At 39.7% G+C, this 61,956-nt stretch overlaps 5 protein-coding genes across 5 annotated transcripts; 3 read left to right on the forward strand and 2 right to left on the reverse strand.

Moving 5' to 3' along the window:
• Positions 1-3,958: 3,958 nt before the first annotated feature.
• unc119.2 (unc-119 lipid binding chaperone B homolog 2) lies at positions 3,959-9,182 on the reverse strand. The gene is made up of 5 exons (XM_036560779.1): positions 8,696-9,182; positions 7,809-7,922; positions 6,678-6,768; positions 5,576-5,748; positions 3,959-4,597 (listed from the first exon to the last, which is right to left on the reverse strand). Exons 1-5 carry the CDS (start codon positions 8,982-8,984, stop codon positions 4,470-4,472), a joined length of 795 nt encoding a protein of 264 aa, XP_036416672.1. The 5' UTR covers positions 8,985-9,182; the 3' UTR covers positions 3,959-4,469.
• Positions 9,183-12,592: 3,410 nt separating this feature from the next.
• On the forward strand, positions 12,593-16,383 carry si:ch73-248e21.5 (uncharacterized protein DDB_G0290587). The gene is made up of 2 exons (XM_036560792.1): positions 12,593-12,695; positions 12,966-16,383. The coding sequence occupies exon 2, from the start codon at positions 12,975-12,977 to the stop codon at positions 14,889-14,891; it is 1,917 nt and encodes a 638-aa protein (XP_036416685.1). The 5' UTR covers positions 12,593-12,695; positions 12,966-12,974; the 3' UTR covers positions 14,892-16,383.
• Positions 16,384-21,318: 4,935 nt separating this feature from the next.
• Positions 21,319-25,092, forward strand: si:ch73-248e21.7 (endochitinase 2). The gene is made up of 2 exons (XM_036560788.1): positions 21,319-21,634; positions 23,142-25,092. Exon 2 carries the CDS (start codon positions 23,523-23,525, stop codon positions 24,882-24,884), a length of 1,362 nt encoding a protein of 453 aa, XP_036416681.1. The 5' UTR covers positions 21,319-21,634; positions 23,142-23,522; the 3' UTR covers positions 24,885-25,092.
• A 2,679-nt stretch (positions 25,093-27,771) lies between these two features.
• Positions 27,772-42,415, forward strand: tspan4b (tetraspanin 4b). Its single transcript, XM_036560740.1, has 8 exons — positions 27,772-28,383; positions 31,463-31,532; positions 34,089-34,280; positions 35,261-35,335; positions 36,253-36,348; positions 36,701-36,814; positions 38,420-38,503; positions 40,091-42,415. The coding sequence occupies exons 2-8, from the start codon at positions 31,464-31,466 to the stop codon at positions 40,157-40,159; spliced, it is 699 nt and encodes a 232-aa protein (XP_036416633.1). The 5' UTR covers positions 27,772-28,383; position 31,463; the 3' UTR covers positions 40,160-42,415.
• Positions 42,416-42,994: 579 nt separating this feature from the next.
• bcl2l12 (BCL2 like 12) lies at positions 42,995-57,065 on the reverse strand. Its single transcript, XM_036560739.1, has 8 exons — positions 56,665-57,065; positions 51,418-51,586; positions 48,056-48,332; positions 47,688-47,880; positions 45,689-45,796; positions 45,432-45,505; positions 44,160-44,420; positions 42,995-43,305 (listed from the first exon to the last, which is right to left on the reverse strand). The coding sequence occupies exons 2-8, from the start codon at positions 51,582-51,584 to the stop codon at positions 43,267-43,269; spliced, it is 1,119 nt and encodes a 372-aa protein (XP_036416632.1). The 5' UTR covers positions 51,585-51,586; positions 56,665-57,065; the 3' UTR covers positions 42,995-43,266.
• Between the last annotated feature and the right edge of the window lie 4,891 nt (positions 57,066-61,956).

The raw sequence follows: 61,956 nt of genomic DNA on the forward strand, positions 1-61,956 counted from the left end.
ACCAAACATGGTGTTGTAAAAAACTTGATGTACACCTTTCTGACACTCAGCCTAACCATGTTGCACCATGTGGACCAGTCACAGTCAGGGGAGGTCTTAGAACCAATTACATAGTGATTCGGAGCTCTGTTCAGCCTAACCATGTTGCACCATGTGGACCAGTCACAGTCAGGGGAGGTCTTAGAACCAATTACATAGTGATTCGGAGCTCTGTTCAGCAAGTGGCGCACACCACACCATTCGAACTCACACCACCATGTCATTTTTGCCAAAAAGATGTAGTTTTGCTTCAGTGTCTTTTTTATTTGAAATACACTGCTGGTCTAAGCGCTGGCCCTGTCGATGGGAGATCACAAGTTCATGGCTGGGAGCCCAAGAGAATGGCTGCACTTGAGTATCAGCTGTGTGGGCGTGGTTGACACTTCATTTATAAGCACCACATGATCTGGCATACGCCTCTTTTGCCGCCCAAAAGCTCTGGCTCAGTTGCATCTTATCATAACACAAGCCACAGGGGATATAATGACAAACGCTGGCAAAAAAATAATAAAATAGAAATGTACTTAATATTGCTCACACTTGTTTTTTGCGCTGAATAAGGACAGCTATAACAGTTTCTAGTGACATTTTTTATTTTAACTGTAGACAGGCTATGCAACAGTTTCCGAGAGCTTGCATAAATGCCGCCAACACTCAATTTAAATAGGGTTCTCCGCCTGTGCCACTGCATAAAAAGTGGCGAGCAGGCACAGGTAAACGGAGTACACCCATTATAATTGCCCTCCCTTTCTCTGAGTGAGCTAATGCAGGTGTCTGTTAGTAATGGTGTGCTCTAGTATGTGTTGCTGTGTGGGTTTCCACTCTATTTAAAAGCGGCACATGATTCGACATATGCCACTTTTGCCAAGTTCCAGCCCAGTCGGTGGTTGTATCACATCACACCAAACGACACACAGAAAATCAAGGCAAACCCTGGCAAAGAATGGCAGAACTGAAATGTACTGTCTGAATTTAGTGACAGCTTAAAGTTTCTAATGACATTTTTATTTCAATTGTAACTAGACTACGCAACAGGCCAGTGCAAGTGCCGCCAAAAGTCCATTTAAACAAGATTCTCCATCCATGCCGCTAGGAAGAAAGCAGCGATCTGGCACAGAAAAATGGAGCACACTCATTCTTTTCAACGCACCGTTCTTGTGACATTGCTTTAGCAGCAGTTTGACAGCTTGAGAGCATTGCGTGATGGGGAGACCTATCTAATGGGTGGAACGGGACTGAATATAAAAACATAAAAAAATCACTCTACTCATAGATTTTGATAAGAGTTTTAAACTGTGGCACTGCAAATGTCCAACTTAACAGATATCAGAAAAGCTAATTATCGTCATACACATTATGGATTGTGTATGACAAATGTTAAAGTATCGCAATACATTTTTACCATATTGCACACAAACACACAAAGTGTGCACACACAACACATTCTTTCTTTCTTTCTTTCTCTCTCTCACAAACAGAGACACTCACTGTTTGAAAGCCACAATTCACATAACTTAAAAGCCTTTGTTTCATTAGAAGGAGAGAGATTGATATCTGAGTGTGTAATAGTGGGTCAAAGAGATGAAGGAGTGTGTGTGACACATGAACACAACAGAACAGAGAGCTTTTGTGGAGAAATGGACAGAAGAGAGAATTATGAATTAAAAGGCGATTACTGCTTGTTTGTGGGATGGCAGTGAGGGGGTGTTGAAGAGCCCCTGATGAGAGGAAGGAGGACAAGAATAGATAGAGGATGTTTATGATACTCAGTTGGACAGAACTAAAAGAAGGAGGGAAATGCTGAGTAAAAAAAACATCCCACTGTATGACCAAACTTATACCTATTAGTGATAATCTGACAACAAACCAAACAAATCGGTCGCACCTCCAAAATACAGTGTTCAACATTTACTATAGAGCATCATAATTTGGAGTTCATTATATGAACTTAATATATATGTGATTATATATTAAGTTATAAGAATGACAAACAGTGAGGACAAGTCTGGGCCTGCTGGTGGGTTCTGACCACATTCAAACAGAATTGCTCCAGTAAATTATTAGTTAAACTCCATCCTCCAATAGAAATGTTGAGTAAAACTATAAGATCCATCTATCAGCCCAAGAACATAAGTTTATTTGGCTCTATTTTTCAAAAATAATGTGTTAAACCTTAAAAAGCGGATAAGCAGCTGAACCAGAAGAACAGAATGAATTTAATCCCCTTAAAATCTCAGGATTTTTACATACTAAGCCTTATTATTTAGTAACTACAAGGACTTCAATGCAAACTGGCTGAGCTGTTCTTAGGTTATAGAAGTCTGTAACAAAACTTTGGCCCCTGGCCATTTAAGAGGTTAAATCCCCAAAAAGGAATCGTGAACGAGAAACTTAGCCATCAAGCCCTATATCAGTGATTAGTCACTGACCATAGAGCCACTCTTGGCTGAATGTTTTTGGGTGGTGGGCACTCTTAACCTAGCAGTAACACTGATGGTAAAAAGCCTGGATAAACTTACAGCAGCATCACTGTACTTCCACGTCAGTATCACTGCTGTGCTGAAACTGGACCACCGCCCAAATAATATCTGGACAACAGTAGTCCTGTGGTCAAAAAGTGAGCAATGATAAATGAGGTAGGGGGGAGTTGATAGATTGTGCAGCAACAGATGGACTACTAGCCAGGTCCATGAGGTGCTCCACATTCAAAATAAAAAAACAACACAACAGGCAATGTCATTCTGATAGAGAGTGTTTATTTATTTATTTAGTGTTAGTAGCATGACACGTCTCCATCATACAGCTGTACAAGAACTGCACAGCGTCAAACCTAAATATTGTACTTAAATGACCCACTATACAGGAACTAGTCTAGCACTGGTCCTAAACTGTCACTGACCCTGTTTTCGTCTTGTATTAACGAGTGTTTTGTGTCTGGATTCTACCTGGATAAACTCTGGCCGGCTTCCATTTTCACTTTTCACTACAATACTTCCCCAATGTGACCAAACGGAGATCTGATGTGGATTTTTTCTGCGTGAAAAACACATCAACATATGTCGTTTCCATTTTACTTTTGTTTACTTTTCTCCCTGTTGCGACACAAGTCAACAAGCTTGGCTTGGACACGTTCAGCAACCCGGAGGGTCTTCTTGCAGTGTCCAGGCTCTTAGTTTGGGAATAACTCCAGCCTTGCGTATCCTCCATCTTCTGTTTCATTGTTTATTCTCTCCCCTGCTAGTCAGTGCTCAGCAAACACTTTTCTGTTCACATAACTGTTTACGGAAAACAAAAACACATTTCATTTACTATTGTGCCAAATGCGGTGAAGATGCATTTCAGATTGTATTCCGCTCACAGTGTGTTCTAGGGGTGTTTACACCTGTCTTCTCATGGGGACAGGTGAAATCCCAACGTTATCCGATCACGAAAAACGCATGCTGATGCAAAGTGTAAACAGGCCCACTAAGACCAGAACAGCGATAGTTGTTCATCATAAATGTACAAAAAACAAATTTATAGTTTTTGTAATTAATCAACCAAGACATGTTTGTTGTCTTAAAGGGGAATTCCACCAATTTTTCACAATATCTGCATCATTCAGTGGTTGAGATATAAACAAAGAGTGGTTTGATTAAAATGGCTCCTTCTTAGAGAAACTTGCCAACTCAGATTTCTTTACAGTGGTGGTGATAGGAACCGGGGTCCCAATGTCTACAGCACAAATATAACCATTTTATTTACTATCCAAATATCACCAGTGAACCTACACGTGTCTTGTGAGTTTATATATATATATATATATATATATATATATATATATATATATATATATAATGTTGATGATGGTAAAGTAGTGACAAATCTGGAAAATATTTAAAATCATTCTTTGGGGTCCATTTTGCTTCAGAACACCCTTCATGCATCCCTCTACCTCTATCCCAATAGATCAAAATAAATTGATTAAAATACATTTTAGGCCAAAAATGATTCCTGTCACCACCACTGTGAACAATTCTGACTCGGTAAGTTTCTCTGGAAGGAAGCATTTCACAACAAACCACTTCATTACATCTTAACTATTTATATGAAAATTTTGAAAAATCCTTTTAAGTGTGTGGAACTGTTAAGTAATTACATAATGACAACAGCAGCAGCCACTAAAGCCTGAATTTTCTCCACACTTTCATTTTGGCCAAAACTAAAGAAGTAAACTTCAGACACCGAACATCTCAGTAGATCAGCTGCATACGGGGTACAGGAAAAACTGTAAATTTGTATCTTGGTCAACCTATCACTTTAAATAAGACGTTACATTCCTGATCTCATTTCTCTATCCACAAAATCACACTCATACATGCTCACACACACAGCGTGGACGGGCACAAAAGACAGTCACCCAAATTCTCAATGCTTGATGAAGACTTTGGTCACTCTGTGTCCATCTCCATACCCTTGCAGAAGGAGTACTCAGCTTTGTGGTGCATGATCAGCTTGTTGTTTGCAAAGTAGAAACTGTCTGACCGTGTCTGAAAAGGATGGGCAATCATCTCCTCGACTGGAAAAAAGAGAGAAGACAATTGGTCAATCTTCTGTAACCTGCATCTCTGAATAACCACAACTGTGAACCTTCTACAAGCAGTAATTGTACACGATCTGTAACACGTGACTGGACTTTCATTGATTCCTGTTATGGAATCTGCCTCTCTGTTCTGAACATTTGCCTGTATCTGATATATATGTGGTATGTTTGTTTTCTTACATTTTTCAGGACAGAGATGTGCAGATTTTGCAGCAAAAACAGCTAAATCAGTGAAATGATGCTAATTTAATTATTAATTTCTGCAAAATCACCATATTTCATTTTTAAAACTGAAACACGCAAAAACATTTCTTTTTGGTTGCTGAGGTTAAGGTTAGGACTAGAAAATTCGTATTACTTATACATAACTAGATTTAGTTTAGTTTATTTGTATTATGCCCTTCATACACAGCTGCAATTCAAAGCGCTTCACACAAACGCAGAAAAACAAAAGCATTAAATAATAAATCTTATAATATCCTGAGATCTAGCATCTTAAAAATGCATTTGCAAAATAGTTACAAAAAAATAAATTAAAGTGCACTGTAGAGATAAAAGACAATAAAATAGAAAATGAAACTAAAAGAAGATCAGAAGAAATCAAATGTGTGTTGAAATTTTAAATTGCTGTATTGCCAATATGCCCATTACTTTCTTCTGCTTTCTCGGCTTTCTTTCTATCACTTACACACTCTAGGTGTTATGACTTTGAGGGTTTTGTTGTGACTCACACACATTTTAGGATTTGTGATTTTGAGGGGGCACTGCAAAAGTTATTTTAAGCTTTTTACATTTATGTGAGACAAATCTGTGTAGTATAAAAGTATACTTCTGTAGAACCAAAACCTTTTTAACCTATAAAATATCAAATTGAATTGAATCATGAAACAAAAACTGCATTGAATGCAAAAATAATGTATTGTTAGACCCCTGGTGTGGGTGTGTTTTACTCACTGGTGCGTGGGTCCAGGTCTGGTAAACTGTAGATGTGCTCACAGGTGTTTCTGCTGTGCGGGATGCAGAAGCCAATCTCAAAGTCAAAAGTCTTCAGCAGCATGTCTCTGAAGTAGTGCCTCTCTATCAGCCTGAACCTGTTCACCGCCCTACTGCCTACAGTGAACTCCAGCCTGAGAGAGAGAGAGAGAGAGAGAGAGAGAGAGAGAGAGAGAGAGATTTTCAGCAAGTTTGAGATTTGTGTCCTTGAAACTAATACTAGACCAAGAACAAACCCAAACTCCACACTACCCCATCAGCATCAGGCCAATAATACAATTACAAAAATTAGTGATGCACCAAAATGAAAATCTTTGGCCAAAACCGAAATTCAGGACACATTGGGCCAAAATAAGTTATTATTACAGTATGTAAGCTACAACACATACAACACATTATTATTTTTTTGCTACACTTCTGTACATTTTTTGCACTTTGTTTGTCATTTGTGAGTATTTTCTTCATTTCAAAAATTGTCTACAAGATGGTGTCAGTGTGCTAGTAGGGACCTCTTTTCTGCTTCTGTTGATTTTTCATATTCTGCATATCGAGTGTTTTCATGTGGCATCAAATATGTAGTGGTGAAGTTCTTAGCTGTTGTATACAACTTTGATACTCATCATGCACAGAGAATATAAATCCATTGTCTAATGTCTCCTGAAATAGTTCCACATGGGCGACATCTTCAGTGTTTCTCTGCTGCGACTCAAACTGTTTAAACGGGTCTGTGTAGGAGAGCAAAGGCAACAAATAGTGTTTTAAACACTTTTTCTCATTTTCATTACCATGAAAATTATTTGTAGAGTCTTATCACGATTTATTGTAAGCCTCTGAAATCTTTGTTTTGTTTGTCTCTTTTCTGTATCAAAACTAAAAGTGCCATTTTGATTAGCCGAACGTTCGGTGCATTCCTAAACAAAGTACTTCATCGCTGTATTGCTCAAAACTGACAGGAAATTGTCACAGCTCACAAAAACACAGACGCTATATAAAAACAACAAGAGAAAAATACACAATACCCATATTTATAGAATACATAAACACTTAACATAATGGTACATACGTGGCACCGATCTCCCTCAAATTTAGAAATGCAGGAGTGAAGTGATACTGGATAAATCGAGCTGCCTCCTGCTCCTTCACATCTTTAATTTCTGAGGGAGAGCAAGAGACAGAAAGAGATAGACATAGAAAAAGAGAAAGAAAGGGAAATAAAGAATATGTGGTGAGTCGTGGTGAGTGTCGATGAAGGGAAAAGATATTTCAGCTGTCCTCATTGTTTATGTTCTTGTCTATGACAGTGAGAACAGATGGATAGTTCAAGTCAATGTGAATTTGCAGTCATATTGCATTTTTCTTCCGTACCATGGCGTATTTCTGATTCTTTTTATGATAGCTGGGGCAGCAGGAAAAGGTAAAACATGATATCTGTTAACGTTTCACACCACTGGTGCGTGGTGACGTTATCGAAAAAATCACAAGATCTTTTAGAGGCAGGCAACCATCACTATGTTTTGATGGAAGATTACAGAAAAACAAGACTTTTATGATGAATCGTGCTTAATATGAACAGGGACACAAATTATTAAAGCAAAAAACATCAATTATGACTTTAGGTCAAGTCATGCAATTTTGTTGGCTCAAAGGGCTCATGAAATGGAAATACAACTGTTTTCCCGTTTGACAGGGTATCGTTCACTCTTTAGACCATATATAAATACCAATTGGCAAAACAACCTGTTCTGAATTCTTCATGGCTTTGATGTCACAACCACAAACACATCTACATGTGCCCACTCACTCAGCCTTCAGCAGTTTAGCTGAAGGTATTTTTGCCACTGAGGCAAACAGCGAATGTTTGAACAGCGAATCAGAACAAAAGTCATTTACATACTGTGATCTTAAAGGCACAGTAAAAAAGACTTTACTTATTAGGAATAAAGAGAGGTTGGCAAATGTTCTCAGCACATACAACCATACAAGTGGGCTTTATGGGGAAACAAATAAAAGGAAAATATAGAATATGGTCACATTAATGAGAACATGCACACAAATGCCTGATTAGAGTAAACACATGAGGGAAATGCTGCCTCCAAGCAAATGCAGGAAGGTCAAAAGTAGAAGGGTGGAGTAGTTGCATCAGATGTTTTGCAGTTAGAAAGGAAACAACACACATTCGCATGCACACACACACCTGTTGGACAGTGTCTCTTCAGATCCAGAATCACAGATCCTCCCTCTAGGTCTCTGATTTTGAAGCGGGAGAAGCTGATGTTGTAGATGTTGTCTTCAGGAGAGCACAGATAGTCTGCTAACATTAAAACAGTCAAATCTTTAGAACATCAGTTTCCCCCCTGAGTGTATGTGTTTTATATGTTGTTTGCTGTTGGCTGTAATCCTCAATTCCATTTGGGAACAGACAGCACCCCCTGCTGTGATAAGCTGAAGTACAATGTACTACACACACGGACATGAGACAGCAGAAACAGTTGATTATTTAATAACTGCTCTAAACTCTTTTCATTTTTTATTTTGGATTTAACTTTGCAGTGTTTTTTTTATATATAAATGCAGGTTGTTTTCATTATGAATTATCTTGAACAGTAGTTGTTTCTACTGCTTTGATATAAATGCTCACAAAGTGGTACCAAATTCTACTGTGTGGTCTACTGTGGGCTCTAAAAAAGGGCAGCCCAAAGTGTGGCTTGTGGGCAAAAGCTTCTATCACCACAAACACCCTGAGAAAAACAACAAATTCAGGCCCACCCTGCTCTAAAGCAATGGAACATGTTCTCAGCAATGTTCAATGTGACAAATTTCACAAACCAGTTTCATTGCATAGTTTTGTGTTTCCTCTGCTCCAACACATCTGAATCATATTATTAGCTATTTATCAAACCCTTCTTGAGCTGAATCAGACATGTCAGGGCAGGAAAACCAAACCGTGCAGTGCAGGGGGGCTACAGGACTGTAGTGGGGAAATAATGATTTATTTTATTAATTAATGTACTAATAAACATAAAGACATGCTCACACATAAGCTCCGCTGCACAGGCTTCAACGTAGTAATGGCCTACTTACCCTCTGTGTATCCGGCTAGTCTGAGGACATACTGCGGGGTCACAGGGTCACCAGGTTTCCACTCCACCAACACGTCTTCCTCTTGACCCCTCTCTGTTGTTCCCTCCAAAAGAAACCCATTCCACTCCTCCATGTCCCTCACCTCTCCCTCATTTTCCTCCTCCTCCTCACCCTCTCCATCCATGTTCTCCTCTCCCCTCTCCTCCCAGCTCTCCTCTTCTCTCTCAGAAGACATCTGGCACTCCTTTGCCTCTTCGTTCTCTCGCTGTCTGGCCCCCTCACTGTCCATCTCTTATACTTTTTGGTTCAGCGTCACTTTGCTTTGCTTGTTTTTATTCTTTTGCCACTGCACTCTAAGGGCCCATGTCCAGCCTGCTTTTCTCTCTGATTAGCCTCATCTCATCAGACACACAAACACACACACAGTGTCCCTGTGACTCAAATAGATTAAGGCTATCTCACACCACTAATCCAAGACAATCCCCAATTAAACACGGACACATCAGCTACGGCAGCACACAGGGGACAAAAGGGGATGATAAAGAGCACAGAGAATACAGGAGAGATGGAGAAACGGAGAGAAGACTGGGTACAAAAGGGAAAGAAGAGATGTGCAGGATCAGATATATTAACCACAATTGGAATTTCTTTATTGGCCAAGTACTCTTATGAGAGAGTGAAAAGATGGGAATAGAGCTCAATAAGAAGAAAACCATGGGTATGACAATGGGGTTGACAGCTAACCACTGATAGTGAAGATGGTGGCCAGCTTTGGCCTGCTTGAATTAATTATCAAGAACAGAGAATCTGGTAAAGAAAAACTGCAATCACAGATTGGCACTTGGTCCAAGGATAAAGAAGCTTGAAAAGATCTTCAAAAATATATTGATCTGTCTCTATAAATGGGGTAATTTTACTGCATCATTGAAATAAAATGTAGAAATGTATGAAAAACATGTCTATGATGCGATATACCCCAAAACTAATAAGACTGAATTTCAGAGTAGAACAGATCATAGATATAATAAGAAAAAACGTTTTTCAGGATTACAGGAACATAATTAAAAGAACGGATTAAAAGGGATAAAATAATCTCAACACATTCACACAAACACACATAACCTCACAGACAAAGGCTCAACTAAGTCAAAAGCTTAAAGAAGGAAATCAGCAGGCTAAAACTCTGAGGGTGCTTTCATAACCACCTTTTTGGTCCTGACCACTGGACTTTTCAGGTTGGCCTGAACCAAAACAGGAAATGTGAGACCAAAACAGTAGATGTGAAAGGTGCCACGGACCACAGTCTAGGCCAAAGGACCGAAATTTGGTCTGACCAAAAAAGGTGGTCTCTGCCCGGATCAAACCGTTTCAATGGTTTCGCTTCGTTTGCAGTGTGAAAACACTTTTGTGGGTGGTTCTGACTTTCAGATCAACTACAGAAAGTTGAGGCAGGATATTATCACCCGTTAAACAACAGAAGAAGGAAAAGAACCAGAAGAGAAGAGCCACAGTAGCACATATGGGGAGGAGGATGCGAAATATTTAATCTTAACTGTAATTTGGTCTGATGAATAAGTCAAATGTCAACTTGAACGCCAAAAAAATGCCAAAACTTATACCTTCTTTTCTGAGATGATCAGAGAGAGAGGACGTTCACTTTTCTCAGTTCAAACAGAAAAGGCTGCCGGCCAAACTGAAAACACGCCATCATCAGATGCACATTCCTCTACCAACCAATCAGTGTCAAGTGTGGGAAGACGCAGCTCACGTAGGTGATAACAATAGGACATAGGTTTGGACAAAGGCAAAGTTCTTTAATGCACTAAAGTGCACAGTTTTGCTAAACCGCAGTGTGAAAAACCAACCCGACCAAATGTACACAATGTAACAAAAACATGAACCTTGGTTCGGAGATTTATTCAACAAAGATCAAAGCTCATGGGCATCCTTACAACGTCAGCACGAGTCACTTTCAGTCAGGCCCAAACCCTTGAAGGGTCCCGAATGGTCACCATTCACTCAGGTATACAATGATGGAAAAAACATTCCAACCATTCCAACTCCTGTACCACAGGCCACTGCTATGTCTGGTAGGAAACTGGAGACGTGCATAAACACAGTAAAGTCCTTATGTCATGTCACAGCGTCCTTCTCAAGGAACATACCACAAGCCTCAAGACATAAAACCCAATAAACATTTAAACCCAATAAAGTGTAAGACATATAATCATAAGCAAATACTAAATATTAAATAGATTCAGATTGTTTAAATCTATTTAATATTTGAATATCTTATTTGTGATTCTTAATAGGTTGTGGCATGCACCCGCCCCCCGGGCCCCGACGATGACGGCCGCGAGAGCCGGCAAGAAGGCGGGGCCCGAACACCCAGCGGCGACAAACCTCGGCCAGGACGGCGGGGACAGAGCCGCGAGTGGGGAGGGGGCGGAGCGCAAAGCCCGAGCTCCTCGGAGTAACCAGAGTGACGCGAGTGACGGCGGGAGGAGGAGGAAGACGGTGCCGGCAACGAGAGGCACCAGGGCAAGGAGCGAGTCCCGAGCTCCGCCGCCTGGGCCCCGCCCCCTGTTACGCAGCGAGGCCACTCCACTACACCTCACCTTCTCTCTGTTCCCTCTCAGCTCTTTTAAAAGGCGCTCGTGGTGCCAGCCGGATCAGCATTAGCTGCCTCTCATTAAGGGCAGCGTGAGCACCCGAGCCGAGAGGGAACGAGAGCTCGCCGCTCCGCCTCCTCGTCACCGCCCCCAGCTCGCAGCTCAGCCGCCCGGGTCGAAGGTGCAAGGATCCGCCCCCTCCCCACTCGCGGCTCTCTCCCCGCCGTCCTGGACGAGGTTTGTCGCCGCTGGGTGTTTGGGCCCCGCCTTCCTCTCGCGGCCGTCATCGTCGGGGCCCGGGGGGCGGGCGCATGCCACATAGGTTTAAAAGCTTGACAACAAAAAAAACTGTACAGAGAAAATACTTATGTTTTTAGGCTGGCTTTACATGGTGACTTTGGTTGCTAGAAACCTACATGAAGCTAAACTGCACTTGAGTTGCAAAATGTTAAGCATCCTGCAACTCACTTGAAACTTAGTTGCAACAGTTGCGTCTCAACTTCATGAAACCCATCAAAACACAGATAATGCATCACACGATCACAACAAAAAACAATTCAAACAACCAGTTTCACAAAACAAAGATGGTTTATTAGATGGTTGAAAAGGAGACCCCCCCCCTCCAGCTGACTCAAGGTTGGTAGTTTTTATTTTGTTTCATGAGTTTCTCCAAGCTAACCAGCTGCTGGCGCCACTGTTAATCCTTCTTTAATCTGCTGTTATCAAGATTTATGTAGCTAGATTCATTTATATGTTCAAAATAACCAACGCTATTGAATCACACCATGCACAAAAAGATTCACTGTGCTGTGAAGCATCATTTAAGTCTGTATCTACTCTCACAGGAAGTAACAATAGCATTTTAACCGCTGTAGATTAAAACAGTAAATCAGGGATGAACAACCCCAGTCCTGTAGACATCATTTCCAGCAGGGGTTCAACTGTAGTCCAAATCTAACACCTTGAGCAGATCATGAGCAGGGGTTGACCAGCTGGACCAGCTACTGTATATAAGGTTTAAACCCAAAGGCTCTATGTGCCTTATCTCCAGGAAACTGCTAATTTACCAAAGCAACACATCCTCTTTAGGTGTCTATGACCTAAGAAGCATCGTTGAGCGATATGAGTCAACAGGATGTTAACATACTCGTTTTACTTTGCACTTTGGTGGATGGAAAGAGGGGCGGAGCCGCCATACCACATCCTTGCATTACTCTTTATTTCTCACCTCGTTCTGCCATCACCATGGCAGCCATGCTGTCATTTCCGCCTGTGAACTAGTGGTGTGAGACATCCCAGAAAGCATCAGTGTGGCAGTGATCGTCTGCGCAAAAGAGGAAATCATGGAGAAAGAGGAAGAGACAATGAGATGAGAAGCGCATAATAAGGTACTGTGTAAATTGTTTCTTTCAATTTGTTGAAACAAAGGCTCAGATTAAAGAGAGTTTTATCTGAAGTTATGGTGTATTTTTTGGGTTTTGTGTTTGGCGCTGCGCGACATGTGATTTCACGTTGGGTGTGGGGTGATTTTAAGAGCGGCACGTAGCACAGGATGTTGAAATGTGAATAAGTGCAGGGATGTTTCACAATGATGGTTTACAAAGTTTTGGGTGGGCAGATCTTATCCACACTAAGTCTTTGGTGTTTCTCCAACACAGATAACGAAGATGAGAACGGTCTCTCTAGTGGTGTGGTTTGCTCAGCTTCTAATAGCTTGGGCTCTCTATGACAATCCACTGACCACAGGTGGCCTGGAAAAAGTTACTACAACAAACCCACAACTCACCACAGGAACATCGGCAACAAAGAAGCTCGGGACAACAACAACAACAACTCAGACCATGAAACCACCTGCAATCGCAGAGACAACAGTGTCACCACCTGCAGAAGAGTTCCTAACAAAGTGGACTCAACATCTAATGTCCACCCTGCAACCATCAGCAACAAGACTTCACGCCAATAAACAGGAAGCACTGAGCAGTTCCCCGAATTCAGCAGGAACGGAGAATGTAAGTAACGCAATCAGAACCTCTCACTACAAAGTCATGAATCTTGGACAAACTGTCTCTTCCAAACCTGCAAGTCTCACAGAAAAACACAGCGAAAATCCAGAAACAGGAACAAGATCTGGTGTTTTTACCACGGGACTCAAAACTGAAGATCTCACGAGTCAGGACAGAGTTCATACTGGACACGCAATGGATGTAAACCACTGGGAAAGTGGAACATCCATCCAGACAGATCGCCCTATCCAAACAACCTTCTCCCAAACAAGTCACGAACCCAGCACAGTCCAGCACATAAGTGCTGTACCTTCTTCAAAGCATGACTTGGACAGCGAAATTACCACAGGATATTTCATTACCACACCCAAGACAGCCATTGTGACACAAGTGACACCCAACAATGGAAAAAACATATCTATGCACAATACAGAGGGACCCCTGGTGTCCAGCACAAGTTCGAATATGGTGTCTCCGGACACTGACACTAATCAGGAGAGAGCGGAATGGATGGAAAATGTCACCACAACCCAAAGAAATATGTACAATGTCACAAACACCATTTGGATGGACAGGGTGCCAACCCAGAGGAGTGAAGGAAGCTACAGTTTCACAACAGAGCAACAAGGTCACACCACAGCAAATGACAACACAACACAAATTGAGCTGGACACATACGTTGGAAACCACACAACATCAGGAAACAGCACAGTTGGGTACATGAAGACTGAGCATGGCCAGCACAGTCAAGCTACAACAGGACATTACATCACAACAAGTATGACACCAGCCACGTCTTCAGATGGTAAAAACATATCCACAGAGAATACAGAGGGACCTCTAGTGTCCAGCACAAGTGGAAACACAGTTTCAGCAGCATCCTCAACAGAAAACCAGGAATGGACAGAAAATGTCACCAAAATTCAAAAAACTAGTACATACACCACTAGTACATACAGCAGGACCAGAACAGAGACCACTGACAAACGCAGCGACTCTGTCTGGAGCACTTCTCCGGCCATCACCTTGACATCTAACAGCACAGAGGCTGTAACAACAACGAACCAGTCCAGAGAGGCTGAATGGGCAGCGTGGCCGAACTGTTTCAATAAAGACTCTTCATCTCAGACTCAGCAACCATCTAAGCTGGTCTGTTTCATCACAATGTGGAGTCTGGGCATGGCTGCTTCTATCTTTCTAGGCCTCACTATATTCCTATGGGCACGTCTGTCTGTAGTGAAAAAGAGGGCAAAACGAAGAGGACGGAAGGACAGAGGAGGAAAGAGGTCTTCAAGGAAAGAGAGAGAGAGCTTGTGGGCGACAGACGGAGCGTCCACAGATGAAAGAGTGGAATTCTGGTACGCCAACGGATCTACGCTGGAGGCAGACAAGAAAGGGAAGGTGCAGGAGAAAGAGAACAGGAAAAAGAGGAAGGGCGGGAAACAGAAAGAAGGGAACACGGAGGACATGTGGATACAGCCTAAGGTGACGCTGCAGGACATAACTGAGTTCTGGTACGCAAACGGACGAGTGAGAAACGAGGAGAGACTGGAGAGACAGCGGGAAATTAGTGGACAATAAGACAAGAATGGATCTACAAAGACTGAGAGTGTGTGTTTGTTTGTGTGGGAGAAAGAGAGAAATCTCAAAATTCATGTATAACTTATAAATTTTCATTCACAAACTAGATTTTATTTTATTAGATTTTATTAATGTATTAATAGAACAGGCTAACATTTTTCCAAATAATCTGCTGAATCTGTAGCATATGGTTGGTTACCATGGACAATAATATCCCTGCATTTAGAAAAGAACTGGAAAGACACTTATAATAGAAGCTCTTGTCCACTGGCTTCTATTATAAATGTGTTTTGAGTCAAAGGGGTTCTAAAGACTAACAAATCCACTAGATATTGCAGTGGCCAGCAGTCGTCTAGGGAAAAATGGTAGTGAACAGGCTGGAGAGGAAAACAGAAAGTACTTGATTACCGTGGAAATACCATATGAAATGAAACCAATTCCACTGCAAGATTTGTAAGACTGTGCTAAAGTAGAGGCTAGTAAGCAGGTTTGGAGAACCCCTGTCTCTGAAAAGGCCCTTTGACTGACATATTAAACAACTGATCACAGATGTTTAGTGCAACATGCCAGTAACAAAACCAAATTCACATTAAATGAAGCGTTACACCAGTCTACCCACGCATGAGAACATCTCTTTTACTCGCTAATAACGGCTTCAAAATAAAATTCAGGGAACATTTTAAAACGGGATAGCATCAAAGGCTCGCCGGTGCGCAGAGACGACAACTGACCGCTACCAGCCTTCAGCTTGATAAACAAACGTCTGTTTCCCATCAGACTGATGAAACCAGTGCAGGTTAACCAGAGTCAGTTTAAATCCCCATGGGAGGCAAGATTCTGTAAACTGTGGTGATTCAGCTGGCAGTTCACATCAGACAGTCTGTGAACTTCTGCAGAAAGAGTCCCTGAGGGTGAAACTTACTAAAGTACAGCAAAAAAAAAAAACACTTCTGCACTGAATCTCACGCGTGATCTGTTTTACTATGGACTAGTCGACTACTTTTTTCAATGACTAGTCAAGAAGTAAAATGAATAGTCATGCAACCCCTATTCTGTCGAAATGAATCAGAATTACTGGTCATGCTAATTAACCATATGCTAAGATGCCTCGGACAGACTTTACATTAAAAAGGCTAAAGCTCTTCTTTACAGTACAATGTTAACATTTGTGGCTGATTACAGACTAAGGTGTATTATTCAATAAGTACAGGGACTTCAATGCAAACTGGTTGAGCTACTCTTATATAGAAGTATGTAATAAAACTTTGGGCCTGCTGGCGGGCCCTGGCATATGTAAGGGGTTAAACATATCTGAGTGTCTTCTTACCAAGAAAATATTTAGCTACTGTTTGTGTTAACATAATGACACCTAAACAAAGATGTGCTGTAATACATATCATACACAACTGGGTTGAAAAAGTGTCATTTTTAAAAATGTACGTATATCAACTTGAGTACTTTATTTGGTTTAATAAATTGAATATAAACAGAATCTCTTCTTTTCATTGGCCAAGAATTTAAACTTTGTATGAAGTGTTACTTTGTTACAGTAACAGGAAAATGAAACTTTATAATAATGTGTAATTTTCATAAAAGCCACATAAATAACTAATTCCATTCTATTGGTGTCATTACAAATAAGAGATTAATATGGTAGAAAAGGACGTGCGCTTGTGGACAAAAGAAACACTGTGTAAAAAGAGGAAATGATTCTCATTTTTACTGATGAATTAGGAGGAAGACCGGAGGTTCCCCACCTCAACAGCCAGACAGAAGTCTGACACATGTAAGCTGGTTACAAAAAGCAAAAAATTGAACACTTAAACAGGCATAAACAAAATATGATACAAAGTACAAACCATTCCAAAAAAGGAAATGTGTTTAACATACTACAAAATACTGCAAGAAATAAATGAGCAAAATAAAGTACAGTATTTTGTATTTTGAGTTCTTTAGGTTGCTTCATTAATGTTAAACAAATTGATTTTTTTTTTTTTGAGTACAACATCAAACTGGTGGACACATTGTGTGGAGAAGGCCTAGAGAAGAATTCCAACCAAACTGCACTAAGTATACTGTAAAGTACTGAGTTTTTCTCAAAATATTACAAGTGATCTTGTGCTCAAACATGTACAGAGGCATTTTGGATGCAAACCAGCAGAAGCAGCTTAAACTGATCTCAGCAGCCTTTCGAAAAGTAACAAGAAAATAATTCTTGTCTTGTAATGGTCTGTTTAAAATAAACAACACATGGTTTGACATTCTCATTATACAGCTTGTGGATTCTTGTCACAGTGAAGGCTCTCAAGGGGAACAAGAGGATTCCACAATGCTATTGCTTCTGTCACCACTCAGAGCAGCTGGGTGTCACCCTAGACTTCTATGGATGGTTCAAAAGGTCTAGGAAAATGCATTAACAGTGGTTAACCTTAACAGCCCTACACACATGTAAATTTATTCACACTACCATTCAAAAGTTTGGAACTGCAGTTAAAAAGTCATTGTGTATAAATGCATAAATGTGTGTGTGTGTGTGTGTGTATATATATATATATATATATATATATATATATATATATACCGATCAGGCATAACATTATGACGTCCTTGTTTCTATGCTCATTGTCCATTTTATCAACTCCACTTACTATATAGGTGCACTTTGTAGATCTACAATTACATACTGTAGTCCATCTGTTTCTCTCTCTGATCCACCACCCAAATAGTACCTGCTCTATGAGGGTCCATGGGGGTCCTGACCACTGAAGAACAGGGTAAATTGTGGCTAACAAAGTATGCAGAGAAACAGATGGACTACAGTCTGTAACTGTAGAACTACAAAGTGCACCTGTACAGTAAGTGGAGCTGATAAAGTTGACAATGAGCGTAGAAACAAGGTCATAATGTTTTGCCTGATCGGTGTATATATACACAGACGCAATATATATAGCAAAGTGCACACTGCAAATGTGATACACATATTTCAAATACATGTATCAGAAATGCTGCCCACCCCTGTACAGTGCTATTCTACTAAAACTTGGTAGGTCCAGCTTCTTGCTTACACACATAAGTGAATGACGACAACAGTTACCTTTACCCATTAAAAGACATTGCCCTGATGACAGCACGTGTATCTCTAAAATCCCAATAAATACCTCCGCATCAGTGGTACCTTCACACATATGTACACATATGCAACCCCATACCATGATAGACGCTGGCTTTTGCACCTTTGCCTGCTAAAAGTCTGGATGGTCCCTTTCAAGAACTCAATGTCCATTTTTCCCAAAATCAAGCTGAAATGTGGACTCATCTGACCACCGCACACATTTCCACTCTTTTTTTTATGTGTCTATATTTAACACAGTAGCATGATGGTTTCTTATGCAATGACACGTGGGCTTGAAGGTCACATAAATTCAACAGTGGATTTCAGCGTTGCTCTACATGGGCAGAGATTTCTCCAGATTCCCTGAATCTTTTCACAATATTATGTATGGTAGATGTTGAAAGACATAAGGTTTTTGCAATCTTGCATTGAGAAATGTTCTTTTTTAACTGTTTGATAATTCTCTCACAATGTGTGGCGCAAAATGGTGAGCCAAGACCCATCTTTGCTTGCCTTTGGTGGATGCTTCTGTTACACGCAATCATGATACCCTCACCTGTTACCAGCTCACCCGCTTATGGTAAAATGTTACAAAATGGTGTAACTTGAATGTTCTATAAACTTTCCACTCTTATTTTGCCTCTGTCCCAACTTTTTTTGAGTGGGTTGCAGGGATTAAATAAAAAAATTATTGATATGTACAAAATATAAGAGTTGGTCAACCAAAACATTCAAATCTATTTCTTTGCACTTTCGTCAGTTAAATAAAAGTTAAACAGAACTAACAAATCACAGAATCTTATTTTTATTGCATTTTACAAAAATGTTCCAAATTTTCTGGAAATGGAGTTTGTAGTCATTATTATCTTTAATAACATAATAATAATAATATTAATAATAATAATGATAAAGATGCTTATTAACTATCCTAATATTGTATTTTGTAATTTTTCGTATTATTTTACTATATTATTATTGAATGTTTGTTAATTACTCTAATATTCTACTACATTTTATTGTGTTATTTTATAGCTTCACTGTCTTAATTATTTGCTTTTTCATTTTTTAGATTTGTTCTATGCACTATGAAAATATTTGAATGTTCTTTCTTTTTTATGCAGGACTACCCAAACAGATGGGGACTGAAACAAAAGAGAGTGGAATGCATTTTGGAGCAGGCCTTAACAGTCAGATAGGTCTTTGCTAAAGATAGACGTTCTCCCAATACACTAATTTTGCAAGATCAGGCACTGCTTTAAGGCCTCAACGTGGCACTTAAACCTGTAGTGGACTTTACAGAGATCCTCTCTGGTGAGGATTACGTTACTGTCTCATCACTGCTACCAATGCTAAATGGATCCCTTAATGAACGATACTTGTACCCAAGGATGAAGATGATCCACTGACCATAGAAATAAAAGCAAACATTCTGGCCAAGCTTCAGTCAAACACAAATCAATCAAAAAATCGATGCGAATCGCCACCTTTCTGGATCCTCGTTACTGTGGAGGGCATAATGGCATCATCTTGAAGCAACAAAGGCTTGGGTTGTTGAACCAATGAATGCTCTTGGTGAAGAACATGGGCATGTCAGAGACGTGAACCAGAAAGAGCCACAACCTTCTCCCCCAGAGAAGACGTCGTTGTGGACTTTGCTCGGAAAAAAGTAATGAAGCGCTGTCAACATCACTACCTGCCAAGATAGGGGCTGCAGCTGAACTTAACACATATTTGCATTAAAATGTTACTGACGGTGAGGAAAATCGACTAATTTCATGGATCTCCCAAGAGAAACGCTTCCCCACCTTGACAAAACATGCACACAAATGTGTGCCACAAGCACTGCGTCAGAAGGACTGTTCAGTCAGTTGGTATTATTGTTACACACTCTCACACTCTCCTTAAACTTGAAATGGTGGAAATGCTTGTCTTCCTGTCTAAGAACACTTACGCTAAAAAGAACAGCCTACAGTTTGTTTTCCTGCATGTCAGTGAAGTCTAAAACCTCTTTATTTATGTTGGCCTAATTATTTATTATATTTTGTTGTTGCTCCTGAGTAACCCTGGGTAAAACCGAGTAAGGATCATTTTCGTTGAGTATGACTGTCAGGTTGTTGGTATTATTTAAGTCTAATTTTGCTGTTTAAGGCTTCGAGGCCTATTGAGCATGTTTTGTTTTAAAATGTGTGTAATAGTCATGACTGAATTAAAAGCTTGTTCAAGATTACGCTAATCGGTTGTGGACAGAAACGTGCTGAAGCATGTTCCGAATTACTCTTAACAGTGGCACTCCGTGGCATATGGCCTTATTTTTGGACCGGATGATTAAATCGTAAGTCAAATTTTTTTAAATGGCAAATCACAAGCAGGGAACAATCTACATCGCACAAGCCTAGCCAAGGCAGCTAATAAAATAAGTTGAATGCGTTCACAATAAAACAGTTTAGTAAAATATATTTGATTTGTCTTATTTTATTTTGCAAAAAAGTGTTAAAAATTTTAAACTGTCTTCAAATAATATTTGTCTACAAAAGAAGAAAAATCCTGTATTATAAAATACATACATAAAAATGATTAAATTAAAATAAACAATAATAAAGGCACCTCATAAAGAGCATTTCATACTCCTACGCTGTCAGGGGATGGATGACCACTCTGTCTTTCATATTGAGTTTTGGGGGTTTTTCAATGTTATTTTCCCTTGGAAAATTTTGTGGGCAGGTTAATCAGAAGTATTCTGTTTTGTAGCAGTGTTGGTCCTTAACGTTTTCACTTTTGATGAGAATCACAAACAGATGACACATCGGTTTTGAAAAACTCAGAATTCTCTGCTAACTCCTTTTAAAGACTCTGTGTTTCATCATTGACTTTTCATTTTTTAACAAGCCAAGCTGTCGCTTCACTACTCAAACCAGAAATAGTCCAGAGCGATACAGGTCAACTGTGTGAAGCTCAACCTCAAATTTCAACAAACTTTCAAAGCTTCCACAAACAACATTTAAGGGAGGGCCCCTTAACGTGCAGCCAAAATGGAGAAGCAACAAAATGATGTGAGACTGCATGAGGCGTCTTCATTTAAGTTCCTGTCTTTTACCGCTTTCTCTATTTTCTCAACGTGCTTCAGCGATAAACTGCTCCACCCTGTACACGTACACACCCTCGTAGGCACAAACGTACCCGTCTCACACACACACAGGCACCAGTTAGATGTTTTTCATTTCAAAAGCCTCACACACACATAAACACATGTACAGCCTCACATGTTTCATCACACCCAGCACACAACTTCCCCTTGAGCTTCTCCTTTTTTTCAACTAAACCAAAAGCGTCAAAACTAAACCAAACAGAGCAGTCACTACAACCCAGCATATGCCAAACTCTTAACTATCGTCCTCCTGCAGCCACAGAAACATACAGGCGCAGAGAGTGATACACGCTGAAAATAAGATAGAGGGAGGGGGGGCAGGCAGAGAGAGAGAAAGAGAGAGTGAGTGAATATATGAGTGACAAAGAGAGGAAGAGAGAGGTAAGAGGATAGAGGTGCTAACTACATGCGCGCGACACTAGCATGACACGTGCAGATTGGATTTGGTGGCTGATGGCGGCTGAGCCAACACACTCACGCATGAAGGTAAGTGCCAGTCTTGAGTGCATTTGCTGACCCGTCTGTGAGTGGAAGTGTAGTAAAGTTCACAATGAGGTGAAAACTTTTGCTTGACTATGACCTCAACTGAAGTGCTCAGTTACTGTGAAGGAAGGTGTAAGCGGACAGGTTGGGTCTATAATTGGGGAAGCATTAAACCTCAACCCCAGTAGAAACAATCAAGCAAACAAACAAAATATCGTCAGCACCTTTATACTGAAAGGCCTGTGTGAGGAGAGCTAAGTCTGACCCCAATCCGTCTCCTTTATACTTTCTGTGACAAATCTAAGCTTTTGCGCCATATGAGAACGAGCTAAGCTTTTCCGCCATATCTGTACAGGAACACCATGTACAGAGGAGCCGGTGGAAACCTCTTTAAGTAATGAATGTCGAAATTGCATGCTTCAACATTTTAATGCTTTATATGCAATTTATCTCTCGGATTTAGTGCCGTCCAGCTCTCTAAAGTGCGTCCACTGCTGGACCGCTGCTGTGATTAATTCTTTGTTTTTTTCTAGTATTTAATGTAGTACTTTAACGTAATAATTCTTAGTCTGTCTGATCAATATAAATAGTGACCATACAGCAGTGTGTTTGGAGCACTGTTTACTGCTGCCAGAGTAGTACCAAACGGCGCAGAACTGTTTTTTTTTACATAACTTAAAAAAGCCTCACGCCCTTTACATTGTGTATAAAATTCATGATGAATGTCAATGTTCAAGTCGAAAATTCCAGCAAAAATTCCTATTTCTTTAAAAGGATTACAAATATATGACAAAATGATACGAACTGACCTTAACTGAACTTGATCAAACTAAACTGAACTGAAGTGAACCAAATCGAAGGGAGTTGATCTGAACTGAACTGAATCAAATTAAATTGAACTAAGCTGATGTGTGAGCAGTGTGTTAAACTGTGCTGGAAAATCATACACCAAACAGAAACTAGGCTGATGTCAGCAGGAACGGCTGGATCAAACACAATAACTATGAAAATAGCACACAGTCACAGTGTGTTAGTTCTGTATTTCTGCCTGTGGGGTAGCAGTGTGACTGACTTTGAGTCTACTTTTAGATGCTCATCTTAGATGACATAATTGTAAAGTGTTAGTTGTAGAATGTTTGAAGAAGAAGTAGTGGATCAGTATCAGTAAAGGCTGATACTCAAGGTTTTAAGGCTGATATTAGAACTAAAAAGTAGTATTGCACTCTATATGTAGTCTCTTTGTTTTATTTAAATATGCATAGATGTGCAGTTCAACTTTCACAAACACTCCACCCTGTATAGTCTCTCACACTATCTCTCTCTCTCTCACACACACACACACACACAGACACACACACACACAGTAGAAAAAAACATTTCTACATTTCCTCATTTATCCAATAAAGAATTTTACACTGTGGGCCTGTAAACACTACTTATTGACTAACAGTATATTTCTCTCACTTTCCCTTTATTTTGTTTGCCTCTTATTTTCTACACTCCACCACAGCTGCACTAAGAGTGAGAGAGAGACAGAGAGGAGAAAGAGGAAGAGAAGGGTTGTGTCTTTCCGGCCTAGATTAATGCAAGATTAACCCAGCAGAACAACAGCAGTCTGGAAACTGAAGAAGGAACTCAACGCAGAGACTCAATGAAGAAGAGAAGTAACGTCTGTTAATAAGTGTCCCAACACAGAGGAACTGAGTGATATTACACATGTGACATCACCCTTACGCAAAGTGTGAAGATCTGGAACATCCTCAAACTCCTGCTACATACTTAATCCTCCAAGCAACATCCAAAGCACATTACATCTACCTTCCAACCTACCTAAAACCTAGACTGTGTCAGAGAAAAGAAGTTTCCAGTGAGGTGTTTCCTCTGAAACAGGATGTGTGGCCTAGGTCTTTTTTTAAGCACCGTCTTTTTCTCGCTGGTTCTTGGACCTCACGTAACGCTCCTGCATGCCCAGGAGTTGGAGCCTTCAACACTCTTGAATACAACATCCCAAGAACCTAAAACTGAAAGCAGTGTCACTTCATCAGAGAATATAGATCTGGTCCCTTCAGCAAAGCCTGAAGATGGATCAAACTCCACCATGGGAAACTTGGCTGCTGAGGCTCTTCTGTCAGTGACAGAACCTGTGTCAGCAGGCACCTTCACCGTAGCACCGCAGCAGGTTGTGACAACACCTTTACCAGAAACCAACCCTGTGACAACGCCCAGTCAAGAAGCTCCCACCACCACAGTCCATGATACAACCACGACGACCCAAGTGATCACAGATCCTGCAGGCCCAGAGCTCACAAGTTTGGTGGAGTTTGATAAAACCACTGTAATGAACGAAGTGACCACTACTATGACAGAAGCAACAACACATACTCCAACACCTGCTGTACCAACATCTGCTCTGACAACCGTGAAAGCATCAGAGGCCACTTCTAAGCTAATACCCCTTACTGAGGCACCTGTGCACACCACACCCGGCGCTGTGGAAACCACAGTCAGCTCCATGGAAACCACAACCAGCTCCATGGCAACCACACCCAGCGCCATGGCGACCACACACCTCAACACCATCCTCACCACCCAGCATCAAGCAGAAGACTCTATCCCAGATACTACACACCCCTTTGCTGATTTGTCAACAACGAACACTGAGGGCTTCAACGAGACTGTCGCTGTAAATGAAATCAGTGGAAATGAGAGTGTATCCGGTGGAACAGTTTCCAAACGGCTGACCTTTATCATCATTGCTGTGGTGGTCATTGCCTGTTTGATAATATTCACGTTCTGTGTCATCATATTAGTAAAACGCAGAAAGAGACGCGGCACGCAGCATTTCGGCCAGGGGTACATGAACGGGCGGAGCCAGAGGTCCAAGAAAAAGAAAGGCGAGGATGACGCTTGGGCAGGGCCTGTGAATCTGGAGGGAGGGGAAAAGGGCCAGTGTGAGGGTCCAGAAGAGGGGGGACAAGGAGATGATAAAAACCCAGACGGGACCGACGCTGTGCTTAGTACGTTTGCGGCTGTGGATGAAAATGGTGGAATCGGACGGCCTGGATCAATGGAGGTTCAGAAATGGGAGGAGAAAGAACCTCTGCTATACATTGACGAGGAAGCGAAGGGAGAGGGCAGGGAAAAACAAAAGGAAGCGGGGCAAAAAGAGGAAGAAGACACCAAAGGAAAGACAGAAATGGAGGAGCCCAAGGTGAATGGAGGTGAAGCGTTTTGTCTCACCACTGCTGTGTGAAATGAACTGGTGTACGAAACGAACTTTCTCATTCTTTGACTGTTGACTTTTTATGCCATAGTCCAAATCCTTCAGTAGTTTGCTGCCATCTACTGCACCTCGATACATAGCAGGGCTGTATTGTTTTGATTTTCCAGTCAGTTTCATACTGGGTAGACAGAGTTGCAATGTCTTTACTGCTCTTCACTTTGATACATGTTTTTAAGAATTTCTAAAATAATGAATTCCTACTTCTAAGACATAAATAAACTCTACTTTATATTCAAAGGGTTGTTAAATATATGTGCACATACGTGTGTGAGTAATTCCTTAACGAGGGGCACATTTGACTTTATTTAGGCAGTGTTCAGGCATGTTTCTTAGTGACAAAATGTAATAAAAATCACAGTGATATTTAAGTGTGCCATTATATTATCAAAGAATCAAATAATAATTGCCACTATGTATACATAGCATCAAGAATAACTGCGTGATGGTACTGACGCAGTAATAAAGATTGTTGCTTTTTGGAGGAAAACACTTGCTAACCCAACTGAATAGCAACCAGAAATGTGCTCCCCGTTCACGTCTTATTTTCACAGTAACAATTATTTGAAAGATTTGTACTGCTCTCCAAAATCTTTGGTGTTCTGGAAATCACAGTGGAATTGAGGACAGTAGAATTCTGTTATAAAATATGAGAATTGCACATATGTAGAACATAAGAATTTGAAATATGTTTACAAACACATAAAACAGGCATTTAATGATTATAACACTTTTTATCCACTTATTATAGAGCAAGTAAACAGGTCTGGGTGGACCTCAAGTCAAAAATTGTTTTTTTTTTCTAAAATTTAAAATAATTGTGGTCAAAATTGTTTTTATTTTCTTTCAAATAATAAAAGTTGCCATAATTGAAGATTCACCTAAACACATACAGTAATAGTGAAAAGTTTGGACACATCTGCTCATGGAGGAGTTTTCCTTATTTCTACAGTAGCACACATTTTAGAACAGGAATGAAATATCACACCACATCAAAACTATCCTCTTTTTTAAATTCTTTAAATCTGCCCCCTGTGCTTTGATGAAGCTTTCTTAGCATTCTCAGCATTTTTACAAGCAGCTTAATGAAGAGCTGCCTGGGACACTGACTGCTAAAAAGTACATGCCTGGGGTTGAATTTTTTAAATATATATATATTTTTTTTGTTTGTTTATTATTATTAAAATTTGTTGTTTTAATAAATGCATGCACAAGCATCCACCTAATTTATTACATCTAACAATTAAGCCTTAGTCTTTGGATCAAAATGTCTTTAAGATTATGGAAAATAGACATTCAATCAGGTTCCCCACCAAAACTGTAGGTGGGGGGGAATCACAGCACATTGCTAGAGAAAGCTGTGAGAGTGAAACTGTAGTGAATAAGGTGAAGCTGCAGATAGACTCAAAACAATGCTTTTTATTGGGGTAAGAGTGCAGGCCGGCGGTTAGCAGACTGCTACCTTGAGGAGCGGCAACACGCACCAAGATCAATAAGCAAACCCTTTCCTATGTGCAGGCTCCTCAAATAAAACTTACACACATCCTGAAAGTGCATGATAATGAAAACCAGGGGTGCAAAATGATACTCCACCACAAAATCTAACTGCGCATCTTAATGAAAGAATTAAGTTAACACAACTTCAATTCAAACTACCTAAAAAAAGAATTGTTGAGATAGTAACTCGTACTCATTTTGAGTAAGATCAAGTAATTTTCGTTGGCATATTTTGAGTTAAGGTAGCTTTATTTAAGTTTATTATATTCACAATTTTTATTTAACTTCACTTTGCACACAAATACAGACAAGCCAATAATATGCTGTCTTTCGTCGCCGTCCAATGAAAAACATGTCTCCATTTTTTTGCATCATTTGAGCTCAGCAGCTGTCCTTTACATTGTGTGAAGATTTCATAATGATTGGACCAACAGAAATGCTCCAAAACCGCTTAGAATAAAATCTCTTTCCATTAACTTATATTGAAAGTAAAGAACGTTTTTGCCCCCTCCTGTAAAGTTACTATTTTGGACAGCGACACTTCGAAGAACAGAATCTAATTAGTTGAAAACTGAGTGTGGCCGGACTGCTGTGCAAACTTATCTGTATTGCGTTCATTCTACTATATTTGTGCCCTATATAATGTACATTACACATTTCTCTGTAGTGCTAATGCAGATGGATCTAGTCTCAATTTCTACATTTTATGAGTGATTATATATTAGCATTACTATCAGTAGATATATATACATGAAAAATACTGGATGCTGACATCAGCCCACAGTTCCAATATCTATGCATCCCTATTTAAAATCATACATTGTTTAACCCACGTTGGTGTCGAATAACATGCATTAGTGAACTTTAGTAAAGAATGCTTAAAAAGGTAGTACACTGACCACTGAACACCACTAGATGGAGCTATTGACTACACTGTCTATCATCACGGCAGGAATGTTGAGGTGCATGGGAGGCTATGTCCCTCTGTTTAAGTTGAACTGTATTAATCTGTATACTTGTATATCCATGTCAGAATAAGGTCCAGTTACAACCACTGACTGGCTTTCAACTTTACCGCCTTTGGTCAAAGTAAGACACGTTGTGAGTGTTTTTGTGTGGAAGCGTCTGGTGTGTCTATGTATTTGGGGAACCACTGTGGACAATGTGGACAACTTACAAAGGCTTAAACTGAAGCGGGAACTGCAAGGGCTCAAATATATGACGGCCCCTCTGCTGAGGACAAACACAATCCATCAAGGTTGTTTAGACATAACCAACGGAAAAGGGAAAGAGTTTGAGAGAGAGAGAGAGAGAGAGAGAGAGAGAGAGAGAGAGAGAGAGAGACTTAATAAGAGGAGGAGGGTCTTGGAAAAGAATGGATTCTCTTGGGACAAATGGAAAGGGGGAGGAGAGAAAGAAAGAGAGAGAGATAGAGAGAGAAGGAATGAGAGGGGAGGGCTGGTAACTACATCTGGAACTTATTGGGAACAAGGCAGAGAGAGAAAGAGAAACAACTGAGAGAAGAATAAAATATCAACAGCTGGAAATGAGGAGACTGTAACAAAGAGAAGATCAGTTCCTTCGGCCATGGAAAAAGTGTTCTCAGATTTAGACTACGAGGAAAAGACTTCTGAAGCAAGGAGGACTTTTTGAAGACGAATAGAAGGAACCTGAGAGAAGAATCAACTAATCAAGCAAAATCCAGCCAGTGAGGAGTTTGGCATCCCTCAGCAAGAAGCAGCAATTCTACAAAACAGAACTCATCTCCTCTCCTGTGGGCTGAAAAGGGAGCAGCAACAAAAGGAATCCAGAGAAGTCAGGGCAATCAGAGAAAAACAAAACTTAAAAAAGAAAACAACAACAAAACGTGGAGGAATCGTGAGTTTGGCACAAACTTGCTGCCATCACTTTGAACCACAGGAGAACAAAATTCCTGAAAAGTTTCAGACTTGTCCTGCACTCCACCCACCAGCAGGTAAATGAAACATGTCTGTGCTTCATACTCGGTGATGGTCATTACAGACCTGTGGAGGATAGTTTCCAGATGCTGATGGATGATGAATTATAAGTCCTTCTTGTAATTACCCATATAACTAACATTAGGCCTGCATGGAGGCCACACCAGAGAGTCGAATTCAGATTGAAATTCGCTGTTATTACAATCAGCGCTGTGTTACCTCACAGATGTAAGAAGACAGGTCTTTAATTTGTGTATAAAGTTGGATTATGGATTATAACACACATCCTGCATCCTTTTGTAATTACACATACTACTGACTTTAGGCCAATGTGAAGATGAGAAATTCACTGCAGTTACAATCAGAATTACTCCACTTATGTGAAACGTCTGCCTCGATTGACATTCTTTTGTGTTGTATTGAGGAACAGAGGAATGAAATCTGTTATTTGTTCATTATGGACATCAGAATTTCATTAGAGCTCAGGGCAAACAAAGCTCACAAATGTTATAAAACACTGCTAAAATTTAAAAAGCAAAATTTTAAAAGACAAAAACACCCCATAATGAATCCTAGAGATTTTTTTGTATTTGTAACATTTGATACATCTCATATTTTAGTTTTGTGAATGGCATGGAAAATGCAATTTTAGAGCTTCTATGGCCACTACAGTGTTTTTTCATTTATTAGTGGGGATCTATATAAAATATATTACAGCAAAGCAGTCAGCTGTTATTGTGTGGAGGTATGTTAAATTTTGATTACTTACTTTTATTTCCTTATATTTAATCGTTAAATAATTATAAACAATAGCAATGATTATGCAGAGTTAAGTAAATGTCTTTTAAGTATTTTTAGAGAAAATACCTTCATAAAGTTAAAAATCCAGGGGCGAGATTTGCCCTTGGATAATAATTTCATTTCTGACATATAACAGCATAATTTTCAAGGTGAATTACACTGGTTTTGCTTTTTGTTTCACATTTTAAGAGGAAAATGGAAGGATCCTCTAATGAGGGCCAACAGGATAAGGTTTCTGCATATGATCTCATACCTGAAGGATGCATTTTCATACAGCCATGTGGTTCCACTTTAAAACATTTTTTTTCTCATACCATGAGAAAAGTAAGTGCTGTAGAGCTTTTTTAATTTCTGTTCTATTAGGGAAGCTCTATTTAGACTGCTACAGTACTGTCCACCCCAGCCATTGGGGACAATGAATATTAGATGTCTGACTAAGGTCAGTACTATGACGTTTGGGAAATCTGCATAAAAGGACGGATATTTATACTTGTCTCGGCGTTCAGCTTGGTTTGGTTGTGCATTTGTGTGTGTGTTTAGTCTTTAGGAGAGGCTCAGGTTTTGTTCCTGGGCAGTGTAGAAGAGTGTTTGTGAGCTAAGTGCTATCAGCAGTGCAGGCCAGGGTGGTTCCTTCCTGCCAGGAAAGAACACTTCCCTCCAAAGAGTGGCTCACTGAATTCCACTGGAGTGAGTGTGAAAGCTAACAAACATGCTCAGAACAGACACAGCTGACCACGCAGGGGATATGAAAAATACAAGGAAGGCACCCATACATGTATCAAAGGGCTGAAATACACTGAAAAATATAATATCACGATTCTGTTTCTGAAAGTGAAAGGCCTGTAGGGATTGGCAATACCAAGTCAAGTTAAAGTTTATGTGTATAGCGCTTTTTAAAAGAGCCATTGTCACAAAGCAGCTTTACAAAAAAAAAAAGGTCCAAGCTCCCATGACTAAGCCAGTGGTGACACCCTAAGAGCAAGAGGTAGAAACCTTGAGAGGAACCAAGACTCAAAAGGGGAACCCATCCTCCTCCTCCAATATCATGATCTCACCGTAAAGAATTACATCACATCACATCACTATATGCTTTTCTGAGCATCTCATAGATATTGTCAGTACTTAAAGAACACTCACCAACTGCATGCTTTATTACTAAGAGACGTAAACAGTGGAGACGCACCGAATTGTGGGCCAATGCCAATACCTGATGTTTTGATATGTGCATGTCTGCTGATGCTGATATCAATGCTGATACATAAACACTCATAAAATGTAGGTATTAAGACTAGATTCACCTTGATTAGTATCACAGAGAAATGTAATATTTATTTGCAGAGGGTTACAAGATGCTGTTGTTGGAAGATTACCTCATATCTCCAAAATGATAACTTTACAGGAAAAGGAACAAAACCTACTTTACTTTTCATGTAGGTAAATGGAACCAGACTTTTCTCCAAGTCAATTTGGGCTTCAATTTGGGGTTTCTTTTGGTCCAATTTATACACAATGTAAAAGGCAACAGGAATTTTCAAAATATGTCAAAAACTGAAAAACAACAAAAATGGAGATATGAGGTTTTCTTCCAACAGCAGCGAAATGCAGTAAAATCAAATAAATGCAGATATTTTGGCACAGCAGCCCAGCAATGTCTAAAGGTTGTGCTCCTCCAGAATACAGTAAATATATCATCAAATACCAGTTTGTAATATGGGCTAAATCCAAACATCTGTCTGATGGTGATTTTTTTTGTAGGTAAATATCTGCAGATATAACTTTGATATCATCTATAACAAATAGTCCTGTTTAACTGGATTTAGTGCAGTGTAGTGTGTGCACTCACAGATTTTCACAGTGGCACTACTGGTTTTTTTTGTCTGTTTCAATTGATTAAGTCTGAGAAAAACTAAATATTGCGATACTTATCATGCATTGTGAAAACGTACTGAAGGTTACACTCTTGCCATATCGCCCACCCATCCTGGCCTGCATTAATTTGACCAAAAATATTATTAACATTTGTTGAATGCTTTCATTTGTAAAAACATTTTCAGAACATCTGTGTTCGGTCAGGACGTTTACAGCAAACAATAAACAGTTTTGTGATTGATTACAGGGCTTGTTTGCATGTTACAGCTTACAGCAGTTTCAGTATTTCAAAAGCCAGTACTGCAACAAAGACTAACGAACTGACAGTCATATGACTGAGGTCAGTTTCCAGACATACAGTGACATTTCTAGTGGCCTTTCAGCAGCTGCTGTGCTATTTTCCTGTTTCTTTCCTGTTTCTCTCAGGATGGCCGTGTCACGGGGTTGCCTGTGTTGTGTGAAGTACCTCATGTTCGTCTTCAACCTCATCTTCTGGGTGAGTCCCAAAAAGCCGCGTTCACTGGTCAGTGGTTCACACTACTGTGGGGCTCCTTTTCCTGGGAACCTGTGAGATTTTGGGCACAACAAACAAAATACAGATAACATTTTAGGTCACACTATATTTTGATGTTTCCATATAGATTATATAGAAATGCTCATTTTATCAACAAACTATCTGCTGTTGAATATTAACAGTGTTAGGCTTACATCTTGGATTAGTGTCTGAGAGAGTGTTAGGTTTAGGGATGAGGGAAAAGTTAAGCTTAATTTGATAGATATTTAGCTGAACGTACAATAAGCAAGGGGCTGCGCTGACCCCATTCTCAAGAGGCTCCACATTCAATTCCCAGAGCACTATTTCAGTAATGAGTGAGCTATAGTGCACAAAACCACTTAGTGTTTCTTGCATATGATTTAAGAAGATGCAGATTCTGTCCTTCATTACGGATCATGCTTATTAAATATGGCTACAATGATGAACTGACCAACTAAAAGAAGCAGCTTCCAGCTTTTACAGCTTTCAGCATGTGATCTACACTCCTTACTTGCTGAGATGATTACATCTCACATTAAATATGTTTTGCTCAACCTCAGCCTAAAGTGGTTTCCTTGCAAAACATTCACTACAAGACACTTCAATATAGGCTCAATTTAACACACTGTCCATATATCTTTTTGCCAGATAATTAATGTCCTGTGGGTCACTAATCTGTTAACATGCTAAATTAAAGCAGATTACTTCACATCATTCTGCATATTGTTTGAAATGTGGTTTCATAAATGTATTACAAGTCACATAATAAAACAGTACAAGCTAGAAATCCCAGTGTAGCTGATCTGTGATCAAAATCTATCGACCAAATCACAGTCGTGATGTTATTTCGCGATAACACGCTCCCTCTGTAGTTTAATTACGATACTAGAAACGAGCTAACGCTAAAGCTAACATTATAGCGCTAGTTAGGTAAAGTTAATAATCTGTTGCCAAGCAAATGCAGATTTATCAGCTAATTTACCATCAATTATTTGAGATGTTCTCAGTCCACCGTGTCTCAAACACACAGTGAAAATAACAGCTATTACCGTCAATGTTACTCCGCCTCGTTGTGGAATGACAGTTAGCGGGTTAGCTGGTTAGCTATCCTCACTGACGGAACAGACCAGGAGTTAAACGGTTAACGTTACTACGCCACAAGAAATGAACAGTAACTGAGGTTAATTATCAAAATGAATTAATTTTAAGTCTGTTAAAAGTGTGTCTCAGGATATTAACTACTTCTGAGAATAATAAAGAGCTAAATTCATATTCCTTACCAGTCGCGCTTCAAATGTCCGTTAATTTTCCGTTATAATTTGAATTTGAGTGCAGTTTTGCGCGGGAGAGTGGAGCACATTAGCTACTAATGCATTGATTAACTTATTAATATCCATATCTAGCTAAAATTGTACAATTTCCTTTGGTCCATAAACTCTCTGAGCTTATGAGCACAATACTGAAGAAATATACCAAACCATTTTTTTTGTCACGTCTTGTGGGGCTACTGATTTTTAACAAAAAAAAATACATTCCAAATTTGATTGTGAATAAAATAAAATAAAAAAAAAAAAACCACATATAATTAAACAAAAATTAAAATTGGGTATGGTTAGATGTTCATTTAAGTTCAGCATCACTTTTAAACCAACCAGAACCATTTCTGTGGCGTTTTTATATCTGGCACTTCCCATGAGTTCATTTTAGGCCTTTTTTTTCAGTGATTTTTGCCAAAGTATTAATCAAAGCTGGTGGGACACAAGGTAAAGTATAAATAAATAAATGAATAGGGGAAAATAATTCCATTGACATTAAATTTCTTGGAAATGAACAAAAAAACACTGTAACACTGTGTTATGGTGTTAAGATTTATTTCATTGGGAAGTTCAATGTCAGTGAGGTGGGACGGCCCATAATCACCATATTAACGGTGGATACACACATTTTGTGTGTTTTTGTGATTACTAAATGCTCGTTTTAATCATTTTATTTCAAGTTAAAGTACAGATCTCCTCACTTTTCAAAGAAATAAAAAAACAACAGTTGCTTTATTGCTTTCATAAGGGTAATTGGATACGAATTGAACTAAAGTGCAATCTATCCACACTAAAATTAGTTTAGAAGGTTCAAACATGTGAATTCACTGTACCAAGCCCTACAGTGTCTACTGTGAAGATGCATTCATGCAGTCACAGGCATGGACGAACCTCCTATATGGCCATTATCTTCAGTTTAGTGGTGATGAATGACTAGAGGACGTGTCACAGGTTGTCCTAATGCCACTTCATACAGTCTCTGCTTCTTTCCAAAACATTTGCAGTCAACTATACATTTTTTTGAAAGGTCCTGTTTCGTCTCTGTCACTTTGGAGCCCATCATAAAACACTGATTTTACTGCCTAATAAAATATTTATTTTATTTGGAGAAGTAAAAGAAGAAGAAGCATAAGCCCTTCATCCATTCACACATAGTAGTACGTTCTTAGCATTTACCTCTGCTTATCTGTCTCATCAACAGCTGGGTGGGTGTGGCCTGTTCGGTGTTGGGGTGTGGCTTTCCTTCACCCAGTCACAGTTCTCCTCCCTCCCGCTGTCCTTTCCTTCACTTTCGGCTGCCAACCTGCTGCTGGTGGCTGGCGGCGTTACCATGGTGACGGGGTTTCTGGGGTGCCTAGGGGCCCTGAAGGAGCAGCGCTGTCTGCTGATGACGGTGAGATGCTACAAACCATTAAGGGTGTACTGATTCAGGCTTATGCTATGCATGCATCTATGCTCAAACGATACTCTTTTCTGAGGAGCTTTTAAATTCTACGGGGTTTTGTTGTTTTGTTTTGTTGTTATTTTTTTAGAGGGTCATGTAAAAAAACTTTTTAAAGCTACGTTTACTCAAGATAAAACTTTTTTTTCTGCATAATTTAAGCGGAGCTACTGCCCTTTACATTGTGTGAAAATTTCATGATGACTGGACCAACAATGCAAAATTGGTTTGAATAAAATCCCTTTAGATTGGCTTACTTTGTAAAAGTAAGTAAAGAAGGTTTTTGCTCTCACCTGTAAATTTTGGAAATACTTATTTATCTTTGGACAGCAAAGATATGTGCATTGTTATGCTTCCGCACAGCACTTATACGAGGCCTCATGCTAAAACATTGTATTTGCTTGTAGAGCACGTTTCAGACTACAAATTCAGCTCAGCAGTCTTCATAAAAAGTGTAAACATAGAATAGATCCAAATGAAAGTACAACTACAAAAAAAGGCAAAGGCAAATCTGTCTGAAAATGAACAAATATGATCTTAACAACATTTCTAAAGAAAACAGGCCACTATCTTTCCTTGCACTTGTGGGGACGTACAAGTGAGATGTGCAAGATTCAACAAAAGCTTGTCGTCACGTCAGAAATTGTCCTAATTGACCTCTGTAACCAGCTTAAGTGGCCTACACTAACCATGGCTTCCTCTGAGTCAAATAAAAATAGACTTATATAGAAATAGTCTTCCAGAAGAAAACTCTGATTACGAGACAATTGTGAATGCAGTGAGGAGGAAGAACGCAAGAAAGGATCTGTTTATGCAGTGCTCCCTCCATGAGGCCCAGTACGCTCAGTCTGGTCCAGCCATGCACCAGAATACTCATGTACATCCACTAGCCCAGACTGCCCTCCTGACAGCGCTGCTTCTTCCTTTCCCAGTTTTTCGTGATCCTCCTGCTCCTGTTCCTCACTGAAGTGACTCTGATTCTGATTCTGAGCATCTACCACAAAGAGGTGAGATCCTGCAACCCTGCTGGAAAAAACATAGAAGTCACTAAGTGTTTCTGCTGGCTCCTGATTTTGTAATGTGTTTTGTCTTCTTTTAATTGATTAATATCATAGTGTAAGGGATCCTAATGGTTTAACAGGTGACCAGTGGCTAATTCTAATTGCATTTAATGATTTCCTAAAGCAATCTAAAGGTGTTCTACAGGAAACTAGTGGTCTCTGTTGTAAACCATTAAGCCAGTTCCCCATTAGAAGGCAATACCATTTGGTTTTAATCCTACCCCCTACTTTTTAAAGTGATAATGCACATTGACAGTTTGCACTGTAACTCAAATGTAGCCATGAAATGCCAAGAAATGTTTGGTGTATCTATAAAACTGGACGAAAATATAGGCACGATTCTGAAGGGCTCTGTACTGATTTAGCCATGTGACTGACTTTCGTCAGTGTTTATAGATAACAGTGTATCGTACAGCATCAGAAACCACATAATCAAGTCTATTAGAGATTAATTAACAACTCCGCATGGTCTGAGGCGAGTGTGTGATGATCTCAGTGCAGTTTGCACCGCGCTAATTGATGGCTATAAGCTTTACTTGTTAGCTACATTAGCGCTGTAGCCCTGTTGCAGAACTAAAGAAGCACATTTCAGACACCAAACATGTCTTGGCTGATTGACTACATTTCAGGTAAGAGAGTTGATTTGATTTTAAATCTTAGCTCTTGCTCTAAATCGACTTGTTTAAGGTTAAAGAGAGACCTAATCTTCAGTGGTTTCTTGCAATTACTTAAGAATATTAAAAATAACTATGAACAAGGTTTCATCAGCTGTGGATGTAATATGGATAGCTACAATTTTCATTTTAAGAAACTGCTTTTTAAATTCATAAAAACTCCAGGTGTCTGTTTTTTCTCTTGTCTAGCTGGACGAGAAAGCTAAGGATGATTTGATAAAGGGGATGAAGGACTATAACAAAAACACTGACCTGAAGAACTCCTGGGACAACATGCAGAGAATTGTAAGAAGAGTTTTTAATCCAAGGTCCCTCGAAATAAACATACAAAAAAACAAACAAACAAACAAAAACATGAACGTTTGACATTATGTGACTATGTAATTAATTGCACAGTTAACATTACACATGTAATTGTAATGTGAATTGAATGTATAGCAAAACCACAATATTAATGCTAATTTTATACACACACACACACACACATATATACATATATATATATATATATATATATATATATATATATATATATATATATATACACACACACACACACAATCACATCACTGTTACTTAGACTTGTAAGGTGACTTGTGTTTACTGTCAAAATATAACAATTTCTTGTCTTCTTCAGTTTAAGTGCTGTGGTGTTAGTAACCACACTGACTGGCACAACAGCACTGGAACAGGTCAGCTCCCTACATCCTGCTGCAGACCCGGCACTGACCCCTGCCACAGATGGGAAGAGGTCAGTCCACTTTTAAAATTGAGGGGTTAGGGGTCAACTTTGTACCACACATGCCAAAACTCCATACATAATGTGAACCATACGCAGTGAATTGCTGCTTAGATACATGATTATGCAGAAGTCCACCAGTAAAATTATTAATAAAGAACAAGATTTTACCTATTTTCAGAGCATTAAGCATTTACTATTGTAAAAATAACAGCTATAAACTACTAAAAACCACCAGCTAGAAGTTCACCTACTTGTATCTACACACTTTGTCCATTTTATCAGCTCCACTGACCAAATTAGAGCACTTTGTAGTTCTGCGATTGCAGACTGTAGTCCATCTGTTTGGGTTAATGTGTGTTGCGCTGGTACAAGTGGATTAGACACAGCAGTACTGCTGGAGTTTTAAACACCTCAGTGTCACTGCTGGACTGAGAATAGTCCACCAACCACAAACATCCAGTCAACCGCATTCTGTGACCACTGATGAAGGACTAGAGGATGACCAACACAAATGGTGCAGCAAAAGATGAGCTACTGTCTTTGGTGGATCAACAAAGTAGGAGGTGTCCAACAGAGTGGACAGTGAGTGGACACAGTGTGTAAAAACTCCAGCAGTCAGTGTTACTGCAGTGCTGAGAATGATCCACCACCCAAATAGTATCTGCTCTCTGAGGGTCCATGGGGGTCCTGACCACTGAAGAACAGGGTAAAAGGGGGCTAACAAAGTATGCAGAGAAACAGATGGACTACAGTCTGTAACTGTAGAACTACAAAGTGCACCTATAAAGTAAGTGGAGCTGATAAAATGGTGTAGATACAAGGAGGTGTACTTAACGGAGTGGCTGGTTGGAGAATATTAATATAATAATAATATTAATATAATTAATAATAGTTATCTGATGTCTGTCAGTTTGTAAACTTAACCTTTTCTCCTTGAAGAACTGAACCTTGTTTGGCTAATCACTTAAAGTCAACCTGTGGTCAAAACAGACCTTTTTTAACCTTGTTTTCTTGTTAGCTTTAATCAAAATGCGATCATTTTTGTCACCTCTAAAATGTCTAAATCCTGTTTCTTTATGTCAACGTGCACCAACGAGTGGGGGAAAGTAATATAAACCAATAATACCATACTTCACCTGCCCTTCCCTCCATCCCCACCAAGGGGTGCACAAGTCCAGTCCAGGAGGACCAGTGTCCAGCACAGTTTGGTGATTTACCTACTCAAACACACTTGATGCAACTTATCTGTTGATCCCCAGGTTTAGTGGGTGTGTTTGAGTAGAGACACAACCAAACTGTCCTGAAAACCGGCCCTCCAGGACCACAGTCTTGCACCCCTGGTTTAATCCAAACTCACTTACTGCATCCAAAAATAGGTGTAATTTCTTCAGCTGGTCTAAGACTCTAAAACAGTACTGTACACAAGCATAAACATGGTTGAAACTGTAAATGTCATGTGGAGTTATTCTCCCTACAAGCTGTGTTTTTACAAGCAAACGCACACTTACTGTCCTTGGCTGGCCTAAGCCATTTATGCAGTGTTGTTCATGGTGTGACATTCTCATCGTCTCCTGTGTGAGGTCACTTTGCTCTTTTGCTCTCTCTTTGACTCAGCCGTGCTACGAGAAGGCCAAGAACTTCCTCCTCAGCAACATTACATCAGTGCTGGTGTTTGGGGTCTGCCTCGGCATTGTCCAGGTAATTTTAAAGCAAACGTTCAGCGAGAAATCTAATTTTTCACCCTCCCACCTCACACCAATTAGCAGTGAGTTGTTAAAGGGCCCAATCACGGACAAACGGATTTTCCTTGCTTTTTTGGAGTAGATGGGTCTGGAACTGTATGTAAACATTGCAAACATTGCCCATTTTGAATTCATTGTTTCTGGAATCATTTATATATCTGCCCCATTCAGCCTCCTGCAGTTATACTGCAGACATAAGAGGTGGTGCAGCCTAGACTGCTTTTTCAATACAACACATTACAAAGCAATCAGAAGAGAGGTTGTTTACATTTATCAGTCATAAAAGCACAGTAACAAAAACAGCCTAAGGATGAATAGAGGCTGGAAAATGGCCACATAGAAATGAATTATGACCATTTTTGGTACATGTAATGGGGGAGCTTATGCAATATAATACAATGTGATAAAATTGAAGGATATGGGCCCTGTAAGTAATAGACCTGATTATGTGGTTTCTGACACTGTATGACACTGTCATCTATAAACACGGACTAAAGGCCGTCACGTAGCTAAACACAGTAGCAGCAGCCTTCTCGAAACTAGAATCTTTTTATAGATAACAGCACATATGTTTACCCTCTTAATGTAAACTTGTGAACACGAGTATACAGAGTGACTAACGCCGTTAGTTCGAAAGTATTCAGACAGGCCATCTAATTAGTGAATTCAGCTGACACAGGTGTTCAACTGCGCACACACACAGCTTGTATAATCTCCATAGAAAAGCATTGACCAATGGAATATAGCAGCCACACATGGGCCTGAAGTCACCATTGAAACTGCATTCTCTGGAGTGATGGAGCTCCATCCAATACCTTTGGGATGAGTTGGAGTGATCTAGAACTGATCATACAACATCAGTACCTGACTTCACCAATGCTCTTTTCAAAAGAGTAGAGGCTGTTAGGGCACCTTATTAACATCCCTCATTTCAGAAACACTGGATGAGCAGGTGTCTAAAAACTTTTGAACATGGTGTGCAAACTGTGCATTGACACCCAGCAGTCTTACAGGAAGCCACAAGCTAAATACCACAAGATTTAAAAAAAAAATGTGTGAGGTGATTTAAGCTCAGATTAAAAACAAAGTCATTCAGAGTGCTTTAAACTGAAATGTGCCGCTCTAGAGAAACTGATCGAGTCAGAATTGTCACTTACTAAGTAGTTACTGGTGATGGGAACCAGACATCCAATGTGTTTAGATGCCTCTAAAAGCTCCCACAGAAAGTTATTACATGAAATGGTTAAAGACACGTTGTCCGGCTGTATTTGTGTTGTAGACATTGCTTCCTAACACCACCACTGTGAAGTAAATGAGTCTCTACAATGCACCATTTCACACAAACCACTCAGAATGACTCTGTTTATATCTCACAGATTGTATTATGCATATTTTCTGCCTTAATAGGAAGGCCTGCTCACTCACAATGCAGTCCCAGTCTCTGAGCACTTCTGTAATTTGAAGACATGCGCAAATATACACACGCACACACTTATGCAGTTAAAACTGCACACGCTGCATTTTTCCCTCTTTCTTTCTCCAGATCCTGGCCCTGGCTTTCTCCATGCTGATGTACTGCCAAATCCTGCGTGCGGAAAAATACATGGACTGACCTGGCGCGTGGCCCAGCGCTGTCTGGGATCTGGTGTATAGCCGAGAGAATGCATAACAATTAGGAGTGAATTTTACTCTTTTAGGACTTTACTGGACTTCAGCTTCATAACTCAGAACGGATACAGTGCTTTGCATCAGTAAAGACACACTGTCCCAGCTGGATATTCTTACCTGCAGGAAACTTTGACTCTTAAAATTGGATTCCATGTTGGTTGAGAAACAGTGAGATACAGACGGGTGACAAATTAAAGGAAAAACCTTAAGCTATTGACATCCCATCATGCTCTGTGGTATGTATACAAATGCTGAGCAGGCCTCAAAATTGTTTGCAGAGGAAAGGATCTCAGTGACTTTGAAAAAAGGGCTCATTATTAGGCAGGATGCTTCAGTCTCAAAGACTGCACCACTGTTTTAACAGGAATACTGGCTGTGTTTACATGCAAAGATTTTTGCCAATCCGATTGAATACATTCCAATTATAGATTAAGACTGAGGGGTTTTTATGCTCACTCTACTCAACAGTCTGATGGAAAATCTCCGTTTACATCACACTACAAGTAATCCAACCCCAAATTACGCGCGTGTGTAGAGTACTGTAGCTGTTACCATGACAGCCAGCATCACGTGAGTCCAGTCAGAGTGAGACGAGCAGCAGTGAGCAGTGCTTGTGTTTGTAATTACTTTAAAATGATGTCAGACTCAGAAAAACGTCCTTCACATTTCCTTATTAAAGAAGGCCGAGAGGAAGACGTCGTGTTCTGAGACACATAAGCTGGACGTCCGTCCCACCGCCGTCTTTTAAAGATCAGAACATAAACTTCGTCTTTTCTGCCGACCAGTTTCTGCTCCGCCATGTTGAACGTTATAAACTGTCACTATGACGTGACGCACATGATCAGAACGTACCTAAACTTTCCGATAGGGAATGTAATCAGATACAGACGTTTACACGGCTATTATTCTTCTATTTAACAGATTATTTACAGGATTACCCACCTCTTTCAACCGGATAGAAACTGTATTACGGAAAGCCTCAATCAGACTAGACTATTCCGATTGAGGTGTTTACATGGACGTATTCTATTCCGATTGAACTATTAGTCGGATTATTAATGGATTATTAGGTTGCATGTAAACGTGGCTAGTCACTAAAGTGTCCTCTGCATTTAGATCTGTGGGAAAGACTTCAGCAAACAGTGCTGGTCACCATCATGTATTCAATGAGTGTTAGAGCGATGCAGCGACTGTTCCTCAGGTGACTGAGACTGTCAACACAGGAAGGAAGAGATGAGACTGCCTGAACAGTCTACTACTACATAAAGAGGGATATTATAGTTAGGCTGCAGTGCATAAACCCCTCATTACAAAGGCTAATGACCATCTGAGAGGTCAATGGTGCATAGGCTGGTCTACAGAAATGTGGACGAGTCTTTCCCCTCTATATTCTTCACAAGTGAGCGAGTGCATGTGCAGCGTACACCAAGAGAAAAGTACAGGCCTGAAAGCTTGACCGCTATAGTGAGGGGGTACGGTAGCTCTGTTATGCTGCGAGGGAATTTGTTGGCAAGGTTTGGGGCCTTTGTCTGTCTAAAGGGAAAGGTCACTACAAATCAGTATCAGAAGTTATTCTGACTGATCATCTTTATCCGTTAGCCTCGTCCAGGATGACCATGCCCCCACTGACAGGACATGAGGGGTCTCTGAATGGTTTGATGGGTATGACAATTATGTAAATCAAAACACCAACTGACAAACTGACGGGAATCTCTTTCGGAAGGTGTTCCATCCCCTCAGTACAGTTCTAGACTTGTAGAATCTACGCCAGGGAACACTTAAGATGTCCTGGTGGCTCATGGTGGCCCAACACCTTACAGAGACACTTTACGTTGGTTTTTCCTTTAATTTGTCACCTGTCTGTATACATATACATCCTTGCTGTTAGAACAAAACCTCCAAAATATGTGTAACTTTTCAGGAGAGGGCAAAAACATTCAGCTTTTAATGGAAGTTAATGTAAAAAGAATTTGTTCCAAATTATTTTGGGGCATTTCTATTATTCCATCAGTCTATATAATGTGCTGTTTGCTTCTCTTAAGGTGGATAAAAACTAATAATCGTAACAGATTAGATGGCCACTGCACAAAACACAGTCAGCCATATGATTTACATAAGACTTATGAAGAGTTTTCTGTTGATTTGATATTTGTTATGTCAGTTAGTCTATTAAACTAGTAAACTATGGTTTAATTCTTCACTCTGTCCTCTGTGTGTTTTGGTTACTGCAGTACAAGACAAAAAAAGAAAAAGTCAACAACATTTCTTTGATATAAGTTATATTTTGGTATAAAAATGTACATTAAAAACTGTTCCAGCATTTTAAAAAACATAAATACATCAATAAAAAACAGACAGTCACTACTGGTAGTGTTATGCCCTGGTCAGAGAATTTCTAGTGAGGAGTCCAAATTGAATGGGTTCACATGGAGCTTTTTGTGTAAAACTAAATGTTTTATACATGTTTAATTACTTTTATACAGAAAAATGCCTCTTTCTTTAATAGCATCATGATAGCATCAAACATTTCAACACCGTTGGCATATTTTGAGTGTTTTTAAGCTCCAGTTATAGAACTTTCTAACAGCGATTGATGTCAGTGAGTGGGAACTGCTTTAATCAGCTGGCCAACCAATCAGCACTCAGTAGCAGTAATGCTATCATCCTAATACCCAAAACCTCCTGCTGTAGAAAAACGGAAATATACTTTTAAGTTGTCTTTGATTTTTTAATGGAATACATCCTTCTATATTCCAAAATTAAAGAAAGTTTCCATGTAAATGTCTAGAAACGTGTTTCATTTTTGTTTTTTTTTTAGCCATTTAGCTCCATTCACCCCCATTCACTGGCTTATTTGTGCCCTCTGGCATTTTTTTGTCACTTCTTGGTCAGGCTTCCCTTAAACTGGCTCCAGTAATTCTCTAACATCAGGGTCTCTGCTGGCTCTGCCTTGGTCGTTGTGCACTCTACCTCACAGGTCATAGGTCACAGTGTAAAGATCATATCATAATGAGGTAGAGTACTTCCTTCTTCACATGCATGGCTTAGTGGTCAGTCATACTCCTGAGCCTCCAACTGGACGATACTCTCCTGCAAATATTGAGAAAAGGTTAATACAGACACAAAATGTAGCAGCAGCCACTTAACTAATTCAATGCTGCCACCCTCTGGTCATGTGTAAAGCTACAGCTGACAAACTGCATGTAAAGCACAGACAAAAAAAAGAGATATAGAAAGAGAAAAAGGTGAGGGAGAGAGACCAGTGAAAGAAAGAAACAGAGAGAGAATGATTGATGGTATGCTGTCAGTAGTTGTAGTGTGATGTACACAGTAAACAGTAACATATATAGACAAATCAACGATCATTACTGAGTGAAGCTAACATTGTTTAGTTCCTCCTTAAGCCCTAAATACATAATCATTACTTTTTAAGGCCGATTCTGATTTCTTTATAGGAAAATAGGCTGCTGGTTGATTCTGGCTGATTTGTGTGGACAAACAAATACAGACAGAAAATGAGAGCAAAAAAGAGAGAGACAAAAAAAAAAAACAACCCGGAAAAAATTTAAAAAGGAGAAAATTGGAGGCAGAGAAAGACACAGAGAGGGAACAATCTGAGAAAGCGTAAGGGAAAAAGAGAGAAATTAGATAAATATGAGAGAGAGAAGGGTGAGAGAAGTGAGAAGAGAGAGAAAGGGAAGAAACAGAGAAAATGACAGAGAGAAATGAGAGAAAGAGGCAGAAGTGGGAAATGACAGAGAGAGAGAGAGACAGAAAGAGAGAGAGAGGGAGACAAAGAGTAATTGAGAGAGAAACAGAGAGAGAGAGAGAGATTGAAAAAGAGAGAGAAAGAAAGAGAAATTAAGAGAGAGAGAAACGATGAAAAAACCCAGGTATGTGAAGAATGTTGGAGAGAGAACGAGATGAACGAGTGTGCTGCTCACCCATCCTCCGTGGCTCTTCACCCACGGGGCGAAGTTCTCCATGTAGCGTTCAGCGAAACCCTCCACACGCTGCGGAACTCCGGTCGCCGTGACGACGCGCCGGGTCACCTCCATGGTGATGGCGACGCGCTGGAGGGTGGGGCTTACCGGAGCAGGTAGGGGCGGGTCCACGGTTTCACTGGCACACGTGTCCAGCAGCTTTGCAAAGGATGCGTAGGACAGACGGTTGAGGGAGGAGCGCAGCAGCGGGTTAGCGTTAATCTGCAAGACACACAGGAGCCATTAATGAGACATCATTCCTGCTGCTGTCTGTGGTGGGAGGCATTTCTCCATGACTGTGATTTAAGGTGGTACAAACGCACTGATGGTCATGACAGACATCAGAATGTTTCATGTCATGACTGCTAACTATGGTATACAGCAAAAACTATGACATGAGATCAAACATTACAGCAGCAGTCTTGAGAATTACTGAGAATGGTGCAGTCGTATGCAAAAGTTTTAACACCCCTGGTCCTTTACAGGAAACACTTAAATATGACATAATTAGGACATTTTTCGGCACATTTTAGTGCACAGTTTCTAATTATTTACTGAATTTAACGAATTTGACAAAACATAAAAAATAAAATGTGCCATAATTTTTACGCAGGCCAAATCAATGTTTTATTTGTTTCCCATAATATTAACAGGATGTGTTATCTTATTTTGATTGCGGGGGGGGGGTTAAACTTTTGCATATGTCATGCGTCATGACATGTTTATGGCATGGTTATATCAGTGTAATGTTTCATCACTTAAAATGTTAGAATTCATTATATTTGATTAGGGATGTAGTAAATCCACTCAAAGTATTTGTTCACTTTTCGGCCAAAATAAAATTCAAATTTTAAACCTAAAAATCCAGAAAATTGTTTTTATTGTATAGTGTATGTCTGTGTCTGCCCTGTGATGGACCATTGAGTGCTGGGATAGGCTCCAGGGCCCAGGAGGATAAGCGGCTTAGACAATAAGTCATTGTCTATATTCCGCTACTATGTAAATACCTCCAGTCAAATTTGTGTATTCAGTGAATTCCTATGAATCACAGCTGAATCAAATAGCTGTTAGCTCAATGATTCACACCTCTGACTGTGATACCAAAGAGATTACAAGGCACAAAACTGACTGCTCAAGTAATTTCCCTATCCCACTAAGCCCATTTTGGCCTTTCTGCAGCAGTTGGAGGGCTTTAGAGTGGAGTAAACAATCAGACAAGCGGATGGTGGTCACCTTCTCATTGATCACGTCCCCCTCTGTGGTCAGCACCTGAACAAGCGCCTGGACTATAGCCTCTTTGTCATGTTCTGTGAGGAGGTAGAGTCAAGAGAGGAGAAAAACAGAAGAGGGAAAACACTCAGTATGAGTCAGCACATTGTTCAAGTAACATTACTCGTTTGACCGGATCAGTGGAGACCAGCAAAAACAAAAACAAAATCAAAGCGGTGATGGACAGGATTCTTGTTGGGGTAGATCACGTGCAGAATCACCTTTAGGCTGGATGCGTTCAGGTTTAACAGGGGATTTCCTCTTAACACTGTGCTGAGCAATACGGTCCAAAGTGTGAGCCACGCCATCGTAGAACTCAGGAGGGTGAGCTGGAGAAAAACATGTCAAGATATTTATAATAAAAATATAATAATAATAATAATCTTTATTTATTTTGCACTTTTCATGCCATGGGCAGCTCAAAGTGCTTTACAGACAGGTGATAAAGCTTACCAGTAATACAAGAAATTATAAGGATTAATTTAGAAACATATAAGAAGAAGACAGATCAGATTAAAAGATAAAAACCACGAGACATAGAGTTTTAATGAAGCACTGAGTTAGAGATATGTTTTTAGATGCTTCTTAAAAGTGAGCACTGAGCTTGACTGTCTAATATAAGGTGTAACTGAGCTCCACAGTTTAGAAGCAGAATAACTGAAAGTCACTGAAAAGTCACTGAAAAGAAACTGCAAGTCACTGAAGTTTACAGAAGGTCAGTATCTGCAGATCTAAGATCATAAACAGACAGACACTCTGTGATGTAAGCGGTGCTTTAAGGTCATTTAGAGCCTTAAAAACTAGTAACAGAACTTTAAAATCTATCCTGAACGATACAGGCAGCCAGTGCAGCTCTTTTAAAACGGGAGTGATGTGATCTCTCTGTTTAGTTTTTGTTACGATGCTGCTGCATTTTGTACGAGTTGTAAAGGATGTATTGTTTTCTTAGGAAGTCCAGTAAGAAGATCATTACAGTGATCAACTCTGCTTGTAACAAATGCATGAACAAGTTTCTCCGCGTCACTTTGAGATAGAAAAGGCCGAACTTTAGTGATATTTCTCAAATGATAAAAAGCTAAACATACACATTTACATATTATTTATGTTCATATTCCTACAGTAGGAGAGCAGCTGGTGGAGGCATAAGTAATAACAGCAACCACTAGTAATTAGTGCATGTTTGAGGCACTTTCGGGAACGACTGATCTGATTCACAGTCCTGCACTGAAGGGGAATTCCACACATTTTTCAAAAGTTGTCTGTAATTACATGGTTCAGATGTAAACCAAGTCATTCAGACAGGGTTTGCTCCATTCCAGAGAAACTACTGTCGTAACTTTTCACAGTGGTGGTGACAGGAACTGAACGTCTGAAGCGTTTAATGCCTCTTGGTGAGTTCAGCTAATGCCAACAACATGGTGGTGGTAGTATGAGGGAAGGCTGATTGAGGGAGGGGGGAGAACTCTGAGAACTTGGGCTGGAGTTCTGGGCAGCTTCCGCCTGTAGCTAGAAGGCCAGATCCCCCTCATAGCTGTAGTAGGACTGATGTAGGACTGATGTAGGACTGAGTAACAGGGAGGAGATTGGGCGGTGGGATTGCGAACCATTCGTCACGGAAGCGGAAGGTGAGGATGCGAATTCATAGGGCGTTTGATTGGAAGAAGGAGGGGTTTCAGGCATGTTCTTCCCCCAAACTTCAGTCACAGCGTAATTACATTTAAATGTACCTATCAGAAAGTTTTTATGCCTTTGTTTTTATGAAAGTTTTGAGAATGTTCGGCCTAAAATATTTGTACAATAACCATTCAGGAGGCAAAAAAGCCCCCAAAGAAAACTTATATTTTTTAATTTGGAACTATTTTACCACTATCAACATTACATAAACACTGTAAAAAATGGTTTGATGTTTTAATGTAAAAAAGTGACCTTAAGTGACTTACTAATTTCATTCATTCATTAAACTTGGAACAATAAATTATCAGGAAAATAATGTGCATTTTACATTCTGTTAACTTATTATTAAGTTCAATGAACTCAAAATTGTAACATATCTTGGATATACTTACATTTTTAAGTAAAAAATGATAACATATTTTGGATATACGTATATGTTTAAGTTAAAGAATACATGTTTCAGTTCACTGGTGGTTTTGGATGGGAAACAAAATAGCTATACTTGTGTTGTGGTCATCATTTCTCCATGTGTGGGTGCAAACTTACACGGCGACAGGGCGGCTTTAGAGGGGCCTTGGTCCTTGTCGATGGGAAGCGAAGATGGCCGCACAGGACGATCTTCTTTCTTAAAGCTCTTTTTCTTTAAAAAAAGGTCTGACAGTTTTATTTTGTTCTTCTTTTTCTTCTTTTCACCCGATTTTCGTTCCCCTTCCTCTTCAGACGCAGAGGACTTCTCATCCTGCAGGAGAACAGACAGAAATATCAGCCACGACTGAAAAAGCCCAGTAAAAAAGAAGTAGAAAACGTTGGCTTCTGGAAACTGTAAGCTTTTTTAATTTATTTTGTTTATAGAATTTCTATGAAATGGCTTAGAATAGTATTTTATTATGAGGAAAAAGCCCTTGTTCCTTCACCTCTATGAGTGACCTGATGGTAGCGCTGCCGTTCTTGGATGAAAGCCCCTTCTCTTGTCCCGACTGTCTCTCCAGAGTGCCATTTTGTGAATGGCTACTCTGTGATTGGTCAGCGTTGCCATCTTTCTTTGATTTTCCTGACGCGGTCGAACGCGGCCTCAATCGCCTCTTTATCAGGTTTTTAATCCCATGCTTCTTCTCCTCCGCCGCACTTATCTGTTCATCCAGAGAGTCCCACCCACTCTCTTCTTTCCCCTGCTTCTCCTTCAACAATGCACTGGGACACAGACAAAGAACCACATCCATGAGACAAAATCAGCACTTATAATAGCAGCAGTGAACACAGTTTAGGGCCAAACAGGGCTCCTGATCTACTATATACATTTTACAATTGGACAATTTCTTTTCCAACAGTGTGACTGGTTTACTGAGGTTATTTACATGTGAGAGTGAACATTTTTAAGGTCTCAGGAACATTTTTAAGAACAAGTATGACAATATTATTATTGTGATAAATTGTCACAATAAAACACAATATGCTTTCGGCAGCTTGTAGAATACTGACCAAATGTCTGTTTCATTATAAAGAGAGCAAATTAATCACATTCAACTGGATCTAGAGCTAATGTGTCAAACTCAAGGCCCGTGGGCCAAGTCAGGCCTGTCACACAGTCCTCTTCAAATTATTTAAATTTTCTATTAATATTAGCCCGTTTCACCATGAGCTGCACTACAATCCCCAGCATGCACTGCAACATAATGTGCGTCTATGGGACAGCACGATAAAAAGAAAAGATGTCGAAGTTGGGGACATTTAAAGAGGTTTAACAGTTATCTGTAGCTACTGTAGCCCATTGTTTTATATAAAGCCTTTTTTATTATTATTTTTGAATAGTTCAAATATACAGTGCTTATTTTTTGCTGTTGCAGTTTTGGGTCACACTTTATTTAGATGGTCCCCTATAGAAGCTACAGACTCTTAAATCATTAACAAACTTTCTGGTGAAAGTTTTCTTTTCTCTCAGTTGATCATCAACAACATCATGGTTGGAGTTAGGTTTAGGACTAGGTGTAGGTTTTGCCTTGAGGTTGGGTTTAGGGTAAGTGATAGATTTAATAGAATCTTTCACATTCAACTTCAAGTTCAGCTGCATTTATTAGATATTTAGTTGAATGTTACTTAAAAGATATATTGAGCATCTACAAGCTATCTACAGTGGACCATCCAAATAAAGTGTTACCCAGTTTTGGCATATTTTGAATTTAACAATGGCCAGTTAGAGCTGGACGATATGGCCAAAAATGTTATCACTATAAAAACATTTCATGTCGGTCGATATCGATACATATCGCGATAAATCAAATCAAATTTTTTCTTTCAAACTTGAAGGCTGATTTTTGCTCCTGAGTGGTTAATCATGGTTTTAAACTATCCTTTATGGTAGGGATGGGCGATAAAATGATAACAATAATTATCGCAATATAACTTTCCTCGATAGAGCTATAAGAAATGTTCAATAAATGTTTGATATCATAGAGCATTCTCACACTTCCATGTTCTAGCGACAGACGTGGCGTTTTCTACTATGCCACTACTCTGCTGTTGCCAGGAGAGGGCGCACTTCCGAGTTTTGACATGATTAGAAAGGGAGGGGGCGACGAGTAAGAGGAGTCATCAAATATACTTTAGCAACGTCTGAAACATGGAGTTATACATTCCCTGTTTGAGTGGAGCGACCGGCGATCTGCTCTCCTGTGACCAAGTGTGAGTGACCAGATCAGTGGCGTAACTGTACTGTCCTACAGCGAACTCACCTCTTTCTGTACATCCTAACCAGCTTTAGCAGCGTTAAATCACGTCTGCTCCTCACAACTACAGCACTATTATAGCGCTCAGTCATATTTTAGTATTAGTGCATTCCCGAAAGTGAAAGAAAGAAGTGGGTTCATGCCAGTTACAGCTCTGATTTATACGAAAGTAAACTGAGGACGCTGTGTGTCTGTGTGGCATCGGAGAGCGGGAGAATGCTAGGCTAGCTGTTTTTAGCAGCTGGCTAACTTGAAGCAGCGCTCTGTCCCTCGCACAACATGGCAAATTGATGATACTGTATATCAAACACGACAAAAAAGCGCTAATTTCTGCTGGCCCATGGACTAGCTGAGATTTTTTAATATGCCCCTTTTAGTGGTTTGAGTTTGACACCCCTGACTTAGAGCAACACGGAGTGACAAATATTTAATAAAAATTGTTGTGTTCACAGTTTTTGATAGTATTTTTTAAAATGTAGCACTACTACATTACTACAGTAATCAGATTTCTCAGTGCATGTAAACTCTTATTTTACTCAGATTATTTTGGATTTCTTAGTCTGCGCAGGTGTAAAAACAGGCCGTGGTACCGGAAATAAGCAAGCAGCGTTTAACACAGCACAACACAACACTTTCGGAGCGACGCTGGAACCAAATACATGTTTGACGAAATGAAGGATTTAAATATTCTTCATCTTCTATATGATCTATGTTCATATTTTCAGGTAAGGCAATGTTTTAACAAAAAGGCCGCGGCACGAAGTTTGAGTTTTATGTTACGTTTACGTCACGTTTTCTTCTGTGAGTTTATTGGTCGGTTGCAAAGCAGAAATTTGATTATTGCCTATTTTCCCATTATCTGATTAAGCAAGTTCACGTAAACGTATTGAACGGATGACTGACAAAATCTGATTTTCTGCAGCCATTGTCTGATTTCTAAGACCTTGTTTCACAGTAGTTTTAGGCTAATATGTGTTTTTTTTTTAATAAATTCATGGCGGAGAGGCACATGTGTGTTGTGAGGCAAAATAGTCCTCAAAGAAATTTTTTTTTTTCTCAGCTGTGCCACTATTTTACCATCAATGTAACACAAACACTCAGAGACACATGTGGGTACACTGGTGGTTTGAGACAGTTAATAAAAAGGCTGTATTTGTGCTGTAGACATCGCTGGTTCCCATCAACACCACTGTAAGGAAATCTGAGCCGGTAAGTTTTTCTAAACTTTATCACATCTGTACATCACTGCTGATTAGCACAGGCGATTCTGAATGCTTCTTTGAATTCCTCTGAAACATATAATAAAAAAAGCCAATGAGCAGATCAGAGCTTCAATCAGGCCTGAAATTTCAGTCCAAACTGACTCAAGCCCAGCTAAATTTGGTCTGAACCCAACCCGACCCGACCCACATCATCTAAAACAAATTCCGTTCTAATATAACATTTCATTGTAACCCCAAATGCTGAATTAAACCCGACAGGATAGCTCTGGTTAAGCTAACACGCAGTGAGCACGATAACAGCCATCATCAAATCACAGACAAATAAAATACCTGAACTTGTTGGGGTCGTGGTATTCACCCCCGATCCTCCCAGGACGGTCCGCCGGGGCGGCGGAGAGAGCCTTGCGAAGAAAACTCTTCAGCACCAAGCGCGTCTCTTCTTTCACCTCGATGAGAGAGGGAGTGGGCGAGGGAGGTCCAACTACCTCCACAGACATCCCTGAGAGAGAAAGAGAGAAGACCAGTACAGTGGACACTCCAGCTACAACTGAGCTCCAGAGAACACACACAATTCCAACACATTCAAGAGCTCTTCTATTAAACCTCACGTCATTGTGAATCACTCTCATATGGCGTTTCTCAAGATCCCGCGGAAACACGCTGAACTGTGGGTATCACAGCACGGTTCTGCATTCTAGTCTCGTTCTCGCTTCTCGTGTGAAAGCAAAGGTTATGCCAGCACCAGAGGGTTAAACTCGTGCACTGAAAGCAAAACTAACCATCCAAACTTGTTCCAACTGCAAACTTGGCAGGTTCTAGATCAGAATTGCCAATGAAGTGCCTGAGGTGTTCCTCTAACTGTTAATCTAAAAGAGCAACCCACTAAAAGGTTTAAGTGATCGTAAACTTTCAACTTGATCGCTTACAGTGTGTATGTGTGAGTTTGGGGTTACTGAAAGCTAAAGGTGTTCATTTTGTTATTTGCCAGCGTAAACAGTGGTTCTGATGGTATTTCAGGTTGCTAAGGCTCCTACACTGCTTAGATTTTATCCAATGTGGTTCCTAAGGTGTTGTGAGGTGGCTGCTATGCTATCTCAGGTGGTTGCTAAGGTATTGCGGGTATGCATTTGCTATGGTCATCACAACTGGTTGCTAAGGTGTTGCTAGGTGACTGCTATGGTATCCCAAGTGGTTGTTAAGGTGTTTTTAGAAATTTGCTACGGTATCCCAGGTGGATGCTAAGGTGTTTTTACAAAGTTGCTATGGTATCCCAGGTAGTTGCTAAGGTGGTTTTAGGAAGCTGCTAAGGTATCCCAAGTGGTTGCTAAGGTGTTGCTAGGCAGTTGCTATGGTAACCTGGCTAGTTGCTAAGGTGTTGCTGTGGAATAATAATAATAATAATAAGAAGAAGAAGAAGAAGAAGAAGAAGAAGATTAAGAACAACTTACTGACAGTAAGTTAATAACAGCTTATTAATAAGCCAAGCCAATGATATTGATCTATAAAATTATATTGGTTTGGGTCACACAATTTTCATATCAGTCACCCTCCAGTTTATAGATGCTTTAATTGAACATCCAAAACATTTGTATTAGGATGCACAACACGTGTTAATCGTTAACGCAACAGTGACTGTTACCACAGATGGCTGTTATATGCAAACCAATTATACTGCTTAATAATACGTACTAGAACACCTACAGGATGTATTTATGTTCCAACAAAAGACAATTATTTTGGTGAACGCCCTCTGAGACGGTCACACAGACCTGATCAGCCACCTGAAGGACTTCTGACTTCACAAACTATTCTCAGGCCTGGGCATCCCCCTCTGAAACAATATTCCAGAGTGAAGTGGTCTGGTAACTCGTTCCTGATGCATATGCAATACTGGAATGCATTGACATGTGCTTACTTATGTTGTCAGACTGCCCAGTTGACAAAAACCTCCGATTAAATTATGCAATCGTGATGTTTCCTTGTGGCTTCTTCTACACTCTTCCTATTAAATGACAAAGCCCTTCCTCTCACTGCAGTACCCCTCCCATAACTGTGAAAAAAGCAATGCACTGAACTTACATGAGTCAGATGTGTACAATCACTTGCACATCAATAAGTTAGATTTCAGCAACACGACTTCGTCATTTAATTCACTTACTTTTGGAAATGATGGTTGAATCAGGTAAAATTTAATTTAGACCTTTTTCAGTGTAGAAAATATGAGCTTGGTTTTACTATGGAGAACACAGTCCTGTGTTCAGAAACTGACCAATGAGTAAATGGTGTGTGCCTCACAAATTATCTACACAAGATAAAAGGCTACAATCTGTGAGTGTACGCCTATATAGTGGACCTATAAGGTTGGTGTTTCTAATAAAGTGGCCAGTGAGTGGAAGCACAGGGATGGTGTTTCTAATAAAGTGGCCAGCAAGTGGAAACATCATGTAGGGGTTTCTAATAGAGTGGCCAGTGAATGGAAGCACAAGGTTGGTGTTTCTAATAAAGTGGCCAGTGAGTGGAAATACAAGTTTGATGTTTCTAACATGCTTGTAATTACATTGTAGGGGTTTCTAATAAAGTGGCCAGTGAGTGAAAGCACAGGGATGGTGTTTCTAATAAAGTGGCCAGCAAGTGGACACAGGATGTAGGGGTTTCTCATAAAGTGGCCAGGGAGTGGAAGCACAGGGATGGTGTTTCTAATAAAGTGGCCAGCGAGAGGACACAAAATGTAGGTGTTCCTAATAAAGTGGCCAGTGAGTGGAAATACAAGGTAGATGTTTCTAACACGTGTGTAATTACATTGTAGGGGTTTCTAATAAAGTGGCCAGTGAGTAGAAGCACAGGGATGGTGTTTCTTATAAAGTGGCCAGCAAGTGGATGCATAATGTAGGGGTTTCTAATAAAGTGGCCAGTGGGTGGAAATACAAGGTAGATGTTTCTAACATGTTTGCAATTACATTGAAACTGGATAGTAAATGAAAGTAACAGCTTTCTTAAGGCTGACCTGCTGATAAGAAGTATGAGATATTACATGAGCAGACACGCATACAGCGTAACCATATCTGTCAAATGGATCTAAACGCCACTATATGAGGGAAGTATCAGAGAAGTGAAAGCAAAAGTGCTGATATTCACATCACACAGACGAACCTGGAACTTCCAGTCTGTCCACGTTATAGACATTCTACACATGATCAGGCCCATCCCTCCCCTCTTCAGAAAGCCAGCCGCCGTTAACGCGGCTGTATGACGTAGGCGAAAAGCCACAACTCTGCCTAAAAAAACACGTTCAGCTGCTTATCTGAATGTCATCAGTACTAATAGTTGATCTAAAGCAGATCTGCTGCGTTTAAAGGCGCGCAAGAGGCAGCAGAAAGAAGACACAGTCACGTCTCCCTCTTTCTGGTGAGGCTATTCGTTCAGAAAGTTAAACAGTGAGCTGTTTGTGAGGCAGCAGTGCACCTGCTGACAAAGGATACAATGACCTACATATACAAGGGATTGTTGTTTAATTCCCATTGATGCTTTTAGCTATTGTACCCAACACATCTAATAGATAGAGGCTGGAAATATGAGGATATTTATCGTTATAGTGATAAATTACATCACAATATACTTTCCTGAAGATATTGTGATCATCAGTACTTAAAGCTGCACTATGTAAGATTTTTTTTGGTTAAGTTGAAATAAGTAGCATTACTGAGAGTAAATAAATAAATAAATAAATGAAATAATCATTTAAAAGTCTGTTGTGTCAGGTTTTGTGGGAATTTGTTAGACCATGGTATTCACCATTACATATTAACGTCAGGCTCAGATAGAAGGTCTGGATCGATGTTTAGGTCTCAAATGCAAAAATCAACTTTATACTGATGAAGATTTGATGACAATAGTAGATAATTCACTTAAATCCTCAGAAGACGCGTCCTTCTCCAAGTTTTGACCAAGTTCTCTTTGAATCCTCTTTAAACGTGCTCGCAATCATCAAATTTATCACATTACAACTCACGTTATAAATCGTCTTCTCCTCGTGCAGTTACACATTTCCACCAGAGAGGTTGCCAAATCCCCGTATCTTACGTAGTGCAGCTTTAAAGAACACTGAACAACAGCATATTTCATTATAATGAGAGCTGAATTAGTCCTGTTTATTTGGATTTAGCACAGCAAAGTACATACATTGAATAAAATTTTACTCATCACTTTTCAAACTATTTTTTTTTGTATCAGGGCTTTTTCAGTGTTCAAACTTATCAAACTTAGAAAAACTAAACATAGTGATCTACATACTGAATCGAGAAGGTGCCCTGAAATATTGTGACATTATAATTTTGCCACATCTCCCACAATTAATATAATAATAGTCCATAATAACAGAATAATTACGCCTGGTGTGCATTAAAACAGATCCATCAGAGAAGAAATTCTCCATTTCAACATTAAAGGTTTTGATGACAGAACTCCAGCAGCACTGCTGTGTCTGATCCACTCAGACCAGCGCAACACACACTAACACACCACCACCACGTCAGTGTTACTGCAGTGCTGAGAATGATCCACCTCCCAAATAGTACTCTGTGAGGGTCCATGGGGGTCCTGACCACTGAAGAACAGGGTAAAAGGGGGATGCAGAGAAACAGATGGACTACAGTCTGTAACTGTAGAACTACAAAGTGCATCCATACAGTAAGTGGAACTGATAAAATGGACAGTGAGCGTAGAAACAAGGAGGTGGTCATAATGTTGTGCCTGATCGGTGTATACATTCAATTCATTTAATTGTTTTGAGGGACTCTCACACCTCTGTCCTTTTACTTTAGGCTAAAAGGACCAAACCAGAGGAACAGAGCCAAACTTCACTTCTCATGCTGGATGTACTTAGAAGCTCCAGTGCAGTTCTATACGTCACTGAGTACTTAAAGGGGAATTTCACTGATTAAAAACTTGCCCGCTCAGATTTCTTCACAGTGGTGGTGGCAGTAACCAGGGGTCACAGTGTCTTCTACACAAATACAGCCATTATGTTTACTGTCCAAAACTACCAGTGAACCTACAGGCATTCTGGATTTATATATGTGACGCTGATGGTGGTGAAATAGTCATAAATCTGGAAAAGGTAAGTTTTCTTTGGGACTATTTTGTCTTATAACACCATCTTTACTGTCAAAGCATTTAAAAAAATGACCTTCGGGGAGAAATCTCGTCTCAAAACAGTGTCTCAGGCATCAGGCTAAGCATTCACACACATTTCACGTAATAACTTTCTGGGAGGGAGCTTTTAGAGGTGGACGTCTGGTTCCTATCACCACCAGCGTAAACAAGTCTGACCTGGTAGCCAAGTTTCGCTAGAACGGAGCACTTCACACCAAACTACTCTGAACGACTACATCTAAAGCGCTTAATTTTCGGAGGAATTTTGGAAAATCAGTGGAGGTCCCCTTTAAGAAAGGGACTCTTCTCTGTGGTTGTAGTCACAGCGGCTGAGCTGAGCTGCCTGTTTCGGGACTGTGGAGTCTAAAACAGGCCATTAAGTTTTCCAACTAGGCTGATGTGAGTTTGTTTGTCCTTCCTTCTTACCTGACTCAAGGACTTCAGCGCCAACACGACGGCCGGGTGTCCATGCAGCAGTTACGACGACCTCGGTCACCTCGGTCGAAGTAACACTTATATCACGTTCAAAGACAAAGATAAGAAGTTGTCAGACTTAAACCCGTCTACAGTCTCCGCTCTCTGGACGTGGCGAGCCGGGCCGAGTCTCCTCGCCGCGCTAATCACAACAAGCGTTAAAACTCCGCTTTCTCGTCTTTGTCCGCTCACACAGCTCGGCTGGCTGTGACTGAGATCAGCTGTGGGTTCCTCCTCAGTGTGAGGATCTCATGTTTGACTTCAGACCGATTCCTGGAGATCTCTGCTGCTGGGGGGGGGAAGAGGAAGCAGGGACACCACCGTGCTTACACTCCCGGCCTGCCGGCATTGTTTTTATTTCCCCGCCCCCGTTTCAGCTAAGCCCCGCCCCTCCCTCGCTGTGATTGGTCAGTGCTTAGTGGTTAGCCAAGAGGCAGCTAGGATAAAATTAGAAATGCTTTTTTTTTCATCCACGAAAGAAACAAAGGGAGCTTTTTTTCATGAAAATTTTCATTTGTTTGTGGTTTGGTGTAAAATGGTTCATTACAGAGAAACTTGCAGACTGTTTCTCTTTACAGTGGTGGTCATAGGAACCAGGCGTCACAGTACAAATGCAGCACATTTTACGTACTGTCTAAAACCACCAGTGAACCTACACGAGTCTTCTGAGTTTTGTCTGTAATGTTGATGATGGTAAATTAAAGAGAGCTGGAACAAGTTTTCTTTGGGGACTGTTGCGCATTATAACGCTCTGTATGTACCTCTCCACTAGTCATCTATTAGAAAAAGGAGTTTTAGGCCAAAATCTGATCCCAGAACTAGTTTAAACAGTGACTGGTGAGTGGTGGTTAGCCAGAAGGCAGCTAGGATAAAAATAGAAATGCTTTTTTTCACCCACGAAAGAAACAAAAGGAGGTTTTTCATGGAAATTAAAAAGAAATTCATTTTTCCTTTTGTAAATAAAGTCATTTATTTGTGGTTTGATGTGAATTGGTTATTGTAGAGAAACTTACAGTTTGTTTTCTTTACAGTGGTGATGATAGGAACCAGGCGTCACAGTACGAATGCAGCACATTTTATGTACTGTCCAAAACCACCAGTGAACCTACACAAGTCTTCTGAGTTTTATTTGTAATGTTGATGATGGTAAATTAAAGGTAAAGCTGGAAAAAGTTTTGTTTGGGGACTGTTGCGCATTATAACGCCCTGTATGTACCTCTCCACCAGTCATCTATAAAAAGGAGTTTTAGGCCAAAATCTGATCTCAGAACTTGTTTAAACAGTCATCAGGCAGAATATCCATAACCATTGTGTGTAATAACTTTCTGTGAGGGAGCTTTTAGAGGTGGACGTCTGGTTCCTGTCACCACCACTGTAAACAGAGCTTTTCACACCAAACCACTCTGAATGACTTTGTTTACATCGTAATAATTTTTTATATGTGAATGTGAAAACTAATTCTTGACGAATAACCATGTTATTATTGTTCTATTGTTATATGCTGATATAATTTATTATTATTATTATTATTACAATATTAAAAAATCACTGTAAAATGACAGACTCCTAGTTTTACTTGCACAGTAATTACTGAACAATATTAACAGTAATTAACAGTAAACCAGCAACTATAAACTGTGAGTCCAAAGTCATCTGCACTTACAGTAATAAGCTGTAATTAAAATACAGTAATTTCCTGTATTTTTACATAACAACTGTAAAAACAATGCAAGGCAGTAGCCAGTAAAGTTCTCTGAATTTACATATGAACAAATACTTCATTTTATAAGACTTATGCATATTCTTGTAATTTAAAAAGACAATTTTAATAATGTTAACATTTAATTACCATGTTTTGCTCTATGTGTGCACAGAATGCAGAGAATATGCTATTTTAAAATGCAAATACACATTTTACAGGCATTTAAACCTTGCTTATAATTAGCAAAAACATGCCCAGTAACTTAAAACCATAAGATTTTTATCAACACCTTAAAAAATCCAGCATAAATTTTTTAAAACACCATCAGAATAAAAACACTTAAAATGCTTCTATTAAATATGTCTTTTAACTCATATCCCATAATATTGTGCTGTACAGCCCAACATCAAAGTAATTTTCTCTGTTATTAGAGAAAATATCTTAAGATGAGTTGATTTCACAATAAAATGATGAATGCAGTATTTTACTGTGAAACGTTGTGTTATGTATTGTGAAATTGTGGTGATAATAAACAGTCTACAGCTACAGTCTCAGAAATAAAGGTAGTAAACTGTCTCTGGGGCAGTACCGCCCTTCTCACTGGGGTGGTCCCCTCAAGGATTCATTTCAGTACCTTTAGTCAGGGAACATAACTGAACCATAATCCACTGAAATGATATGTTCTAAGCTGTACTGACTCCACACACCCCGTCTCGTCTCCAGGCTTTTATTTTACTGTTCTGTTTTAAAACATTCGGTTATGAAAAGGTACAAATACAAAATTTTCACCTGGAAAAACTTAAAAAAAAATTTACGGTTCACAATCAGACCTTAAAACCACTGTTTGTACCTTTGAAGGTACTTTTACATTGTACCGAGAAATGTTGTTGTCATACTACTGTTGTTGTAGTTGTTTTTAAACTACTGTTGTTGTCGGCGTAATGTTTTGTTATAATCTGTTAAACTAGCTGACTGACTACTCGCTGCTGTTTTGGTCATGCTGGGATCTCCAATCTATCAACAAAGTGTGATTGTGAAATGAGGAAAATTACTCTGTGGTGGATGCAGGACTCTACTTGTCAGTCCTAGAGCGGGAAAGGGGAAAAAATTGGAGCGTTAGATTAAAATGCTATGTCAAATGGTGCCACACAAAAAGTAGCTTTTAAGATACTTAATAGAGAAATACGTACTTAATGAATTCAAGTAAATCACATTAAATTCTAATTAACTGGAATGATTCATTTCATGTACTACACTCTTAAAAATGGTTCTATTTAGAGGCACGAGTTTTCCTGCTTAAATGCTTCTTTGCATGGTGAAATGGTTCTTCAGATTGATGGAGACTATGTGCTGTATATGGTTCTATATAGAATCAAGAAGGGCTCTTTTATTGTTACATGCTTGACATCATAAACAGCAGAGGAACTCTTTTTGGTGCTACATAGAACCATTACCAAAAAGGTTCTATAGACTGAGGATAAAAGACAAATGAACTCAGAGATGATCAGAAGTGAGCAGATGTGCCTAAACCTTCACTGAAGTGTTGTTAGACCAGTTAAAGGATTGAAGGTGGAGTAGGTGATTGATTTTTGGAAACAATTTTGTTATATTGTAGGCCGCAGCACTGTAAAAACCCTGTCCCGTCATTTCATTCCACGGCCTCCCTGCCTGTCTACATACATACATGCCTGATGACCTACTCACATGCACGTGCTCTGCTCATGTACTCATCTGCGCATGTGTGGAGTCTGTCACTCACACACACACACACACACACACACACACTCACACACACACACACACACACACACACACAGTGAGCTTGGTTCACAAGAATGATGGAGGAAGTTACACAGGTACCTACAACAGCTCACCATAGAAAAAAGAAAGAAAAGACAGAAGGAGAAAAGGCTTCGAGCAGAAAGAGGTTAGATAAAGCAAGAAGTCAAACCAGAGTGAGCATAAGTGTGGCTTTCCCCATATGGACAAATGCATATTCCCAATGTATTTATCAAATATATTTTTGCAATGTATGAAAATGGCCTAAAAATGTATTTGTTAAATATATATTTAAAATGCATTAATTTGTATTTGTTATTATTTCAATTGTATGTAGTTTTAATATAATTATATATATATATATATATATATATATATATATAGTTATATAGTTATATAGTTATATATATTTTTCCATATGGGTCCACTGGTCACAAAACCTGAGGGAGCTAAAAGGCCTGGAAAGCGACACCTAGGATGCTATTTTTCTGTTGGATGGGTAATTATCTTGTCTTGTTTATGGGGGGAATTTATTATTTTCCTGAATTATGTACACTGTAGAACCGAATGAGTTCAGTGTAAGTAAGTAACCCAAATCTGATGAGTAAGGGGAACTCAAATGGTTTAAGGAAACTGATTGCCTTAAACCATTTAAGTTTAGGTTACTCAATTCATTTGACCATGAGTAATTCCCTGAACAACACATTTGTTTATTGCTGTATACACTTAAGTAAACTGAGTAAATCACTCCTTTGATCTTAAAATGATTCAGCATTTTGGACTTAGTCAATTAAGTCATTCTAACTTATATTTACTGCCTTTACACAACTCTAGCCACTCAAGTTCAGCTAACTCAGTTTCTTCCATTAAAAGCTAAAGTAGGCTTTAATTTTAACAAATTTATACTGAATGGCAGAACACTTTTGACAAGAATGGCTTAAACAGTTTAACTTAATACTGCTCTGGACCATCTCGCCCAATACTGACAATTCAGCCCAGAACGCAGAAGTGAGCTGAAGTGTTCAGAACCACATTCAGCAGGTGAAGTTATAGTTGCTCAGCTTACTCAGCACTGATCTACAGTCAGCACTGACTGAGATAAAATGAGCTCCCAAAATTTAGGAAAGAGCCAACAGAAATGATGCAAGTTTTACTCAAGGTTGCATTGACCAAGCTTTCATCAAGTAAAGCTGAGGAGTCTTAACAAACTAAACTAAATTGCAAGAGGTTGATTCAACTCAAAGATCCCATTTAAATGTCCAAAGTTGTCAAAAGTTGCATGAAAAGCATGTGAAGTCCAAATCATTCAAATGTAAACCCAACCCTGTCTGCACCGACCAGTAAAGTCAACTTAAATAAAAAATATTGAACATAAAACACTTGAATAAAGTTACCTTAACTCAAAATATGCTGACAAATGATTTTACTCAAAATGACAGAGTTACTATCTCAAGAATTCATTTTTGAGTTGGTTTGAATTTGTCTGATTAAGTTACTCCAACTTTCTGTGGTATTCATGTTGTGTTGACTTAGGCAAAATACGCTTCAGTCTGTAGGACTTATGCAAATTAAGTGATCCCAACTAACTTTCCCTAAGTAACTAAGGATTATACAAGAAATAGTATATGTTACTAGATTTGCATTAGTAAGTGTAACAGATGAGTAAAGTAAACCCAAAAAAATTTAGTGCAATTGTTACATTTTACAGTGTAGCCAGCATAGCAGCTACTTATGCAGCTACATTATGTATTAGTCCAACACCA

The sequence above is a fragment of the Colossoma macropomum genome, unplaced genomic scaffold (genome assembly GCF_904425465.1).
Source record: "Colossoma macropomum unplaced genomic scaffold, Colossoma_macropomum, whole genome shotgun sequence".
Taxonomy (NCBI): domain Eukaryota; kingdom Metazoa; phylum Chordata; class Actinopteri; order Characiformes; family Serrasalmidae; genus Colossoma; species Colossoma macropomum.

Excerpts from the sequence above, each read along its gene's own strand:
- tspan4b (XM_036560740.1), top strand. The coding sequence starts at position 31,464 with ATGGCCGTGTCACGGGGTTGCCTGTGTTGTGTGAAGTACCTCATGTTC. Across the intron at positions 31,533-34,088 it reads TCTTCAACCTCATCTTCTGG|CTGGGTGGGTGTGGCCTGTT; the intron begins GTGAGTCCCAAA and ends TCTCATCAACAG. Across the intron at positions 38,504-40,090 it reads TCTGCCTCGGCATTGTCCAG|ATCCTGGCCCTGGCTTTCTC; the intron begins GTAATTTTAAAG and ends TTCTTTCTCCAG.
- si:ch73-248e21.5 (XM_036560792.1), top strand. The coding sequence starts at position 12,975 with ATGAGAACGGTCTCTCTAGTGGTGTGGTTTGCTCAGCTTCTAATAGCT.
- unc119.2 (XM_036560779.1), bottom strand. The coding sequence starts at position 8,984 with ATGGACAGTGAGGGGGCCAGACAGCGAGAGAACGAAGAGGCAAAGGAG. Across the intron at positions 5,749-6,677 it reads TTGAGGGAGATCGGTGCCAC|GCTGGAGTTCACTGTAGGCA; the intron begins GTATGTACCATT and ends TCTCTCTCTCAG. Across the intron at positions 4,598-5,575 it reads AGACCTGGACCCACGCACCA|TCGAGGAGATGATTGCCCAT; the intron begins GTGAGTAAAACA and ends TCTTTTTTCCAG.
- si:ch73-248e21.7 (XM_036560788.1), top strand. The coding sequence starts at position 23,523 with ATGTGTGGCCTAGGTCTTTTTTTAAGCACCGTCTTTTTCTCGCTGGTT.
- bcl2l12 (XM_036560739.1), bottom strand. The coding sequence starts at position 51,584 with ATGTCTGTGGAGGTAGTTGGACCTCCCTCGCCCACTCCCTCTCTCATC. Across the intron at positions 48,333-51,417 it reads CACGACCCCAACAAGTTCAG|TGCATTGTTGAAGGAGAAGC; the intron begins GTATTTTATTTG and ends TCTGTGTCCCAG. Across the intron at positions 45,506-45,688 it reads TGAACGCATCCAGCCTAAAG|AACATGACAAAGAGGCTATA; the intron begins GTGATTCTGCAC and ends ACCTCCTCACAG.